This window comes from Prionailurus bengalensis, chromosome D4 (genome assembly GCF_016509475.1).
Source record: "Prionailurus bengalensis isolate Pbe53 chromosome D4, Fcat_Pben_1.1_paternal_pri, whole genome shotgun sequence".
Taxonomy (NCBI): Eukaryota; Metazoa; Chordata; class Mammalia; order Carnivora; family Felidae; genus Prionailurus; species Prionailurus bengalensis.
Genome location: NC_057359.1, coordinates 65,201,395 through 65,273,483, shown reverse-complemented (window position 1 = coordinate 65,273,483; position 72,089 = coordinate 65,201,395). Strand labels below are relative to the sequence as shown.

At 36.6% G+C, this 72,089-nt stretch overlaps 1 pseudogene; it reads left to right on the top strand.

Moving 5' to 3' along the window:
- The first annotated feature begins 45,587 nt into the window (after nt 1-45,587).
- Nucleotides 45,588-46,098, top strand: LOC122474409 (annotated as a pseudogene).
- Nucleotides 46,099-72,089: the final 25,991 nt, after the last annotated feature.

Sequence of the window (72,089 nt, the reverse complement as noted above, 5' to 3'; positions counted from 1 at the left end):
TAGACTCAGTTTCTTCCTTTATGCCAAACACCTGGGTTTAGCCTCTGACTGTCTCTTCCATATCTAAGTCTTAGCTTAATGGTCTATCCTGAAATATTCAATCTGGCTTTGGCCCTATCAGCTATCTTTTAGAACAACCTGGGCTTTAAATCTCTGTAGTACAAAGTGAGCCATTCCTATCCCATCCCAGCATCTGAGCAACAAACTTCAAGCTTTCTCATCTCCCAAAGGGAAGTTTGGACAAAAAGCCACATTATTTTGCTTAAAAATAGTCTTTTTCAGATTTCTAGCAGATTATTTTCATAATTAAGCTGTTTAGTAATTTAGTAGCTTGAATCCATGCTCAAAATTTACTTTGAAACAGAAAATTCACAACCAAATCATGTGACATTGTATTAATGGTTCCTGGTGTGTGTGTGTGTGTCTGTGTGTGTGTGTGTGTGTGTGCGTGCGTGTATGTGTGTGTGTGTGTGTTCTTGCTAAATTGCATGGGGGAAAATTTTATGAAGACATGGTACAAATATAAAAAGTTAGAATAATTCACAAAACAGTTCAGAAACCCGAAAAGAAATATTTTGTCTGAATCTGGGAAGAATTTCCAGCACATTTTAAGTCAAAAGAGCAAGATTTAGATAAATTATTAATTGTGTAGTGATGTACTTGTGCTCATGAAACAAAGCCATCTCAATTGAGGGAAAATAAATTTAAAGACTCATTTCCTCTCTTGGGGCCTTTCTCTTATATCAGACATTTAAGGTGTGTATTTATCAAACAGCTGGAGCCATCCCCCTCTTTCATGAGTATTGTTTTGGAAGTAATGACAGTCCTACTTTTACTTCCATCTTTGTCTGTCTTTCAGGAAATAACTCCAAGCAAACATCAGCAAATAAAGATATATGATGGGTAATGTGAATAAGCAATGTTACCTGGAAAGTGAACTCCCTAAAATATATTCCTACATTGGGAATACCTTTTAGGAATATAATTTTTCACTTTTATATCAGATCAGTTACCAAAAAAGCAATAAGCAATGAAACGAGAACGCTATATAAATATGGAAGAACAGAATAAAATTAATGTTCATTAGAAAGTAGAAATTGAGATGTAGATGATATGAATAAATCTGTCTTCTAAATGACAAATTAATCAACATCCCAGGAGACAGAGATAGTGACAGTAGCCAGTGAACCATCAAGTATCCAAAAAACATATTTCTGAAAAGTATTTAATATAGAAACTAGAAGAAAAACTCAATAAATCATTCTGTATTTTCCAAAGAAAGCAAGAAATCAGGCCTCTGAAACACATTAAAAATGAAAACAATAATGACAAACATAAATACCAAAATAGGATCAGGGACTGTGTTAAGTGCATTAGATATACTTTGTCAGTTAATAAACAGAAATAATGGAAAAACAGTCTGAAATAAAGGCCAACTGTATATAATAATCTAAAATCAAAGGGAAACAATAAATTAAATTGTTTCAGTAGCTGGAGCCTAGGCAAGGAGATTAAAATTACAATAGAAAAATTAAACTCCCCATTTACAATAATAAAGAATAACAACATTATTGTGGAAATAGAGGAGGTGATGTGGAAGAAACTCTATTAGAATGAAAAGAAATTTGGATAACAACTGTAATGATTAGCTACCAATAACTTTCAGGGTTAGCACCTTCATACTAAAATTTATACCAATCTTCTTTTTTCTATTCTTAAGGTATTTTTATAATTGAAATGTGCCTTCTTGATGGCTTCACTGAGATAGTTTCTCTGCTTTCTTGGCCCTAATACATAGTTTCAATAATTTATGATTGCATAAATCACCTTACATTAGGTTTTAAATTTTATTTTTCTTCATGACTGAACATATTTGCACATATTTGTGGTTTATCCACAGCGTGACAAAACATTAGGAACTTTGAGTTGGATTTTGGGTTCAAGTCCCAGGATAGGATGTTGTATGAGATTGTTGCAGATTGTGGTCAAGTAACTTAAAGTCTTTGTGCCTCTGTTTTTCCAAGTGTAAAGTGCAGATAATAACTTCCTTAATTGTCACTCATCACTTTTTTGAAGCTTGGAGATCCAAATCCTGTGAAGCATTTGCTGAACTCTATGATTAAATTAGGCACTACTATTATTCACTCCCATGGTATCCTGTACTTCTCCAATAACACATTCATCACACATGAAAATATCTGTTAAAGTGTATATGAGCTAGGCTAGACTTTATGCTTTTTTTTTTGAGAGAGAGAGAGCATGTGTGTGCATGCAAGTTTGGGGGAGGGGAGCCACAGACAGAGAGAGTGTGTGAGAGAGAGAGAGAGAGAGAGAGAGAGAATCTTCAATAGGCTCCACACTCAGTGTGAAGCCTGACATGGGGCTCAATGCCATAACCCTGGTATCATAACCTGAGCCAAATTCAAGAGTCGGATGCTTAACCAACTGAGCTACCCAGATGCCCCATAGATTATATGCTTCTGGAGGCTAAAGTACATATTTGTCTTACATATTTAATACCTAGAGCTTAGCCCAGAGAAAATATTAAAAACACTAAACAAATGAAATGATAACTACAAGCACAGATGACTTTAAAACTTTTGACAGAACACGACTTTTTAATTTTATAATACAAGAAAAAAACGGATATCAACTAATAATCAGTTTATAGAGAAGCCTCTATTTCCCAACCCATACGGACATGTTGCAAGAAAATGAAAGTTTATTTGGCTCCTACATGAGAGTGATCTTGTAGAACTATCCATCACCAATTCATCATACAAAAGCAGCCTACATTAATGATACCCATAATTATTTACAAATGGTAATTATTTACAAATTCTGCCATTGTTCTTCTAAAAGTTACATTTACTAAAATCTATAGGATTGTGACATCTTAACAAACTTAAAGAGGAAAGTGAACTCAAAGCTTAGCCTCAGCTGCATTTCTAAAGATAACGAAGGCTGATATTAAGGCCAGAGTAATATCTGAGCCAGAGTTCTAGAACAGAATAAGATTATGGTGACAGAAAGTTCATGTTCACTTTGGATTATTTTCAAAATGTGTGCTATAGGTGGAATAATGCTCTTCCCAAAGATGTCCTTGACATAATTCCCAGAACTTTGACCATGTTACATTACATGGCAACAGGAATTCTGCAGCTGTAATTAAGAGGTTACAGAACGTGGGTCCCTGGGTCACTCAGTTGGTTAAGTGCCTAACTCTTGATTTTGGCTCAGAAAATGATCACATGGTTTGTGAGTTCATGACCCACGTTGGGCTCTGCACTGACAGTGTGGAGCCTGCTTGGGGTTCTCTCTCCTTCTCTCTCTGCCTTTCCTCTGCTTGTGTGCACATGATCACTCTCTCTCTCAAAATAAATAAATAAACTTTTTTTTTTTTTAAAAAGAGGAGTGGATAGAACTGGAGGGTATTATGCTAAATGAAATAAGTCAGTCAGAGAAAGGCAGATATCATAGGTTTTCACTCATATGTGTATCTTGAGAAACTTAACAGAAGACCATGGGGGAAGGGTAGGGGGGGAAATAATTACAAACAGAGAGGGAGGGAGGCAAACCATAAGAAACTCTTAAATACAAAGAACAAACTGAGGGCTGAGCAGGGGTGGGGGAGAGAGGAAAGTCGGTGATGGGCATTGAGGAGGGCACTTGTTGGGATGAGCACTAGGTGTTATATGTAAGCCAGTTTGACAATAAATTATAGTTTTAAAAAAAGAGGTTACAGACCTTAAAATCAGGAGACAATCATGGATTATTCTAGCTGGGCTCAATCTAATTACATGAACCCTTAAAAACAGAGAACTATCTCAGGATGGGAGACAGATGAGATGTGGCATAAGGAGAAGTCAGCAGGATTAAAATTATGAGAAGGATTTGGTATGTGTGAAAATGGAGGGGACAACATGATGAGGAATGCAGGTGACTTTAAAGAGATGCTCTTGGCTGAAAGCCAGCAACAGGACATGGGCCTCAGCTTGTAACCATAAAGAAGTGAATCTGCCAATAACCTGAATGTGCTTGGAAGCAGATTGTTCCCAGAGCAGCCTGATAAGAGCCTAGGCAAGCTGGCATGTTAATTTTGGACTTGAGAAATCCAGAACAAAGCTCACCTGACCTCTGACTTATGGAACTGTGAGATAATAAATTGATGTTGTAAGTCACTTAGTACATAGTGGTTTGTTATGGCAACAATGGAAAACAAATACACTGTATTTATACTGAGAATGTATATTTAGGCCAATTTTACTCTAGATTTTAGAGTTACTAAGTCTGTCTATTTTGGCAGTATTTTCCTTGAACTTTTTGTGTGATATTTCTCACCATCTGAAAGATAAGAACTCTAGGGAGAAGAATGTGTCTAAGGAAAAGGTTTCAAGAAGTCTGTTTATTAAGCTTCCACTCTAGGCATTAGGAAAAGGGTTAAAAAGGTAACCCTTGGTATCCCCTTATAATCTGGCCTAATTTACTATGGTCGAGAGTCCACATAAAGGTTTTGAGGCAATAGATAAACAAAATAGCAGAAATAACATTGGTGCATATATCTTGATGCATATTGCTCTTGGGAATCTGAATTGGTAGTAGGTTGCTGGTTTAAGATAAAGATTTGAACTTCTAGCCACTTATTTTTTCCATGTATTGTATATATGTAAGGATATTGATCCCATTGGAAAATGTACAATTCTAATTTTTTAAGATAAATTACCTTTGCTCCCTCACACCATATAATCTTTTATTGCCAGAAGATTCATTAACACACAAAGAGAATTTTAAAAATATGGCTCAGGAAATCACCCATTTCCCTTTGGTGTGCTATCTTTTTTTTTGGCACCTGAACATGCCACAGACAACATAAGAATTCATTCCTGAAATCTTAAGTATAAAGGGATAAAATGAGTGTGCTTGATATGTGTCTGTCAAATAGACCTTTCAATTAGAATGTAACTTACAAAATAATTTATTTTTACTTATATGTTTGTAAAGAAGAAACTATGTGATAGGAAAATATAATTTTCAAAATTATAATAATGAGCTTAATTTAAACTGTAACTCAGAAAATTAAACACTTTAAAACACTATTATTTCTAATTATTGATAATTACAATTAAAAATGTTTTCTTAGGTATTTTTATATGCTGTCCATTATTCTGGCATTTTGAGGGGAAGAGAAACACAATGGAGCATAAAGAAGAAGAATAAAGTTTATTAAATTCTTAAATTATCTTACTTGATTCTTAAATAATGAGCAATTCTCTGAGTCTCCTATTACTGATGAGAAACATGGTTTATCATGAATCAATACCTTTCCCTAAGATATATATATGTATATATGTGTATATATATGTGTGTGTGTATATATATATATATATATATATACACACACACATATAGCTTTTAAGTAGTAAAAACCATGATTCAATTCCAAGGTTGACTTTCTCCTAAATCTATGCTTTATCTGAGATGAATCCTAGTTTATGACTTTTAGGACATTAAAACTTAATTGTTAATATAAAATAACTAAAAATTAAAATAAAACCAAAAGAATATAGTGCTAAAGACAAAAAAAGGAAGAGTATAGTTCAGTACTATATACATCTACTCATTCTTTCATCCATTCATTCACCCATCCACAAAATTTTGGTTGATTACCTTTATTGTGACCTCTCTTCTAAGGATTAGAATTAAATAGAGAATGAGACAAATTCTCTGTCACATTGAGATTACACTCTAGTGGGGGAATTAGACACTAAAGATAACAAAAGAAGTGGATAATATATACTTCTATATAGGATCTAAGGAGAAAAATCAACCAGGTGTATCAGTCAGAATAACAGTACTAACAAGCTACCTCTAAAATCATAGTTGCTCAAAACCCAAATAACTATTTCTTGCTCATTCTACAGGTCCTTTATGTGAAAGCAGGAGAGTTCTCTTCTCTACAGTCAGAATCCAGAATAACTGTGCACCCACCACCTCAAATATTGGTGAATACAGTGTCCAAGGGAAAAGAGAGCTCAGAAAGGTCTTTAAAAGGCAATTAAATCCTCTATCATGGAAATAAAGATATCAATTCCATAACATATTGGCCAAAAGTTCATATGTCTCACCCTTCACACTCCAACACAAAGTGCCAAAAAGTATAATGCTTCAAATGATGGAAATGGGGGAGAATGGAAACTTATGTTGAAAGCACTACTATGAGTTGAATTATGTATTCCCCAAAAAGACATTTTGAAACTCTAACTCCTGGTACTTGTGAATGTGACCTTATTTGGAAGTAGTCTTTGAAGGTATAATCAAGTTAAGATCAGACTGTTAGGGTGGCCTAATCCAATATGACTGGTGTCTTTATAAAAAGAGTATAATTTGGACACAGAGAAACACAGGGAGAACACCATGTGAAGATGGGGTAGATATTGGGGTGTTGCACCTACAAGCCAAGGAATGCCAATGATTGCCAGCGGTCAGCAGAGGCTAAGAGAGAGGCATGGAACAGACTCCTCTTCAGAGCCCTCAGAACAGACTAACCCTGATACTTTGATTTTTACACTCCTAGTCTTCCAAAGTAGGAGAAAATAAATGTCTGTTATTTTAAGCTACCCAGTTTTTGTGACTTTGTAATGGGATCTACAAGTGCTAATGATTATCCAAGGAGTAAAAAGATCAGTTCCAGGAACAGCTAATGAGTAGCCTGAGAGGTTTTCTTTAAGAAGGTGCTATTTAAGCAGAAACCTGAAAAAGAGAGGGAGAGAGCCTTGCAAAAATCTGAGAAAATGTGCACTTGGCATCAATTACTTTGACATTCACATTGTACATAAGGCTCCCTATACAAAACCAACTTGACTTCACAACCTGTACACTAGGAAAAAAAAAAAAAGCCTTTTCTAGGACTTCCTAGACTTGTAAATTCCAGAAGGGCATAGGAGAGAAATTGCATTTGGTTTGCTTTTCCATCTTGCACAGTCCATGAATTGTTGTTGGTATATATTAGAAGTCAATAATTGCATGCTTGAGGGGCGCCTGGGTGGCTCAGTCAGTTAAGCGTCGGACTTCAGCTCAGGTCACATCTCGCGGTCCATGAGTTCGAGCCCCGCGTTGGGCTCTGGGCTGATGGCTCAGAGCCTGGAGTCTGCTTCAGATTCTGTGTCTCCCTCTCTCTCTGCCCCTCCCCCGTTCATGCTCTGTCTCTCTCTGTCTCAAAAATAAATAAACATTAAAAAAAATTAAAAAAAAATAATTGCATGCTTGAATCAAAGGACTCTATCAAAGTTAAATAAGAAGAAACTCTGCCCTTGAAATTTAAACCTGGAATCCTTATAACAAGAGAAATGTTTCTTATCTACTCCTTAATAGGGTATGTTAGATTTTTAGATATATATTTTATTTTAATTATATTTGAATTAAATGGCTAAAATGAAATAATTAAGATCTTAATTCATATCTTACTCAAAATAATCTGTAAAAGCTATTTAAACAGATAACCACTAGGTCTGGGAAAAGGAGATGTAATTATTTTGAGTAAGATATGAATTAAGAAGTAGGAAAAATATAATATTCTTCCAAGTCTGAGAGGAAAAGCCCCTAAATTAAGTGTCAAGCTGAGGTAAGCTACTGTAGTTGTTGGTGAGCTATAACGCATATGAAAGCATCAGGTTAGACTGTTATAAGTTCTTGGGAGTCGACTTCTTCAAACGCCTTTGGAAAAATTTTATAAATATTTCCTGATTTGAGCAAAATTATGAATACATAGTCCAATCTTAGGAAAGGGTATGCACATCTCAAATGGAAGAAAACTCATTTGCAGTAATTGGAGAATTTGCTCATTTTATTACTTGATAACTCATGTGATTGTTGGTACAGTTATACTGATGTAAATGCAGGGTTGTACCTTAGTAAAAACATGATAATGCCACTAGCTAGCTCACTAGATTTGCAATTATAATTGTTCCTACTCCCTTGTGGCAGCCAGCACAGTTGGTTTTTAGAAAAATAAGTTTGTCTACTTGGGCACTAGTGTTGTTGTTGTTGTTTCTAATTTCACTTACACACAAAAAATTGGTTCCCTGAAATTAGTTTCAACAATCTGCTGCAACTGCTTAAATTAAATAAACACACAATCACTTTCTGCTTAAGAGTTTTCTATAACACAAAACATTTTTGTGGTGATCTTCTTAAATGTCAATTCTTATTTTAATTTTTAAAGTTTAACACTTTCACAGTTTGACATTAAACTAAGATTTTCATTGGTTGGAGTCTTCTAGAAAAATGGTTTATATTGGGGGCCTAGACTAACTAACTAACTATTCAGTAACTATTACTATCTTATAATGAAGCTTTACCTTTAGGTTTATCTCTGAGAGGATTTTGTTTCTATGGGAGTTTGTTAATTGACTTTTAAGAAGCCACACTTCCTAGTATTCAACCCCTGAGTCATCAACTCCACTTGAATTTAGGCTGGGTATATGATCTGCTTTAATCAAAAGGATGTCACAGAAGTGATACTGTGCCAATTACAGGCCTAAATTTAAAAATACTTTAAAGCTTCTACTTTTATACTCTTGGGATCTTTAGCCCTCCTTGTGTAAAATCCTTCTATTTGCTAGAAAGACAAGTTGACACAAGAAAAGCTTTGAGAGTACATGGAGAGAGGGAAAAGCCCAGCTGCCCCATTATCTAGCTGAGGCTGGCCCCTAGCTGACCCATTAGCTGAATGTACCCATATGAATGACTATTGGCTAGAACAACAGAATTTCCCAGCAGAGCTCTGATTGTCTAATCATGAGCAGATAACACAGTGGTTTGGAACCACTAAATGTTGGTGTGGGTTGTTATGCAGCAATAGAAAACCAAAAGAATTACAGTGTGGAATTTGAGTTTAAACACAGATACTGTGTTACATTTATAAAATCTTGAATGGTCTTTTAGTGGTCTGGTGTGAATGTGAGGTAGGAAAGCTGAAGGGGCTCCATTTTAGAATGGCTCCATCTCTACTGCTTTTCTGCTAGGCCCCATTCACTCATGATCCATATTTTGTCTCTGAATAAGCCAAAGGATGAAATGTTTCCATTTCAAGGGAGAAGCAAGAAAGTTAGTCAATCTCTGAGTTTTGTCCTAGGCCCCAAATACCTAAGAAGAGCCAGGTCCCAAACATGTTCCAGGACATTAGCTTCAAACATACCTCAGTTGATGCTGGCATCAGTACCCCTACCTTTAGTAATTTATGGAATAACGTTCATTGTTCACCTGACACTGGCTTTGATCAGACCCTACCCTGGATTCCTGAAGAAACACATACCCTAGACCCCTTTCCAATATAAATCCCTAACCCTAAACAACAACAAAACTCATTCTCTTTTCCTTTCCAAGTCTCCCAGACACTCCATCTGCTAGTCTCTGTCTGTCACTCATGCTACTCAATAAACTCTGTTTTCACTTTCTCTGGCTCACGTTTGATTTCTACCCTATGTGTGAGAAATAAGGAAGATGATTCATTTTCAGAAATACCAAATAAAACTATGCTGTCCAGTTAACAGGTTTACGATCTATTGCAAACATGTATGAACCCTCCCCACGATGGAGCCCCAAACCCTTAGGCACTTCACTTCCTGCTTCTTCTTCCCCTGTCTGCTTCACAGGCTTATTTTCATGGGCTTTGCAAAGAGCATGTGCCAAAGAATAAAGGGAGGAGGGATTGAAAGTCTCTGCATCACCTAAGGGTATGTATGTTTGTTCCAGTCAGACTACTTTTTGCCTTATGTGGGCATAGGCAATGTCTAGGTAAGACTATAACCTCTATAGTACTCAGCCAATGAGGAACCAGGGGAGGGACTTGCATATTAGGAGATAAATTGCTGTAACTGCCCCAAGTGCACCTGCCCATCAGACACCCACTCTTGCAAGAACACTCATTAAAGCCTTGCTTTGCTGTGCACTGGGTCTCTGCGTCCCTCCCTTAATTGGGTCGTGGGCTTATTTCTCACATGTGTGAAGCTAAGGACCCTCTTGGCTGACCCTAGGGGACCCTTCCCTAGGTTCTCAGACCCAGCCTATCTGCATCAAATAAATTAGTGAGTTAGGGTGGAATTGCAGTCTGGCTGAAGATCTTCATTCTTTTTATTAGAGCAATATCCTCACTCATGTAGGCCTACCAAAGAATGTACTCTCTGGCCACTTTTCTGGAGCAACCTGATGGAATAGGACATGTCCCATAGTGCCATCTACTATTGTTTTAGCCACTGGAACCCACTGAAAGAACAGCCATTCTTTGACTGAATGGCAAAGATCTGATCTTGTGGCAGATCCAGTGTTCCCCAGGGGCCCTTAATCTGTCCACTTTCCACATATCATTCCTATGTGATGAGAACCACTGTCTAAGCAAAGGACCTTGCTTTTTACTCTCCACTGGGTCTTGGGTCAACAACAAGTGTCATTAAATTTCACACATCAAATATCATTGGCGAATCTGTTTCTCTATTAGTGGGGACCCACTCAGAAAGGAGACATTAAATAAAATCCACTTTATTCACTTCAGAAATAAGAAAAGTATACCTAATTAAAGCAAAACAGAAGTTACAAAAAAGATTTTTGGAGCATGGGCTTTTACCCATCGAAAGCATACCACATTATAAAGAAAAACAGAACAACCTGAAATCATCTAGATTGCAGCAGGCAGGACCCTTCCCCTTACACCCCAACCAAGCCTCTCTATAATTACCTATGTTGTGATAATGAAAATATTTAATCCAGCAAAAAAATAGTAAGTTGGTAGTTAGCAGCAGTAGTCAATAATCAGGCCATGGGGAGTAAATAGATGTTTGCTTAAGGTGTATATGTATGTGTGAGGGGGGAGAGAGAGATGCTTTTCAATGCAGATACAATGCAAGTGCCTTCAGTGTCTCTTTCTTAGGAATCCCTGAATACTAATGCAAAGATCATGATTCTTATAGCAACAATTAAAAAGCAGTCATACAAAGTTAAATGAAAATCAGTGGAAATTTTATAACTGTTCAAAAAGAGAAGTCTGGTTGCAAAATAGCCTAAGAAAACACACAAACAAATAAATGATTTTTTAAAAAGTTTCCTTCAAGATGCTTTTCAGATTTGCCTTATGGAATGAAATGTGTACAATGTGGGAGAGAGGGAGCATTTGGTAAATTCCTAGACTGTGCAGAGTGAAATATGTCTTCACTCAAAAGGGAGGCAGGTTAAAGGAAGGAAAAAAGGACCATTCAACATTTAAAAAAAAAACTGAGTTCAAAAGAACAACTTGAACAACTTGAGTGACTCATGTTAAGATCATTCTTTATCATGCACTAGATAAAAATATGTATTTAACATTCTATTTGTCTAGGTCCCGATATTCACAATGATAATTTCCAAATCGCTTGATGATGAACAAACAAATAAATAAATAAATGGTAGGCATTGGGAGATGGTGGTACACATATCACTTTAGGACAAATAAGACATGTAATGAGTGCAGGGATGACCCCCTACCCTTGATGGGCCCAACTATGCAAATAGTACTTAAATCAGATCCTTCACACACTTGAACAAACCCACTTTCTTTTAAAGTGTGTTTAATGGGATGGTTACATTGGAAACAGACGTCTATTTAGGTCACAGTGTAATAGGAGGGGAAATGATATTAAATGTTTGTTCTAGATCCCTGTAAGTTTTCTTGTCTAGGTGAAGGTACAAGTTAAAGTCTTGAACACAGGTTGAATTGTTATTGTCTGTCAAGGACAAACAAAAGGCATTTACAGCTGAAGGTAAAAATCAAGATGGAGTCAGTATAGCATTGTTCTTTACAAAATATTGAGGCCAAAACCAGTAAATAATATAAAACATAAACCAAACATATTTTTTGCACATATCAAGACTTCTATTATTCATATATTAAAAGCATTCATTAAGACCTATTGTGTGTCAGATAGTGTTCTACAAACTGAAAATGAAATTTTAGAATTGGAAGGAGAGGTTTATTCTTAGTGACTACTAATGGAATTCAATCCATTAGTCAGGGTTGAAATTTATAGCATTAGTAGAAATATAAAGGGTGTCATCATTAATCATCTTTATTCTTGGTTCAGATTTTTTCCCTCTCAAAATAGTACACATTCTTCCATTCACTTCTTTCAGTTAGTGATACAGTAGAGAAAACACTTTGTAAACCTGATTTGTGTTCTTTTGTAGATAACCAATGCTTTGTTGTATGCACATGCTATGCATACATTTATATATATATATGTATATAGTATGCATTATCAAATGTATATTATTAAATATTGTTATAAAAAATAAACCAACCAGACAACACTGGATCAGAGATCATTTCAATTATCATATAACACTAACAATTTGACCTCAAAGGAAGTTAACACAAACACCAATATTTCCACTCACAATAAGTTAAAAGCATTTTAATATACTACATTTCCGTAGCAGCATTTTAAGCCTCTTCCCTTACTAATTTTTCAACTATGGATTATAAAGCTATAATATATATATATATATATATATAATATAAAGTTAAATTTTTTTAATGTTTATTTATTTTTGAGAGAGAGAGAGAGAGAGAGAGAGAGAGAGAGAGAAATACAGAGTGCAAGCCGGGGAAGGGCAGACAGAGAGGGAGACACAGAATCTGAAGCGGGCTCCAGGCTCTAAGCTGTCAGCATAGAGCCGATGTGGGGCTCTAACCCATGAACTGTGAGATCATGACCTGAGCAGAAGTCAGATGCTTAACCCACTGAGCCACCCAGGCGCCCCATAAAGCTGTGTTTAAAATGCTATTTATATCCATGTATTTGCATGTCTCTGAGTATACAAAATATATAGTAATGCCACAACAGAACAGATAAGTTGTCTTCATGCTAAATTTGATATACAGTGTCAGCTCCCTTCAATGCAGCATAATTTCCTAAAATCAAAAAGACTATGCATTGTTCTTGTTATATTAACTGAGACAGGTAAGTCATTTTTCTCTTTTGGTAAATAATTTAAAGCATTACTTTGATAATCAAACAGCACATATTTAATATGAAGTTGAGGGAAAATTTGCATGATTTTAAAAAAAGAAAACATGAGATAAGACCAGCTGTTTGGGATATGTCCTCAGATTCTCTGGGAGCATATTTTTATACTGTTTTGCCATTAGAGCATTTCTCTGCAAAATTTTGAGAATTGTTTCAGTTAAGATCAGCAGATAGTTATCAAAACAAATTCAGCAGTCATTTGTATTTAACTCACCTCAATTTATCAGCTCCTTTGCCTCCTTGAGCTGAAATTGGCCTCTTGCCTTTCAGTGTTTTTGGTCCTCACAAGGCAAACTTTGACTCACAGGTGAAAATGATTTGCTACTGCATCAGTGAATCAGTGAATATGCTTCCTTTTTCAAATCACCTGGTGTTTCACAGGTCTATGGAAAGGCCTGATTGCACTGCTGGATGGGTAAGAGTTTATCTGACTCTGGCATTCAACTTTTGCTACTGTGGTAGAATTTTTTACAAACCGCCAGATGGTATTTGATTATATAGATCATAAAGAATAATTGGTATGTAATCATGCACTTAATGCATTTTTTACCCTTATTTTGCATGGGACAAAAAGATTGGTGCTTCCATCATAATGTAGAAATTAGAAGCACTAAAGCAAAGGAAATGCCCTTTTCCTGCTTTGAATTGGAATATGGGATTGAGGAGAAATGCAGGTATATTCTTAGAGTCCATTTACATATTTCTAGAGAAATTATTTTCCCATTGCAAAGGTACTTCAAAATCAATTAACCCTCTGGATTGGTAAAAATAAAAGATTAAGTGGATAATAATAATAAAAAAAAGGATGACGAAGCAGCAAAGGACTCATTGATTTCCTCCTTCTTTATTTTCTCTTAAAAGATATTTGATATTCAATCTTACCCCCAACATTTCCTTACATCAACCACTACTTATTAAACATCCTTCAAAAAGTGGCTCCTGTGGTTCATAATGACAAATCAGATATTCCTTTACCCTTGGGGAGCTTGAAATCTAGCAAGGAAGACAGACACGTAAACAAGTAGGTTCAATAAATGACAGATTTGTCCAAGGTACAGTGTAGCCTTGTGTCAGTGTGGTTAATTCTATCTAGACCTGAGACTAGAAAAGACTATATATAAGTGGTTCCATCCAATATTACTTTCTGCAATGATGGAAAGTTTCTCTATCTGCATTGTCCAGTAAGGTAGCTACGTGTGACCATTGAGCATTTGAAGAGTGCTATCACCACAGAGAAACTGAGTTTTTAATTTCATTTAATTGTAATTAACATAAACTTAAATTTAAGCAACCTTATGTAGCTACTGGCTACCACACTGGAAAGTGCAATGATGTGATCTATGTGAGTTCTTTCTGTCTTCATTCTCATTTCTTACATGTTTATTCTATAAGTATGTGTCTGAGGCCTGCAGGGCTCTCAGATAGAAGGGAAAAGTTCACTCCCATTCAGAAGCCTGTCCTCTGTTTTATTTGAAGAAAAAAGTGGTTTGACGATCAATGACTATATTGAACCTCATTCTTCTAACTTACTTTACTTGCGGTCAGGTCAAATTCCAGACACCTGGATTTGCTTGCTCCCGTTGAGGATAGCCAGGCCAGTGGATGAGGAGGAAAGGCTTCAGGATTCCTTATTTCCCACAGCACTATGATTATAAGTTTCTTTGGGGCAACAGATATTATGAAAGTTTAGAGATTACTGGGGGGGGGGGCGTTATAATCTAAAGAGAAACAAATTCCTAAAATATTAATCATACTATGTATTACTCTTTAAAAAAATTGTTAGTGTTTATTTATTTATTTTGGGAGAAAGAACAGGGGAGGGGCAGAGAGAGAGAGAGAGAGAGTGAGGGAATCCCAAGCAGGTTCCATGCTGTCAGCACATAGCCTGATGTGGGGCTTGACCCCATGAACTGCAAGATTATGACCTGAGCCGAGATCAAGAGTTGGACACTTAACTAACTGTGCCACCCATGCACCCCTGTATGACTCTTTTTGTAATCCAATATCAAAAGTCATTCTATGTTTTTTTATTGCTTATGAAATTAAAAACTTTTCTCTGGATTTATTGGATTTTTGTATTCCTTCTTTTGTGACAGTTTTCTCAAGTTTTTGTCCATTGCTCAAATTGGGTATGTTTATTAAATTGTAAGAACTTTAAAATGTTGAGACTTAGAATCTTTTGTCATACATGTTGCAAATATGTTCACAGTTTGTGCCTACAGTTTGCCAATGGTGCATTTTGGGGCGACAAAATATTTTAAAATTCCCCTAGTGTTGGTCTATTCATCTTGGTTTTTCTTTGTTTATTTCTTTTCTAGTGTCGTGCTTCGACATGCTGTGCTATACGAAGATTAGATTCCTTTTCAATAACATTTTCTTCCAGAAATGGTTTCAGTTTTTACATTTAAAGCTTTAATTTATCTGGCACTTACTATTATATATGATGTGCAGTGTGAATCTAATGTTACTTTTCTCTCCAAATGGCTAGCCATTTGTCCCCAAAGCATTCATTAAAACATCCATCATTTTCTCCAATCTGATATAAAATGTCACCTTCATCATAAGCTAAGTTTATTATATTCTCAAGTAGTTTTTGTATTTTCTATCTTGTTTCATTGATCTTCCTTTTTTTTCTTTGCACCAGATACCACCATGTATTCTTTACTTTATGTTTCTCTAAATGTCAGTGTCAAGAGTGAGATAGCATCTTTCCTAGCACACCTCTTTAAGAAAAGTAGTTCATATTGACTTTTGCTTTTCCTACATAATTTTTCTCTCCTCCCCTCACACATTTCTTTTTTTTTTTTAATTTTTTAAATGTTTATTTTGGAGAGAGACAGAGAGTTAGAGAGCAAGCAGGGGAGGGGCAGAAAGAGAGGGAAACACAGAATCTGAAGCAGGCTCCAGGCTCTTAGCTGTCAGCACAGAGCCCGATGTGTTGCTCAAACTCATGAACCTGTGATCATGACCTGAGCTGAAGTCGGATGCTTAACCGATTGAGCCACCCAGGTGCCCCTCCTCACACATATTTCAATGTTCTTTTGATATAATATGAATTTTATATTCATTTAAAAATTTACTTTATATTATAGATCTTCAAATTAATTTTGGTATTTACATTAAGTTTAATGACCATATTGAGAAAAATTATCTGTGTACGTGTGCATGCATATATATGTATGTCTGTATATTAAATACATGTGTTGTACACATACAAACACCACACTTTTCTAGATTTCAGTGCATACAAGTCCTTTTTTAGTCCATGAATTTTCTATTCTTGAGCCTATATTTTTTTATTTCTTTTCCTATTCATATCTTCATTTGCTTTTTTTCCAAAATGATATGAGAACTGTGTATATTTTGAACACTTCCTTAACCAAAAGAGTTATTCTATTGGTTTCACATGTGAGTTGTAGCTTGTCTTCACTTAATATTCTTGATTCATAGTTTTTTCCTTGAGAATTGGAGATATTTTTCCATATATGTATGTCTCATATTTTGTGATGCTGTAGAGAACATAAAGTAAACCTGATTTGTGCACACATAGAGAATGTGTTCACTCTCTTCCTGCTTTACTTTGTAGTTCAAGTATGATTAAAGAATTTACCTGTATATGGTTCTTTGTTTAAAATTGATTTATCCTGCGGGGCACCTGGGTGGCTCAGTCGGTTGAGCGTCCAACTTCAATTCGGGTCATGATCTCACCGTTTGTGGGTTCGAGTCCCGGGTCAGGCTCTGTGCTGATCGCTCAGAGCCTGGAACCTGCTTCAGATTCTGTGTCTCCTTCTCTCTCTGCCCCTCCCCTGCTCACACTTTGTCTCACTCTGTTTCTCAAAAATAAATAAATGTAAAACAATTTAAAACATTTTTTAAATTGATTTATCCTGGTATGTGACAATTCCTTACATTTGTATTGATCTTTTCATAAAGAATTTTTTTCACTTATATTTTGATTATTCCTTCTGTCTTGTGTTTTTCTTTTTACTCCAATAGTACCAAGTTGCTCTATTATGATTTTCCTTTTGTTTTCCTTATTTTATCATGTTATTTCATATTATTCTTCTTTTGCCTAGAAATTTAATCTTGAATTATGCTTTTATCAAAACTGTAGTCTGCATAACTAAGTCAACATTCTGTAGAGTTAGTGTTTGTTGATTGTCATTAATGTGTACTTTAATTCTACTTTTATACCTCTTATGAAAATATTGTCTAGCACATAATTCTAACATTTCCTATATTTCCACAAGTGGAATTTAATGTCACATAAGACTATCCCATAAAAATAAAGAGAGTGTTTTTCACCTCTAAAATAATTGTAATTGTATGTTTCCATATACCTTGAATGTCAGGCTTAGAGCACATTTGTTGTTATGGTTTCTTTGTTTTTGCTTGCCTTAGCAACTGCATTTAATCTTAGATACAACATAATTGCTTTTCTCCTGTTTATTAGAATGTTGCCCTTCAGAATATGATTTTCACTTTTATCTATCTGTTCACAATAATAATTGAGTATGGACATGAATTTTTATAGACATGTGAAACATTTTGCATGTTTGCATGCTTTGCATTTTTTAGGACTTGTTCTTGTTCTAGATTAGTTGGTAAGAACACAGGTTCTGCAGTCAGCTAACTGGCAATATGAACTTTTTCAATCTAGGGAGACTTTTTGTGACTCAGTATTCTTATCTTCACTCCAAGGATGATAGCAGTAACTACCTTCTAGTGTTTTGAGGATTAAAGAGCATGTCTACACAAAGCATGGAAAACAGAGAGTCACATAAACTAAGCACTCATTAGATGTCAGCTGTGATTATTGTCTGCATTTGTTTTATGAGATTCTTCCATTCTTTCACCCAGAAGATATTGTTGAGCATCTATGTTATAAGCTTTATTCTAGGAACTAGCTGTAGAGCATGAAAAAACAAACACAATTCCTGTCCTCATGAAATTTCTTCATTTCTTAAAGGCAAAATGCACAATACAAGTTAAATAAAACAGATTTAAGATGGCTTCAAGGCCCCATGTTTGATCACAAATAGGAGAGAGAAATTGATTGTATTTTGCAATTCCTAGATAGACCATCATTTTGAAGTGTAGAGTCCCATCAATAGCACCATTCCCACAGTAATTTGTAGTTTCACACATGGCTGTGGAAACCTGGGTGTTGGCCACTCTTTGCTATACTGTTATATTGGAATGTTTTCTTTAGTGAGTTCAGAGGAGTGTGAGGCTGTATCTGGGAGAATATTCCCCTCAATAAGGTGCTTCAAAGAGGCCCCTAGGGGACTCAGATATTACTAACAATGGTGCACTTGTTCAACAAAGAAAGGAAGATATAGTTAGAGGCATTGGAGACTGTCAGGTCAAGACCATGCAGCAGGATTTAAGACAAGGTACATGGTATGGACAGCATTCTGTAACCCACAAACTCAGGGGATTTCAACCTTATGTAGGTGCTGAAAAAACAGTCAACAGGCCCAGGAATATAGTTGTAACAGAAATGTGCATTTCCTGCCAGTGAGTGATTATCGATGAATGGTTTTGATTGAAATGAATGTAACTATTAGCAAGGCTACAGGTGATATGGGAGAGGACACTGTAATTGGTAAGAAAAATGGGTATATTATAATTAACTGAGAGGTTTGATTTTTCCCCCTCTATATCATAATATCTAGTGAATATAAACCAGAAGGCTTGAGATCTTACCTCTCTGTCAAATTGCTCAGGCAAAATTAACTGGATCATAAAGGAAACAAAATGATCATATTGGCTTTGTTTGCACCATGCTCCATCAGCTGAATGGTGAAGATTAACCCATCCTGATGTTCCCATCATTATCAGATATTGTGCAAGGTTTGATAAATCCATTTTGCTTTACAGATTAGCAAATGGGAATTACGCCTACATTGACTGGCCTGTTTTATAATTGGGTAAAACCTAAAATAATTTCATAAGTGCTTTTATTTTGTGTCCTTTAAGATTGTGACTTTCTGGGTTAGTAAAATAAAGTTTCCAGAAAATATGATCCATTCCATTCAACACTCTTTCTCAGAATGACAATTATTTTTAGAGTCTTTATGCACTACTGTATAGAAAAGTAAGATATCAGCAGAATTTAAAAAAGAATACAAGTGCTCTTACACATTTTTCATTCCAAAACATTCATAGTGCTCAAAATCTCCAAAAATGACAATCAGGTATGTAAATGATTAGAATTTATGTAATGATATATTCAAGGGTGATGGGTCCAGGTTGTCACAGGATTTTAGAAGAGGAATGGAGGCAAAGGAAAGAGGCAAATTTTCCTGGATGGGACAAGAAAAAAGGACATTTCAGATATAGATCACCATATGCAAATTATCCAAGGAAATGAACAGTATTCTGAGTTTGGGTAATGGAGTAGACTGGTGAGGCTGAATTATAGGGTTCATATAAAGAGAATGAGGGGATGAATAGTCTCAGTTGATGAGCTCATTAGTTGGAAAGGCTTTTGCCACAGTCCCAACCATGGAAAGGTAAAATGAAGTAGCTTTAGAGCATGTTCTTTAGTGAAAAGTCTTGCGGCCTTGCTTCTGTCAACTGTTAATCTCTTCCTCATCTGAACAAAACATGTGGCATATCAGTCAATATAAATTTAGTAAGGCCACAGTACAAATATTTTTTGGAATGTTAATGAGAAAAGAGAATTTAATCAATGGTTTCTTTTATAATCATGTCCCTTTATGAATTGTCTCTAATATCAGAATAGGAAATCCTCTTACAACTTACTTTAGAATTTATAATATTATTTTTCACACTTTAGCTTGTGTCACCATCACTACAACTATAATGAAGGAAATCTATAGTGAGAAGTGCTTATTATCAGATGGAGTTTGGAGTTCATACACAGTGTCCTATACTCATAATGTTAAACATTAACCCACTATTTTTTTTTTTGACAGACTCATACAATATGTTATATATAAGCATTTCTAGGTTGGTAACCAGCTTTCAAACAAAAGAAAACAAACCTTGATTTGCTGCATTTGTTATATTCCTTGGTCTATATGTTCACAATTTGGCTGATTTCAAGTTAACAATAGCTTAACAACTGATTAATAAAATTTCTGAATATTTAATAAGCGGCTCTCCTAAGCTACTATTGAGCTTGTTCCAGCATGCCATTGTATGTAGGCCCCTATTAGGGGTCTAAGATTATAGTAAACAAAATTACTGTTTATTGTGTGCTAGACACTGTGTTAAGGGTCTTGTAGACATCGCAAAAACCCTATAAAGAAGAATTGTTATTACCTGCATTTTTAGATGAGGACTTGTTGTTTAAGAATAATTAAGTCATTGACTATAAGTTCTGGAACAAGTTATATATAAAAGAGCAGAGTTAGGACTGAATTTGCTGTTAAGAAAATATCATCCAGTTATAAATTTGTCTGTGTCAAACAAAGAACATAGACTAGATAGAAGTATTAAGATTAAATTGCCTGTGTGTGGGGAATTTGTCTATAAGAAGGACAGGAAAAGAAACAGACAAAAGACACAGAAGGAAAGAAAGACACAGAGACAGAAAGAGAGGATGTCCCCTCTCCTGAAAAAAATTGCTAGTGTAACCAGGTGCATATAGAGTTTCAAGAGCTATATGGTCATAGGATTTGTAACTTGTCCAATGAAGAATCTACCCCAACCTTGATAGGAAAAAGTGAAGCAATGAACGCAGTAACCTTTCAAAGTATCAAAACTCTTGGACCAAGCAGGTGGGTGAAGCTCTTCAGGAATAGATGTGTGTGGTTATAATGTATATGGGGGTTGTTTCTAGGTTTCCAATTATCAGAGATATTCACTGAGCTATTGAGGTCTGACCTTGGTCTCTGTTTCCTCCTCTGGATGAAGAATTACAGACTCACATATAGGATAAAATAAACCTTTTCTCTAGCTATTTCATTCTCAGGTTTCTGTGTTAAAGAGACTCTCAGGCCAGTGGAGACTTGCTGGTGAGAATTCTCAGATCTAAGGCAGGGGATGATGTTAGCAATAGCATAAACTATAATTCTTATTTTGACATCTGCATCCCAATTCCCACTACACAATTTCTGCTTTAAGAGCCTGGATGTCAAGCATGTTTAATGTGATCAAGTCATGTGGGTTAGGAAGGAAATTAGAGATCTTAGCAAGGGGCTAAGAGCTATAAGTCTTCATTAGTGATTCAGACCTACCCTGGGGTTACAACAATCTGTTATAAAATCCATGAGTTAAAGCCAGCTTTGTCATCTTCTTCTTCTTTGAGAAGGCAATTGAGGCTCAAGAAGTTAAATAACTTTTACAAGGTCACATAGTAAGAAAATGTCAAAGTGGACAGAAATCCACAGCATTCAACTTCAAATCACATCTTTATCCACAATACTATTCTGGTTCTTTGAGATCAGCTCATATTTGAGAAAAGCCAATAAGCTTTTTCAGCCATTTATTTATGTATTTACTTATTTACTTACATTTATCAGCCTATAATACATTATGTTTTTATTTATATGTTTATTTATTCAACAAACACTAATGTGTGATGGGTTCTCTGTCAGGAGCTAATGAATGAAAAATGAGAAGAGCTCAACCTTTTGGTCATAGATACCATTCAAGAACCACAGTATAACATAGGTTGTAAAATGGGTGAATTTACAAAATGAGTACATAGAGGGAGTAAACTAACTTTGCCTTGAGGACTTGAAAAAGTTCTCACTGAAGCAATGGAATTAGAGATGGGATTTAGAAGGTGAGGCAGTATCCTTAGATAGAGAGTTCCAGAAATGATTTAAAGAAAGCATGGATGGATTCATGGCTGGAAAAAAGAATTCCATGGGGAAGAATGGGCTGGAGAGTTGGTCAAGTTTTGAAGAAGCTTTTATACTGTATTATGGAGTCTGACCTTAATTTGTAAGCAATGAGAAATTAGAGGAGAATGAAATCATCCCATTATTTTTTTTCATAAGCACTCCAATGTTTTCTTTATTACATTTTATATATTAATAAACCTCATACTTTATATTTATTTTTTTATTTAAATTTTTTTTATTACGTTTATTTATTTTTGAGACAGAGAACATGAACGGGGGAGGGTCAGAGAGAGAGGGAGACCCAGAATCTGAAACAGGCTCCAGGCTCTGAGCTGTCAGCACAGAGCCCGATGCGGGGCTCGAACTCACAGACTGCGAGATCATGACCTGAGCCAAAGTCGGTCGCCCAACCGACTGAGCCACCCAGGCGCCCCCCATACTTTATATTTAAACACACCTATATTTTTTACTTTTCCTAAATGTCAAGTCTACAGGCATGGTGTCATGTTTTGGAATATCTGTGCTCTACTTTTTTTTTCCACCCCATTTAAATTGGACAAAAAATTAAATCAAGGTGGGTTTGAATAGAGAAATATTTGCTTCTGCAATTTCTCTAGAGAGGGATTCAATGTAGCACCAGTGGTAGGAATGAAATGGAGGCCGAGTCCTGGTAAGACTTTTTCAGACTTGACAGGATTTACTGACTTAATATATGTGGTATTTGAGAATGTAGAGTGTTAAGGAAAGGTAGAAACAGAGAATGGTTGAGGCTTCTAAAATTGGAAAACCTTAAGTGCCAGATATCAAAAAGATGGTGAAAATTAAAATGTTCTGATCTTAAGATGCAAGGCAAAGATGTAATATAGAAAGATAATCATTTCATTATTATCATTTAGCCTCTTAGAAGTCACACATTTAATTGCATGAATGTGTCCCTTCATAGGTATTTCAAATTCATCTATTTATAAATTAAGTTACATATTTTACTTTATTAATATTTATAATTTGAAGTTAAATTATCAAATTATCTGTTTATGTGCACTCTAATTGAGCTTAAGTAGATCCAATATGTAATTAACTTAATGGCTCAGCTATTAAATGAGCCCACCATTAGTTAAAGAACAAAGAAAAGATCAATTACTTAATACTGTGAGGATTTTTACTACAATTATGTGAGACCAAATGAAATCTTAGGCCAAGATTTCTATAAACAAATAACCATAAAACTGGAAAAATAAATAACTATGCTGTATGAATTATCTATGGAAACAGTTTAGGAGGAACAATTTTTTACCTCATTTTTTTGGACTAGATTACCCAGAAATGAAGCATTTTTGCCTTAATCTTGGGTCCACATTCTTCCCTGAAAGCCAACACTTGTAAACACTTGGTAATTATATATCTAGAACAGCTTGGTGAGGAAGAGTGATGAAAATTGTGTGGTAACTTTGTTAATCAGCAAGACATTAGGATGGATTTTATTTCACAATGAAGCCAGATCTAGGATGTTCTGCATTTAATGGAAAGCTCACCGGTTTAAGAAGCAGAACATCCGGGTTGTAACAATAGCTCCGTTGCTAATTAGCCTAAGAACTTCCTCAAGGTAAAAGCTGCCTGAATCTTAATTACCTCATGTGTAAATTACAAACAATGATGCCTGCCTTACCAACTAATAGAGATTTTTGCATGCCAAAGTCATCACGTATGAAAGCATGTGGAATTCCAAAACAAGTATGAAGCTGTTACAATCAGGAAAGTGAACTAGCAGCTCAGTGTATGACAACTATTGAAATGAGTAATTATGGCTATGTTCTCATTTCTACACTTTTTTTTTTAATCTGGTCTCTCCTCAGTCATCGAAACTGCAGTTTCAAACTTAGGTTGGAAAAAGTATAGACTAATCATCTGTCTTCTGACCCTTCCAGAACAAAGATTGTCTTTTAGATCCCTTGTATTTTCTGAGGAAAATAACTGTTGTTTATGTTTTCATTACAACAACCAAGTTTAGCATGAAAAGACAATAATAGAAATAATCAAAATAATAATCATAGTTAACTGCTGAGTCCTTTTTCTGTGCCAGGTACTAAATGTTTTAATATATTAGCTAATTAATTTTTCTCTATAACCAAGCTCTTCTTGAAAAGTATTTACTGTTCACACTCTGCCTGTAGGAGTGGAGCTTATTTCTCTGTTTTTTGGCTTGAAGTTTGGTCCTATGGCCAGCTTTAATTAGTGAATGTTCGCAGGTATAATGTGAACAAAAGCTTGGACATGCTCTCTTGTGCTTCTATTATGTGGAAGAAATAACATGTCTGCTGATTCCAGAAGGAGAGTGATGTGTATGTGGAACAGAGACATTCCAAATGAGCTGCCACTAGCTCAGTCTCATCTGATCAGCCTTTTTCCCAGCTGACCACAGAAATGTGAATGAAATAAATGTTTTTTGTATCGTACACCATTGAGATTTTGCGGTTGTTTGTTACACATTATTGTTTTATCAGTGTTGGCTGATACAGTAAGGTTCTAACATCATCCCCATTTAACAGTGGAGGAAATTGGGACAGATTAATTTGCACAGAATCACGCTGCCAAAAAGGAGCAGAGCTGGAATTTGAACCTAAGTTCCAGTACTTATGGTACTAAGCGCCAGTACCATAAAGACCAAGAAATTAGCACATAATGTTCAAATTTCATTCCTCTTACTGGGAACATACCAACTCAAAACTACAATGAATACATCTATAGATTTTTCCCCCTTTTTAAACTTGTTCTGAGGCTAAAAAAATTTTTAAAGGGTATTGATACCAAAGACTGTCATAGGATTAGCAGAAAGGTGACAGTATGAACATGTTTTATATATGTTTACATATATATGTATATATATATGTATATATATATGTATATATATTTTTTTTTTTGAGAGAGAGAGAGAGAGAGAGAGAATCCCAAGCAGGCTCTGCACCATCAGCGCAGAGCCCGATGGGGGGTCTCAAACTCATGAACTGTGAGATCATGACCTGAGCTGAAATCAAGAGTTGGAAACACTAACCTGACTGAGCCACCCAGGCGCCCCACAATTTCTGTTTTTAAACGAAGCGTGTTACCATGAGGTAAAACCAGAATATGTTTTTAACCACAGAGGTCCACCTGACTCATGGGTAGTATTATTGCTTTCCAGATTCTGGAGTAGAATTTTACCAAGTTTGAACTTTTATTTTTTCTAGTAATAAAACACATATTAGTAGAAAGGAAACAGCGGCTTGAGGGATAGATCAACACAGGTCCTATTCAACTGGAGGCCTGAAGTCTTCTTTGAGCTGTCACTTTAGTATTCGAATGATGATGTTTTCACTGTCACTACCTGTCCTGTTTTCCATGACTAGTAAGTAACTCTCTAAATCTTAATTCAGTAATCTCACCATAGTGTTTGAAGAGCAAAACACTTGTGTTAACGTAACATTCTTTAATTGCTCTGGTAGTTTTGGAGGTGAAAAACTTCAGGAATTAGTAGATCATCTTCTCCATTTTACAGATGAGAAGGAGTTACTAGGTTGTTGTAAGACAAACAACAAGATGGTATAAAAGAAAGCACCAAGATTTGGGCACCAATTCACTTAATCTAACTTGCTTCTAACTTCATCACATGATTTTTGGTTGGCCAAGTAAATTACACCAGGAGCCAACTCTGCTCGCAGGCTTAAACATAGTTGTGAAAAACAAGGAGATGGAAATACAAGAAGGAAACTCAAGTGACTAGCATACATCACACATTACACCTGAGAAGATGTGGTAAATGTTATCTCATTTTGTACTGATAACCACCCTGTGGAACATAATATTTTCCCAATTGAAAGGCAAGACAAATACTTAACTGAGGCACGCAATCACTTGTTCATGGTCACATGGCCAGTAAATTCAGAGCCTTAATTGATTTCACATTTGGAGGGTGTTGAAACTCACTTTGAATTTTTTAGACATTGTTTACTTGGTCAAGTGACTTGCAATCCCTGAGAATCATTTCTGCATTTGCTTAAAAGAAAAACGAAGAAAAGATTATTACCCTATTTCGTAAAATTGTATGACGGCAAAATTGGAGAATGAATGTGGAGATGCTTTTAAAATCATATTGTGCTATTCAAACGTTAGATATTATTTATATCCTCTTAAAGTAGTCATCATCACCAGGTCTTACCGTCACATTTAGCACTTAAAGGCAGTCAAGCATTACAGAGTTCTGTTCTGACAAGGGAAAGATAACAGCAGGCTAAAATGAATGCTCCCTAATCCCTATCCACTCACCCACAGTTGCTGTGAATTGATAATACTCCTCCGAATCTTCCACCGTGGTTGGCTAGCATCAAAAGTGAAGGAGTGAAGCTGCTCCATTCCGAGCAGCATTTATCTGCAGAGGTCCATATCTTTCAGCTTACGAAGTTGTAAAAACAACCTGCCAAGATGAAAGACATAAAGTATTGCCTTACGTTTATAGCAGGTTATCCAATTCTGCAGAAGCACTGATTTTGCCCATCCACACTGACAGAACACCTGGTGGCCACTGTTAAGTGTGAAAGTGGAGATGTGCCAATGCGGGATGGGAGTTTAAAATGGTTTGCCTTTATCCAAGGGAAAAGGTTTTGAAAAAAGTAAGGATGTTGTTTTGGCTATTTTGAAAGTTTGTTATCTAGGTTTCCACATACTTATACGTGATATAAAATAATACTGTGTTGTTTTTTTTTTAAAGGGATTCAGAGCAAGTCTCCCAAAAATGTGCCGCTTTGGTATGTGGACTATTTTGAGCTAAAGGCAATCGAGAACTTGTGAGCTCAAAGAGAAACCTTTGCCTCTCCCTTAACTACCTACAGGAGTCTAAATTGGGAGTCTCTCCCAGAATTAGAGTTGGTTCCAGATATAAATTTTATTTGAGTGACCCATCTCTATGGCAGGGCAAACATCTAATTACCAAATATCTTCTTTTCTTGCTGCCCTGTGAATAGCCTTCCTCCCTTGTGAAGCCCTAGGTCTCTCTCCTATATATATATATATATATATATATATATATATATATATATATATATATATTTGGAGAGAGATGTATATATGGAATTAAATTTGATTTTCTCCTGTTAATCTGTTTTATGTCAGTTTAATTCTTAGATTTTTGAAGGATATAAAAAAATTTCCCCCAACATTTTAAAGAATATATATATGTATGTTTATGTTTACTAGTAAATTTGAACATATGATCGAGAAGATTCTGTTGAGTAAGGGAGTTTTTCTAAGGATAAAAAAGGGTCTCACATATTCTTAAATATTTAAAATAATAAGACAAAAAGATAAATATTACAATAACATTAGAAACGTATTTCATACTGTATAGCTTGTTGAGAAAACTTGGGTGGAGAGGAGGACAAGCATACTCCTGATAAATAAGTAAACTGAGACTCAGAGAGATGATGGGTTATCTTAATGTCACACAGTTGTTGATTATTAGAGTCAATGTGCAAATAGGTGTGTGGAGAGGAGGGGGAAGAAGTTGATATTTACTCTTTTTATATATTCAGATAATCTTCATCTAAATTAATTTATTGGGAAGTTAGGCATTTCATAAAACCCTATTCCCTTATACCCCACCACCCAAATCTTTAATTTTAGCACTTGGAGAAAGTGTACTAGAGATGAATTTAGTATTTACTTTCACTTTGATAGCTCAGTGTTATTATGAAGGTCAATGGGCTACAATTCAAAAATGCCTTTAAAATTACATAGGAAGTGGGGGTTATTTGACCCTACAATGAATGGTCTACTGTATTTTATAATGAGCATAATGTATTTTTCTGACTGCTAAATTATTGTCTGTTTTCCCATTCGTCTATTTAGGAAATTACACTTCTTCCTCTTTTCATCACTAATCCCAGTCTTTCTGCTTTGCTGTTGCAGGGGATGAAAAATAATTTTTCCTCTACTTTTCTAGACTCTTGGCTTAGAACTATTCCTCCCATAGTAAAAAAACAGATTAACAGGAGAAAAACAAACAGAAGTTTACTAACATGTATACCTAGTATAAAAATAGGAGATACCCAGGAAAACTAAGTATCTCCCTCAAGTGGCCCAAGCCATCACCTTAAATACTATCTCCAACTAAAGATAAAAGGAAATGTTGGAGTGGGGGTGAGGTGTGGGGAGCCAGTTATGGAAGGTTAACAGGAAAAGCCCAGGGATTTGGGGTTGTTATACAGATTTAGGTTGCTGCTTCTCCATTGACAAGATTTCTTGAGCTTTAGTCTTCCTCTTCTTCCTGGTACAGAGAGGGATACACACTTACAAATGGAGGTTTCCATTAATAAATGTAAATTTCTCTTACAAAAGGGTAACTTCTACTCAGTTTTCAGGGCTTCTCCTATGTCTGCTCTTTCTTAAAAATAATCAGCCTATAATAATCCTTATGCCAAAAAAGCATATTTTGGGGTGACAAATTCTGCTCTCCTTCACTGTTTGTTTTCAAAGTAAGGGCAATATACTTAGAGTAGAGAATTTGAGGATTTTCCTCAGATTAAAATGCACAAGACTCAATGCAATACATACATACATACATACATACATATTGCTCTCTTTGTGACATTGAAACTAAGAGTTTATGTGTTTAAATTCCATTGGAATTCAACATTTTCAGTCATATTCTAGGAGTTATAATACATGTAGATTTACTAAACCTGCCTAGTGACATGTTACCTGTTCTCTTTTTTTTTTTTTTTTTTTTTAAATTTTTTTTTCAACATTTATTTATTTTTGGGACAGAGAGAGACAGAGCATGAACGGGGGAGGGGCAGAGAGAGAGGGAGACACAGAATCGGAAGCAGGCTCCAGGCTCTGAGCCATCAGCCCAGAGCCTGACGCGGGGCTCGAACTCACGGACCGTGAGATCGTGACCTGGCTGAAGTCGGACGCTTAACCGACTGCGCCACCCAGGCGCCCCATGTTACCTGTTCTCAACTGAAAATGTGTTTCATAATATCCATGGTATGAATAATTTTTACTGCACCTCTGTTTAATTTCTTTTTCTATATTTTCTTCTTTTTTGGACTCTGTACAAACTACTTTTTATTATTTTTGTACAAAGCACAAGATTTCAGTACAAAGTTGTACTAGAGATATTGGAAAACTGGGGTTCAAAGGTGTCTCTCTGAACGATAAAAGAGGAGTGATAAAGGGAAGGGAAGAGAAGCTATCTGGCCACCAGTGTAGGGGTTAATTATTCTTGCCCAAGGCAAGAGAGAAGAGGGTTCCTGGGACTCTCTTTCCTCTGCATTTTGTGCCTTTCATGTAAACAGACTTCAGCTAAGACTGGCCAACACCATTAAACCCAACAAAAAAGCCTCAGGGTCTGAGACGAGGAGGGGTGAGCTTGTCATCGGGGAAGAACTGAATTTCTGGCATCTCCTCTGATATGAAACTCTAAATTAGGCTTAGAAAACATTAGGAAAATGGACATAGATTAGAGTGGTGGCAAATTGTTATGTCTTTTCAGCTATTATATTGTCAAGGGTAGTGGAGGAAGAAGGATTTAAAGTCTTTTAAAGTCACACAAAATGTTCCATACATATGACTGTAATCCTGAGAGTCTTGCAGGACTACCCACTTGATCACGTTTTCACCTTCCTTCATAAACCTTGTCTCAAAATTCAGTCTCTTCACTGGCTTTCACAAGATAACTGGTCTTACCTAGAATTTGGTTAGTTTCTAAGCTTTGCTAAAGAACCAGATGAATGTTCGAAGGACTTTTTCTGTCAGTAGCTAGACCCTAAGATCGGATCCTTACTCCTCACCAGCTCGTTCCCAATGAACTTTGTCACACATTTTTCCTTAAGCTCTTTCCAGTTTATCTATTAACTCAGGCAAAAGACCCGAGGGGCATCGCATCCATGATGGAAACTGAAACTACTTCTCAAGCAGTAGCAACTCCCTTGACAAAGAATTCCGGGTGGCCTGGACCAGTTTGAACTTAACTACCACCTCACATCAGCACAGATGGACCATGGAGTGACCCGTGGAATGATTTTACCTCATTACAATACTAAAATCTCTGCCCAAGGAGGAGCACAAGACTCATTTACATAACACACAGTGTATGTATAGGCATATTTCCTTAAGGTGCAAGTACCATCTTTTGCCTGCCTCTACATATGATGATTAGGCTCCCCTATATAAATATTCATCCTAACCTTAAATAAAAGGAACCCATTTACTCTTGCTTGGGAAGTCATGGCTTTGGAAGTTATTCCCTGTGATTTCCTTAGCTGCTGCCAATAAAGTTTCCTTTGTGCAACAATTCCACCTGGTGTAGTTTCTCTCTGTGACTTCAAGAAGCAGACTCATGTTACTTCGATTATACTTCCAGCAACGTAACTACATGTATGATGCAGTTTCCATTCTTTCTGACTTTTGTTCCCCCTTTATGCAAGTTTCCCCCTGTGAGCTCTCAATTTTCATACTTTATAATGTAAAACATTCTCCTTTAATGTATTGGTGCTGGTTACCATGCCTACCTGATGAAACCTTTAAAGATATTTCCTATAAGTTGAATTATTGTATTAACTGTTAAAATGACGCAACTTTCCATTTACATTTAAAGGAAAAAAAACTAACACATGAAAAAGTGTTTTATTGTGGAGCATATCAAAAGTATTGAAAACAGGAACTCAACCACCTAGAAATACTTCATAAAAAAAACTATTTTAGCAAAGTCATGAACAATTTAATAGACTGTGTTGCTACATACTCATGTGCAATTCTTTTTACTTTTTTAAACTTTTCCATTATGAAAATTTCAAAGCATACTGAAATAAATAGTACCATGACTGTCAGCCAACTTCAAAAGCTATCAACATTTTTTATACACATTTTATCTATTCCTCCTGCTTCCTACTTCTGCTACGATATGTCAAAGCACTTCATCTTTTAGTTCTTCAATATGAATCTCAACAAAAAGACACTTTGAAAATCCATAGTGCTTTATCATATCTTAATCACTAAAAAAACATTTAATAACATTTAATACCCAACACATAGTCCAAGTCCTTTGGTTGTTTAAAATGTTTCTTTTTCATAAAACCAGCATTGACTCAGGTTCCATTATCCTCTAACGTGTTTCTGTTTTTCACATGAAAACTCTTAATTGTTTTATTCTAGTTTTATGTCCTTGACACAAATCTGCTGAAAGCAAAATTCAAATAGAGCAGAAGAGGAATGTTGTGGATCTTAGGAAACAAGCCAGGTGTAATGGAGAGGGGCAGGAAAGAGGAGGCCTATTTCAGAAAGTATAGCAACAATGAAATACAATTTTTAAAGGAGAGAACATTGCCTTAGAACCTGTGCAAATTCCAATGCTGACTGTCTTTCTATTTTTTTAATGTTTTGTTTAGTTTTGGGGGGAGGAGGGGAAGAGAGAGGAGAGGGACAGAGGATCCTTGGTAGGCTCTGTGCTGACAGCAATGAGCCTGTCCAGGGCTCAAATTCACCAACCTAGAGACCATGACCCCAGCCGAAGTTCTAAGCTGAACTGCTCAACCCACCAAGACACCCCTAGGCTGTTTTTCAAACTTAGATCTGAAATTCTTTTAGTTTATTTTAACTTTTGGGTTACTGTTTTTATTACTTTTTGTGGCCACATTTCCAGATGTGTGCTAATTATCCTTGGGATGTCATTTATTTCAAGGTGAATTTTTATTTTTTGAAACACATATTTGATAATTCTAGGATCTTTGACAGCTAAACTGCTTTGGTAATTTCCCCACAATCTCCTTAGTGATCTTCCTCATTCTTGTTTACTCCACACCTGGAGTTTATAAGGACTTTTTCTAAATATTCTGTTGTTCTCAGAACCCCATGTAGTATACGATCTCCTTTTGGGATGAGTGTTGGGAATTTCGCAGGGTCCCTTCCATCTCTCCATTCTCATTGCCATTAATATCGTCCAGCTACTCATGATGCTTAGGGAGTGTTGAGTATGTTCATTGGTATTTTGGGTTTGTGAGGATTACTTTGTCACCTTATTCTGTTTAACGTGTCCATACATTTGTTTATTTAATTTCACCATTTTAGAATTTCTGTGTTTAGATAGTTATGTTCTTGTCACTGGAAGAAGTTTCTTTGCACAGGTGATAAAAATTATTTACACTTTGAGAACATTCAGTTGTCATTTTTGATATGTCACTAGCATGCACTTAGAGAACAAAAGTTCTAGTGATAACACATGTCGAAATGGAAACCCCTGCAGTCTTCATTCCATGTGTTTGTGTGTGAGCAAGTCAAGAATCCCTGGAGGGTTAATACCTATAAATATTAATTTTTTTTAAAAGTGAAAGTTGTGGTTATTCTAACAATGTTAATATCATAATGTAAATTCTAGATGTAGGAACACTGAGTTTCAGGAATGTCACCTTTAGAAATAAATGATTAGATCCCTTTTGTTACATCTTGTGAGGAAGAAGAAGGATAGAAACTGGGGAGTCTCTTGCCTGTAGTTGTGGTGCTTGGTCACAGTTTGATATCAATATGGTCACTGTTGGTGTTCATGTAAGTTCAGGGAGGACATAATAAACAGTTTTCTATCATCACAGAAATAGAGGGGACAATGAGTTGATATGAATATGGGAGAACAGGAGCAAGATTTAATCTAGCAAATGCCATTACTATCCTACCTACGTATTACAGCTAGTTATCAAGTACTATGACCAATTTCTCTCCCTGGCTAGTTATAGAGAAGTATAGGTACCATACCACAGTGATAGGAATGAAATAAAGGATTAGCCACATTCACACATTGCTACAGTGGTTTGCGGATATTTTGTCTAAACCTTAGTTTCAGTTTGCTACTCAATCTTGTTTTTTCTTAGAAAATTGAAATCTTATTATTTATTTATTTATACTCCAAACCTAAGACTCTTAGCATAATGGTATAGCTGACAGAATCTAGATGGTGGGCTGAGCCATAAACCCCTGATTAGATGCACTGTTATCATGGTTTTTCTTAGTTTAGAATGTACTCAGATGATGTTGAGGCAGCATGAAAGGGATGTTCAGCAGTTAGGTTTTCTCAGCTTTCCTGTTCTTCCTCAGGAGCACTCAAAGTCATTGGCTTATAGACTTAGCAGCTGGCAATGCTGGGTCTCATCATGTCTGAGAGCACTTAAAAATGACTCCTTCATCAACATTGAAGCACTCACTCCCTCTGATTTCCTCAAATATGCTATTTGCTCTTTCCTTTTTCATAGGAAAAACTGGCACTTACTTCAAATATATTAATCTTTGTCAGGATAATCACATATTCAGTTTATGTGTATCTCTAGGTTACCTCCCTTGAATAGTTTTAAATGTCTGAGCAACTGTTGACGTAAACACCCAACACTACCCACCTGTTGATCATTGATTTTTATAATTTAATCTTTGTATTACATAAATTATTATGATCACTACAGGTCTCACTGGTAATCATGGATTTTAGTACTTTAACATTTTTGTTGAGAATAATGTATGTGATATTTACCATCTTAACCCACACACTTGAATAGTAGGCACCTATGCCACCTGTGCAAGAATATAATCCTAAATTCTAAAATGCTAATCATGTCATGACCATCCTACTTACAACACATACACAATCTTTTGAGAGAGTGCTATTGAGGGCCAGGGAAGAGCATGGAACTAAATACTTTTATAGGTAAATAACAAAGTAAAGACAAACGCACAAGCACACACAGGTTCTACACAGTGCCATTACTTGCCCGCCATCATGTGAACCATTTCCCAGTTGCTTACCTGAATCTTTCATCAACCTTTTTATTTGTAGTCTCAGTGCCCATTCAGTGAAATTCTACACACTGCCCTGAGAGGAAGATATTCGCCACTTTTTCAGTATTGGAAATCACAGCCACATGTTTTTTCAGACTAAAAGTTGTGTTAGAAAACAAGTGTATTCCACAAACATCGGAAGGCAGCATACAATAAAAATTCAAGAAAGACAAAGAAAAATGTGGCACTTGTTCAACGGACCAAGCTAGTCCATAAGGCCATATCTGCTTCCATACCAGGCGGTGGCTTTAACCTGTGACTTCATAACCTCACTACCATATCCTTCATCCAGGGCCAACATAAGGTAATTGAAGGCTCAAAGATAGGAGCAGAAATTGCTACACAGGCCAACACATATTCCATAGGTAATAAATGCTATCATTCTCCAGCTACCACTCTATGGTTATTAGAATAATGAAGATACTTTATTATATAGAATTCATAGATACGTTTCTGAGAGAAAAGGGTAAAGAAAGAAAAAGTAAGAGCATTAAGTCATTCTTAGGGTTGAGTAATTAACATATAGTTCCTTCTCAATACGGGTCCCTTTTAGGGGTTTTATGTTAACAAAGGGAAAAATAAGAGATTAAAATGTTGTATAAAAATTTTTTTAGAGGAAGGATTTACCCAGCTACATGGAAATTACTTGGCTAGGAGGCGGCAAGATGGCGGCTTAGGAGGACGCTGGGCTCACCGCACGTCCTGCTGATCACTTAGATTCCATCTACACCTGCCTAAATAACCCAGAAAACCGCCAGAGGATTAGCAGAACAGAGTCGCCGGAGCCAAACGCAGACGAGAGGCCCACGGAAGAGGGTAGGAAGGGCGGCGAGGCGGTGCGCGCTCCACGGACTGTCGGGAGGGAGCCGGGGCGGAGGGGCGGCTCGCCGGCCAAGCAGAGCACCCGAGTCGGGCTTGCAAAAGCGGAGGGGCCGGGCGGACTGTGTTCCGACAGCAAGCGCGACTTAGCGTCTGGGAGGTCAGAAATTAACAGCTCTGCTCGGAAAGCGGGAAGGCTGGAGGACAAAGGGAGGGAGAGCTGCTGAGCCCCCTGACAACAGAGCTCAGTTTGGTGGGGAACAAAGGCGCTCGCCAGCGCCATTTCCCCCGCCCATCCCCCAGCCGAAATCCCAAAGGGAACCGGTTCCTGCCAGGGAACTTGCTCGCTCAGCGCAAACACCCAACTCTGCCCTTCTGCGGAGCCAAACCTCCGGCAGCAGATCTGACTCCCTCCCGCTGCCACAGGGCCCCTCCTGAGGTGGATCACCTAAGGAGAAGCGGTCTAAGCCTGCCCCTCCTGCCCCCGAGCACCTTGCCTACCCACCCCAGCTAATACGCCAGATCCCCAGCATCACAAGCCTGGCAGGGTGCAAGTAGCCCAGACGAGCCACACCACCCCACAGTGAATCCCGCCCCTAGGAGAGGGGAAGAGAAGGCACACACCAGTCTGACTGTGGCCCCAGCGGTGGGCTGGGGGCAGACATCAGGTCTGACTGCGGCCCCGCCCACCAACTCCAGTTATGCACCACAGCACAGGGGAAGTGCCCTGCAGGTCCTCACCACGCCAGGGACTATCCAAAATGACCAAGCGGAAGAACTCCCCTCAGAAGAATCTCCAGGAAATAACAACAGCTAATGAGCTGATCAAAAAGGATTTAAATAATATAACAGAAAGTGAATTTAGAATAATAGTCATAAAATTAATCGCTGGGCTTGAAAACAGTATACAGGACAGCAGAGAATCTCTTGCTACAGAGATCAAGGGACTAAGGAACAGTCACGAGGAGCTGAAAAACGCTTTAAATGAAATGCATAACAAAATGGAAACCACCACAGCTCGGCTTGAAGAGGCAGAGGAGAGAATAGGTGAACTAGAAGATAAAGTTATGGAAAAAGAGGAAGCTGAGAAAAAGAGAGATAAAAAAATCCAGGAGTATGAGGGGAAAATTAGAGAATTAAGTGATACACTAAAAAGAAATAATATACGCATAATTGATATCCCAGAGGAGGAAGAGAGAGGGAAAGGTGCTGAAGGGGTACTTGAAGAAATCATAGCTGAGAACTTCCCTGAACTGGGGAAGGAAAAAGGCATTGAAATCCAAGAGGCACAGAGAACTCCCTTCAGACGTAACTTGAATCGATCTTCTGCACGACATATCATAGTGAAACTGGCAAAATACAAGGATAAAGAGAAAATTCTGAAAGCAGCAAGGGGTAAACGTGCCCTCACATATAAAGGGAGACCTATAAGACTCGTGACTGATCTCTCTTTTGAAACTTGGCAGGCCAGAAAGAATTGGCAAGAGATTTTCAGGGTGCTAGACAGAAAAAATATGCAGCCAAGAATCCTTTATCCAGCAAGTCTGTCATTTAGAATAGAAGGAGAGATAAAGGTCTTCCCAAACAAACAAAAACTGAAGGAATTTGTCACCACTAAACCAGCCCTACAAGAGATCCTAAGGGGGACCCTGTGAGACAAAGTCCCAGAGACATCACTATAAGCATAAAACATACAGACATCACAATGACTCTAAACCCGTATCTTTCTATAATAACACTGAATGTAAATGGATTAAATGCGCCAACCAAAAGACATAGGGTATCAGAATGGATAAAAAAACAAGACCCATCTATTTGCTGTCTACAAGAGACTCATTTTAGACCTGAGGACACCTTTAGATTGAGAGTGAGGGGATGGAGAACTATTTATCATGCGACTGGAAGCCAAAAGAAAGCTGGAGTAGCCATACTTATATCAGACAAACTAGACTTTAAATTAAAGGCTGTAACAAGACATGAAGAAGGACATTATATAATAGTTACAGGGTCTATCCATCAGGAAGAGCTAACAATTATCAATGTCTATGCGCCGAATACCGGAGCCCCCAAATATATAAAACAATTACTCATAAACATAAGCAACCTTATTGATAAGAATGTGGTAATTGCAGGGGACTTTAACACCCCACTTACAGAAATGGATAGATCATCTAGACACACGGTCAATAAAGAAACAAGGGCCCTGAATGAGACATTGGATGAGATGGACTTGACAGATATATTTAGAACTCTGCATCCCAAAGCAACAGAATATACTTTCTTCTCGAGTGCACATGGAACATTCTCCAAGATAGATCATATACTGGGTCACAAAACAGCCCTTCATAAGTTTACAAGAATTGAAATTATACCATGCTTACTTTCAGACCACAATGCCATGAAGCTTGAAATCAACCACAGGAAAAAGTCTGGAAAACCTCCAAAAGCATGGAGGTTAAAGAACACCCTACTAATGAATGAGTGGGTCAACCAGGCAATTAGAGAAGAAATTAAAAAATATATGGAAACAAATGAAAATGAAAATACAACAATCCAAACGCTTTGGGACGCAGCAAAGGCAGTCCTGAGAGGAAAATACATTGCAATCCAGGCCTATCTCAAGAAACAAGAAAAATCCCAAATACAAAATCTAACAGCACACCTAAAGAAACTAGAAGCAGAACAGCAAAGGCAGCCTAAACCCAGCAGAAGAAGAGAAATAATAAAGATCAGAGCAGAAATAAACAATATAGAATCTAAAAAAACTGTAGAGCAGATCAACGAAACCAAGAGTTGGTTTTTTGAAAAAATAAACAAAATTGACAAACCTCTAGCCAGGCTTCTCAAAAAGAAAAGGGAGATGACCCAAATAGATAAAATCATGAATGAAAATGGAATTATGACAACCAATCCCTCAGAGATACAAACAATTATCAGGGAATACTATGAAAACTTATATGCCAACAAATTGGACAACCTGGAAGAAATGGACGAATTCCTGAACACCCACACGCTTCCAAAACTCAATCAGGAGGAAATAGAAAGCTTGAACAGACCCATAACCAGCGAAGAAATTGAATCGGTTATCAAAAATCTCCCAACAAATAAGAGTCCAGGACCAGATGGCTTCCCAGGGGAGTTCTACCAGACGTTTAAAGCAGAGATAATACCTATCCTTCTCAAGCTATTCCAAGAAATAGAAAGGGAAGGAAAACTTCCGGACTCATTCTATGAAGCCAGTATTACTTTGATTCCTAAACCAGACAGAGACCCAGTAAAAAAAGAGAACTACAGGCCAATATCCCTGATGAATATGGATGCAAAAATTCTCAATAAGATACTAGCAAATCGAATTCAACGGCATATAAAAAGAATTATTCACCATGATCAAGTGGGATTCATTCCTGGGATGCAGGGCTGGTTCAACATTCGCAAATCAATCAACGTGATACATCACATTAACAAAAAAAGAGAGAAGAACCATATGATCCTGTCAATCGATGCAGAAAAGGCCTTCGACAAAATCCAGCACCCTTTCTTAATAAAAACCCTTGAGAAAGTCGGGATAGAAGGAACATACTTAAAGATCATAAAAGCCATTTATGAAAAGCCCACAGCTAACATCATCCTCAACGGGGAAAAACTGAAAGCTTTTTCCCTGAGATCAGGAACACGACAAGGATGACCGCTGCTGTTTAACATAGTGCTGGAAGTTCTAGCATCAGCAATCAGACAACAAAAGGAAATCAAAGGCATCAAAATTGGCAAAGATGAAGTCAAGCTTTCGCTTTTTGCAGATGACATGATATTATACATGGAAAATCCGATAGACTCCACCAAAAGTCTGCTAGAACTGATACAGGAATTCAGCAAAGTTGCAGGATACAAAATCAATGTACAGAAATCAGTTGCATTCTTATACACTAACAATGAAGCAACAGAAAGACAAATACAGAAACTGATCCCATTCACAATTGCACCAAGAAGCATAAAATACCTAGGAATAAATCTAACCAAAGATGTAAAGGATCTGTATGCTGAAAACTATAGAAAGCTTATGAAGGAAATTGAAGAAGATTTAAAGAAATGGAAAGACATTCCCTGCTCATGGATTGGAAAAATAAATATTGTCAAAATGTCAATACTACCCAAAGCTATCTACACATTCAATGCAATCCCAATCAAAATTGCACCAGCATTCTTCTCGAAACTAGAACAAGCGATCCTAAAATTCATATGGAACCACAAAAGGCCCCGAATAGCCAAAGGAATTTTGAAGAAGAAGACCAAAGCAGGAGGCATCACAATCCCAGACTTTAGCCTCTACTACAAAGCTGTCATCATCAAGACAGCATGGTATTGGCACCAAAACAGACACATAGACCAATGGAATAGAATAGAAACCCCAGAACTAGACCCACAAACGTATGGCCAACTCATCTTTGACAAAGCAGGAAAGAACATCCAATGGAAAAAAGACAGCCTCTTTAACAAATGGTGCTGGGAGAACTGGACAGCAACATGCAGAAGGTTGAAACTAGACCACTTTCTCACACCATTCACAAAAATAAACTCAAAATGGATAAAGGACCTAAATGTGAGACAGGAAACCATCAAAACCTTAGAGGAGAAAGCAGGAAAAGACCTCTCTGACCTCAGCCGTAGCAATCTCTTACTCGACACATCCCCAAAGGCAAGGGAATTAAAAGCAAAAGTGAATTACTGGGACCTTATGAAGATAAAAAACTTCTGCACAGCCAAGGAAACAACCAACAAAACTAAAAGGCAACCAACGGAATGGGAAAAGATATTCGCAAATGACATATCGGACAAAGGGCTAGTATCCAAAATCTATAAAGAGCTCACCAAACTCCACACCCGAAAAACAAATAACCCAGTGAAGAAATGGGCAGAAAACATGAATAGACACTTCTCTAAAGATGACATCCGGATGGCCAACAGGCACATGAAAAGATGTTCAGCGTCGCTCCTTATCAGGGAAATACAAATCAAAACCACACTCAGGTATCACCTCACGCCAGTCAGAGTGGCCAAAATGAACAAATCAGGAGACTATAGATGCTGGCGAGGATGTGGAGAAACGGGAACCCTCTTGCACTGTTGGTGGGAATGCAAATTGGTGCAGCCGCTCTGGAAAGCAGTGTGGAGGTTCCTCAGAAAATTAAAAATAGACCTACCCTATGACCCAGCAATAGCACTGCTAGGAATTTATCCAAGGGATACAGGAGCACTGATGCATAGGGCCACTTGTACACCAATGTTCATAGCAGCACTCTCAACAATAGCCAAATTATGGAAAGAGCCTAAATGTCCATCAACTGATGAATGGATAAAGAAATTGTGGTTTATATACACAATGGAATATTACATGGCAATGAGAAAAAATGAAATATGGCCTTTTGTAGCAACGTGGATGGGACTGGGGAGTGTGATGCTAAGTGAAATAAGCCATACAGAGAAAGACAGATACCATATGGTCTCACTCTTATGTGGATCCTGAGAAACTTAACAGGAACCCATGGGGGAGGGGAAGGAAAAAAAAAAAAAAGAGGTTAGAATGGGAGAGAGCCAAAGCATAAGAGACTGTTAAAAACTGAGAACAAACTGAGGGTTGATGGGGGGTGGGAGGGAGGAGAGGGTGGGTGATGGGTATTGAGGAGGGCACCTTTTGGGATGAGCACTGGGTGTTGTATGGAAACCAATTTGTCAATAAATTTCAGAAAAAAAAAAAAAGGAAATTACTTGGCTAATAAATATAAAGACATGAGATGGCATTGAAGGTTAAATTACAGGACTGTAATGCCAAATATTTGATAACTAACAGGAGTATCAAGTGATAGGCCCAAATGCTATTTCCTTCAGCTACTGCTTGCTACATTTTATTTCTAAGAAAGAGGTCATAGTCAGAAAGAATTGTGAAATATAGTAGCTAATTGGATTTACTACCACCTAATGGAATGCTTAAGGAAAATTTTCAGTCAGGTACAGAAACTATAATTAAATTTGATTTCAAATGCTAATGTCGATGGTGGGTATGGGGTCCTGATAATCTCAGCAACTGCAGAGGCATAGTGGCATTTACATGATGTTTGTTATCTTTATGTGAGTTCTATACCATTTGTTATGAGTTTCATCTTCACTTGCATTCATCAAACATTTCTTGAGCATCTTAAGTGCTAGGTACTCTGGCAGGCATTGGAGAACTCAGATAAACATTCCCACATTCTAGTGAAGACTTTTTTTTTTAATATTGAGCTTGTATAAACAGCCTGTTGAACCTACAGGCCAGCATATATAGCTGATACTTGAACAACATAGGGGTTAGTGGCACCAACCCTCCATGTCAGTAGAAAATCTGTGTATAGTTTTTGACTTCCCGCAAACTACTAAAAGCCTATTTTTGACTGGGAACCTTACTGATCACATAAACAGTTGATTAACACATATTTTGTATGTTATTTGTATTACATATTATATTCTTATAATAAAGTAAGCTGGAGTGAAGAAAATGTTATTAAGGAAGCCATAAAGAAGAAAAATACATTAAATACTGCACTATAAAAAATCTGCACATGAGTGGACCCATAAAGCTCAAACCTGTGTTGTTCAAAGGTCAACTGTATACGTATATGTTCCGTTTAACTCTCATTCTGTTGATTTGGGCTCAACTTCCTAGCCTGTGAAGATAATTTGAAATCCTGAATTCGTAATCCACTCTATTAGTTGCTGTCTCTTTTCTTTCCTTTGTTCCCACCAACTTATTTCATCTACAAAATTGGTAGCTATTTCATTTATCTTATCACTGATGTAAAATGATAAACAGTTGAGAAATACAGTTTTATGAGTTTGTAGTCAAGCAGAATTTTCTCTTTTCAAATTATAATCAGTGAAATGTAGACAAAATTTACCAAACTGCTTTTATCTTCAGTCTGATCATATGCAAAGTAGTAAAAATAATATTTATCTCTGAGGCCTTATATGATATTCCATTATTGCATTCAAAGTTCCTGGCACATCATAGGGACTAATTAACTAACCAGCAAACTCTGGCAGAGGACCAGAGTCATCCCTTGTATTTACTATTGATCCATTACTCAATCATCTGTTGAATATCAACTCTACTCTACTCTAAGAATTGTGCTGAAGCCTAAGGATCTCAGAAAAGGTAAGATGCATTTTCAAGTTTGCAATTAATTATGAGAGACAGAAATAAGCAAAATGTTAGATTAAGGCAATTGTATCATCGAACAAGACACATCATCAGTCAATTTCATCCATAGTTTTCTACATCATCCAAAAATACACTAGCACATGCTTTGTAATTTCAAAAAACTCAAGATACAGCCCCGTTGTTTGAAGGTGAAGTTCAAATTTCATACAATAAAGTCAAATTTTAACCCATATTTCAAGCCTTATTTTGATTTATCCCCCAGTGCTTTCCATACACCCAACCAAACCAACTGCTCACCATTTCACATACATACTACGCTTCTTCTTGCTTCAGAGATTTGCACATGTACATTTTTCTGTGTTTGCAATTCTCTTGCTTTTCTTTTCTTTGAATCATAAATTCATATTTCAAGAATGAATTTAAATATGTCCACTTTTATGAAGCTTGTCTGATTTTCTTAGGTAGAGGGAAAGCTTGCATCTTCTAGGTTCCCCAAGCATATCATTTATGCCTCTTCTGTAATTAAGATATATATTAATAGTATTAATTTTAACACTAAGCTATTTATTTATTTGTTTATTTATTTATCTATTTATTTTTAGTAATCTTTACACCCAATGTGGGGCTTGAACCCATGACTCTGAGATCAAGAGCCACATGCTTTTCTGACTGTGCCAGCCAGGCACTCCAATGCTAACCTTTTCTAGTGACAAAAGAGTACTTCAACATGTGGAATATTTAATTTATTTAAACATTTTTATACTGTTGTGTAATTGTGTTTTGCTTTGAAATATTTTGTCTTTGAGGAATATCTGTTCATATAGTTTTAAGATAAATGACAGGTTGGATTACTTCATCAACACTACATTATTATTTGTATCTATTTTCAGTCATCTTGTTAATGTAACTTATATTTAAATACACTGAAGTATCTCAAACTTTAAAGAAGCTACCAAATTGTTAATCAGAGTATTAGTGCAATACAAATAATAACTACTTTTTCTCTCAATATTAAGGTGTTTAAGATATAAATTATATTTAATTTAAGAAAATAACCATCTGTGTGCTAACTTCCTAGTAGCTGTTATATCTTGCTAATTTTGTGAGTTTGATTTCTCTAAACCAAGAAAGATCTTATACAATTAATGATGCACAAATAATATATTTTTCCTTCTAAAACAAATGCTTTAGAATTCAATCTTCTGATGATTGCCACATGTCAAAATTTATATCTTGAATAAATGGTTACAGATCCAAAGATGTTTCCGTTTTCAAATTATTTCTGACTTATTCTTTCAGTTTTTAAAGGTACACTAACAAAAATCACTATTTTACATTTAGTCCTTTTTTTGCATACTAAATAATTCATCACCTTACTGATAACTTGCATTGCTGACCAAGTAATATTCTAATTGCCAAAAGATTAAACATATGTTCAAATTGTAAATTTGTAAATTTACAATTGTAAATCCAAAAAAAAGTGCCTGAATCTGAAGTACTTCTAAAAGGAGACTTTTTTTTCAAAAAGAAAATAATTTTTAAACATCACTTAAAATAATTTGCTAGAAGGGCTACTTAAAAGATGACAGAACTTATCTTTTTCATTCATTATGTGTCTAACAAGATAATCTGCTTTATTGTTTTGGTGTTTTATATTTTTTTGACATTTCACAATTTTTAAAGAACTTTCACATGTTTTTCATAGGACCCTCACATTAGCATTGTAATGTAGACAAGTAGTTATCAAACACCCTATGTTACTGATGATTCTGTGACACTCAAAGACATTATGTTCATTGTCCATCAAAAAATTACTTGAACTAGTAAGTGAATTCAGTAAAGTTGTTGGATGCAAAATTTGTGGCATTTATATACATAAATTTATATAATAAACACCCTATGTTACTGATGATTCTGTGACACTCAAAGACATTATGTTCATCGTCCATCAAAAAATTACTTGAACTAGTAAGTGAATTCAGTAAAGTTGTTGGATACAAAATTTGTGGCATTTATATACATAAATTTGTGGCATTTATATACATAAATTTGTGGCATTTCTATATACTAATAATGAACAGAAAGAGAAACTAAGAAAACAGTATCATTCACAATTGCATCAAAAAGAATAAAATTTCATTAAGGAGATGAAAGACCTGTAGCCTGAAACCATAAGACATCAATGAAAGAAATTGAAGATGGCACAAGTAAATGAAAAGATATGCCATGTTCATGGATGGGAAGAATTAACATTGTTAAAATGTTAATACTACCCAAAGCAATCAGCAGATTCAGTGCAATCTCTATCAAAATACCAATAGCATTTTTCACAGAACTAGAACAAATACTACTAAAATTTGTGTGGAACCAACAAGATCTTGAATAGCCAAAGCAATCTGAAGAAGATCATAGCTGAAGGTATCATACTTCCTGATTTCAAACTATATTACTAAGATGTAGTAATCAAAACAATATGGTACTGGTACAAAAACAGACACAGAGAACAATGAAACAAAATAGAGGGCCCAGAAATAAACCCATGCTTTTATTAATCTTTGACAAAGGAAGCAAGAAAATACCATGGGGAAAGACAGTATCTTCAAGAAATGGTGTGGGAAAAACTGAACAACTACATGCAAAAGAATGAAACTAGATCAGTCTCTTTTACCATGTATAATAAAAATGGATTAAATACTTAAATATAAGATCAGAAACCATAAAAGTACTACAAAGAAATATAGGCACTAAGTTCTTACACATTGGTCTGAGCAGTATTTTTTTTTTTTGATACGTCTTCTTAGGCAAGGAAAACAAAAGAAAAATAAACACATGGGAGTATATCAAACTAAAAAGCTTTTGCATAGCAAGAAATCTTCAACAAAACAAAGAGACAACCTACCAAAAGAGATAAAATATTTGCAAATGATACACCTGATAATGGACTAATAGCCAAAATATATAAAGAGCTTACGTAACTCGATATTAAAACAAAATCCAATTTAAAAATGGGCAGAAGACCTGAATTGACATTTCTCCAAAGAAGACACCCAGATGGCCAACAGACACATGAAAAGATTCTCAACATCACTCATCACCAGGGAGATTCAAATCAAAACCACAAAGAGATATCACCTCTTACCTATCAGAGTAACTATTATCAAAAAGTCAAGAAATAACAAGTAATGGTAAGGATGTGGAGAAAAGGAAAACCTCAAGCATTGTTAGTGAGAATACAAAATAGTGCAGCCACTATGTAAAATAGTATGGAGGTTTCCTTGACACATTAAAAATAGAACTATCATATGATCCAGCAATCCCATTTATGGGTGTTTATACAAATAAAATGAAAACACTAATTCAAAAAGATATATGCACCTCTATTTTCATTGCAATATTATTTACAATTGCCAAGATATGGAAACAACTGAAGTGTCCATCAATAGATGAAAGGGTAAAGAAGATGTGCTGTATATATGTATATATATACACACATATATATGAAGATATTTATACTATGTATATATATGTGTGTATACACACACATGTATGTATACATATACATAGTGTATACATAGCATATACTATACTATATACATAGTGTACTATATACTATATACATATACATAGTATATATACTATAGCATACATACTATACTATAGTACATATACTATGTATATGTATACATACATATATACACACACATATATACACATATACACACATATATATCACATCTTCATATGTATGTGTGTATATATATGTATGTATATACACACACTCATATATATATATAGTATAAATATATATACAATAAAGTATCACTTAGTCATAAAAAAGAATGGGTGGAACTGCCATCTTCCAGTAATTTGCCAAAATGACCAACACAAAGGGAAAGAGAAGAGGTACCTGCTGTATGTTCCCTAGGCCTTTTAGAAAACATGGAGCTGTTCCTTTGGCCACATACATGCGAATCTACAAGAAAGGTGATATTGTGGACATCAAGGGATGTCCACTGCTCAAAAAGGAATGCCTCACAAATATTACTATGGCAAATCTGGAAGAGTCTACAATGTTTCCCAGTATGTTGTTGGCATTGTTGTAAACAAACAAGTTAAGGGCAAGATTGTTACCAAGAGAATTAATGTATGTATTGAGCATATTGAGCACTCAAAGAGCCAAAACAGCTTCCTGAAGTATGTGAAGGAAAATGATCAGAAAAAGAAGGAAGCCAAAGAGAAAGGTACTTGGGTTCAGCTGAAGAACCAGCCTGCGCCACCCAGAGAAGCATACTTTGTGAGAACCAGTGGAAAGAAGCCTGAGCTGCTGGAACCCATTCCCTATGAATTCATGGTATATGTGTAAAAATAAATAAATAAATAAATAAATAAATAAATAAATAAATAAATAAACTCAAGATTGTAAAAAAAAGAAAAAAAAGAATGAAATATTGCCATTTGGGTCAATATGGATAGACCTAGAGGGAATTATGCTAAGTGAAATAAATCCAGCAGAGAAAGACAAATACCATGTGATTTCACTTATACGTGGAATCTAAAAAGCAAAACAAACAAACAAAAAAGAAATAGACTCATAGATACAGAGAACAATCTGGTGGTTGCCAGAGGGGAGGGACTGGAGGGATGGGCAAAATAGGGGAAGGGTATAAAAAGGTACAACCTTTCAGTCGTAGAATAAATAAGACATAAGGATACAATGTACAACATAGGGAATACAGTTAATAACATGTAACAACTTTGTAAGGTGACAGATAATGGCTAGACTTATTATGACGATCGCTTTGCAATGTATATAAATGTTGAATCACTATGTTGTACACATGAAACTAATATAATATTGTATGTCAACTATACTTCAATAAAATTAGGAAGAAAAAAAAAGATATCATGTCCATCCTGACACCAAAAGGTCAGTAGACAGTGAAACTGAGACTAATATTCAAGACTCTTGATTTCTAGTCTATTTTTACTCCTCATACTGTCTCCAAGCTGTTAGGATTCCTTATCATCTGAAAATGCCTCCAGAACTGTGAATTAATTAACCTGACATAGTAGGAGACTTTGCAAATCTCTGTACTTTATAATAAGTGTTCTCATGCCTATAGAGAAATATAATAGGCTTCATTTTCTAGTACTTTTATATATTTTTCCACTAGGCAGTACATTATCTATGATAATGAACTCTCATGTTTTATTGCATGTACCAACAACTCAGTAAACTTACTGTACTCTGGGGTTTTAAGCACCTTGAATAGTCTTCTGACTAATTAATTATTGAGCTAACTGCTTGTAGTTCAAAAAAGACATAATATCTTTCCAAGTCTTACAATAAATTTTTTACCTAAGGATAAATATAAAAGATTAAATAGCAAATCTCTTATTGTTTCATGATTCTTATAACACTTCAGCCACTCAGAAGGCACTGTATCTACAAAATGAGTTAGGACAATTGATTTATTAAGTTCCTTTCCATTTTTATGTATGGAACATATTGAATATCTTCAAATAAGGTACTCCAGGGAAACTCCTATTAGGATGCTCAGGAAAGTTTGAAATCTCTAAGGCTGCTTTAGAAAGTTCCATGTTATGCCATATGGTTTTCCAGAATTCTTAGATTATTATAAGATTCCCAGGAGCCTGTGAGGCAGATCAGAAGTCTAAGTAGAATCTGGATCCCTTCTGCCACTCTGTGTGTACTTTTGACTTTCAGAAACTCGATTTAGTTCAAGTTAGCAAACACTTACTGTATACCAGATACTGGGTAGAGCTGGCTGCATAAAGATGGAGAATATAAGACCTCTACCTTTAAAGTATATTATTAATGAATAGGAAACATAGGCAGGTAAGCAAATAAATTAAGTATGGTAAGTATAACAGAAATATGCACAAGATGGGGTGTCTCAGTTGGCTCAGTCATGACCGACTTCATTCAGGTCATGATCTCACAGTTCATGGATTTGAGCCCTGAATAGGGCTCTGTGCTGACAGCTCAGAGTCTGGAATCTGCTTTGGATTCTGTGTCTCTCTCTACCCTTCACCCACTCACACTCTGTCTCTCTCTGTCTCAAAATAATAAACATTAAAAAAAATTTTTTTTTAAAAGGAAATGTACAAGATAGATGGGTGGCAAAGAAAGGATTTTGAAGCTATGCAAACAGCTTCCACACTGAGCCCCATTTATCTCACTTCTTTATCTGGAGCTGTTTGGGGATAGGAATCACATTTATTCCACAGAATGTTCTACCTACTTATAAAGCACTAAATATACAAACTAGTATGCTGAGGTTTCCTTAGGATGTAACCTATCATCTTGGTGTTTCAGACCCTGAAGATAATTGGGGTAGTCCACTTAAAAGATGCTTTTAACAACCCTTGACTTTAGAATTGGATACTCGGTTGGACATGCTTTCCTTTTATAAACAAATCACTTGAAGACAAACCATTAGAGTATATCTTTGCATGGTTTTATCAAATATTTCCTTTCAAAAATAGTGTAAGGTATGAAATAGGGCATAAGTTATTGATACAAAAATATATTAATCAGGGTTTAGTTAGGAATACAGATGCCATGCTAACTATTTTGAATGGAGAGAGTAATTTAAAATACAGAAGTACAGATTTGTGAAATGTTTGAAAGGGTTGAAGAAGCAGAGATCAAAATGCTACCATTGAGAATGTCAGCTTCTTGCAGCATAAAAGTGGAGGATTCCCAGAAAAATCCCTGGAAACTGAGGGAAACTGCAGATGCCACCTGAGAATAATGATTTGTCTCTCCCTCTTTATCCTTCTAAGTCTTCCTCAGATGCTTTTCATTGACAGAAACTCACTGGAAACAATACAGGAAACAGGATTCCAGGAGAATTAGATTCAATTTTCTCCCTCACCTTTCAGTAGATGTTATACAGGACTTACGTTGAATTGATAACAGATCTATCATATGCCTGCCAAAAGCACCCTATGACCCTGGACATAAACCTATAAATTGGACTACAAATTTGCTTTTTATTAATTTTATTATGGTTTCCATATTTATATTATAATTTCAACAGAACATATGTATAAAGATAGCTAAAAACTACCATATACATGACAAGCCACTTAAGAATGGCCACTTTAGTGCCGTATAGGAAAGTGACAGTATATAAAAGGGTTCAGAGCATAAACAGATGAGACTAGACCTATACTTCAGGTCCATCCTTACCATTGATCGGTTGCATAATTTGGAGCAAGATATTTAAACTTTTTTTTTTCAACGTTTATTTTTATTTTTGGGACAGAGAGAGAGCATGAACGGGAGAGGGGCAGAGAGAGAGGGAGACACAGAATCGGAAACAGGCTCCAGGCTCTGAGCCATCAGCCCAGAGCCTGACACGGGGCTCGAACTCACGGACCACGAGATCGTGACCTGGCTGAAGTCGGACACTTAACCGACTGTGCCACCCAGGTGCCCCAAGATATTTAAACTTTTTAATTCTTGGTTTCCACATCCAAAAAATGGGGATAATAATTTTCAAATTGCTTGGGCAGATGAAAATAGATAATGCATAAAGAGTTCTTAGCAGAGAGCTTCATACATATTTATTTAGTAAGCACTCAGTAAATGACAGAATGCTGTTATCATTATTATCCTCATCACCATTATCATATTGTTAAGTAAAGCGTAAATCATTTGATACTCAACCTGATACTTAGTCTGAAAATATGAAAAATTTGGAATAAAGTGAAAATCTTTGGAGGAAATTAAAGCACAAACTGAGGTGTATTTTTTCAGGAGAGTGGAGTGTGAAGATACTAAGTAGAATGTTAGCCAATTAAGGAGGGGTGTCTGTGTGTGTGTGTGTACGTGTGTGTGTTCATATTTCAAAGGATGTCATGAACAGCAAGGAAAGCATATTCAAGCTCATAAATGTGTGAGAATAAGATATTTTTGGGAAACTGGAAATAGTTTAGCTGGAGTTTAAAGTTTGATAAAAGGCAGTGTCCTAGGTTCTCCAGAGAAATAGAACCAGCAGGCACACCCACATTGGAAAAGGTAACTGGCTTTATCAGTTCACTGATTCAAATGCTAATCTCATCTTGAAACACCATCACAGAAATATCCAGAATAATAATGTTTAACCAAACATTGGGCATCTAGTGGCCTAGTCAAACTGACATGTAAAATTAACCATCATAGGCAGGAATTAAGGAGAAACAAGGACAAAACAATATACACAATTTACCAATCATGAAGCATGCTGAAGAGTTTGGATTTTATCTTAAATGCAAATAGAAGCCAATAGAGAATATTTTTGGTGGGTTATTGGCAATATCAGATGTGGTTTAAGAAAGATCCATCTGTTTAGTGGGTGAAGAATGAATTATGGAGGAGAGACTTGAATCAGAGAAATTAATTACCATAATTAATTTAGACAAGAAATGATGATGGCTTGAACTCAAACAATGGCAGTGGAAATGGGGAGGAGATGGTAAATGAACTAAACTCTAGAGAAGTTGGGGGTGGAGGCAGGAGCACTATTACCAAAAAAGAAGTCAGGAGTGACACCATGTTTTTGTCTTTAGTTGAACGTAGTACCACTCAGATATTCAGAGAGAGGGAACAGTAATGTGAAGGATCAGAACAAGCTTGGCCTGGCCAAGAGAACAAGCCACAGGCTATCACGGTAGAGGTACCTGGACAATGTAGCTGAGAAGACATATCTAGGCTGAAGATTTAAAATTGGAAATCATTTGGCTATAGGATGATTGTGGGAGTGGACAACCCCTTTCTGGAAAATATATAGAATAAGAAAAGCGGCCATAGATGGACAATAAGGAAGAGGGCAAAGAGGGAAAGATAGGGGATGAAAGATGGTGAGTGGCAAAATTTGAGCCCTGTGGTTTTTTTGTTTTTGTTTTTTGGGGTTTTTTTACATTTATTTATTATTGAGAGACAGAGAGAGATAGAGCATGAGCATGGGAGAGGCAGAGAGAAGAGGAGACACAGAATCTGAAGCAGGCTCCAGGCTCTGAGCTGTCAGCACAGAGCCCAACGTGGGGCTCGAACTCACAGACCGTGAGATCATGACCTGAGCCAAAGTCGGACGCTTAACCGACTGAGCCACCCAGGTGCCCCAAGCCCTGGTTTTAAAGAGTAAAAGCTTATGGAACAATTCCATAAGGGCTTCCAGGTACCATCTCAGAAAGGAATAAATACCAGAGTTCAGGGATTCTGAATGATTGGTCTCATAAAATTCTCCAAACTTTGTCACTGCTTCATTTGTGTCCTTTGATTTCCCCAATCCATGTCAGCGTGGTGATCATCAGTAAAGCTCTAGAATGAACGTATCTTTGTAATTATTTTGAGGGCGTAAGTAAGAAGATGATGGGAGACAGCATTTTCCCTCTGGCAGCCAGTTGTTGTGAGAACAGGAGCTCAAAGGATAAAGTAGAAAAGAGTAACTGAAATAAGGAAAGACAAGCATGCTGAGTTTGAGCTCCAAAGGAGAAAGAGCATTGACACTGAGCTCAGCACTTTCTTAAGAGTTTGGGTTTGAATCTAGGAGAAAGCTAAGGAATCCTGCAGATTTCCTTGTAATTATTATGGTAAAAAAGGAGACAGGGAAATGGAAACAAACTTTAGCCATGGGAAAAAAAGGGGGGCATTTGGTGGAAACATCCTTAGTGTCATGGTTTTTTAGAATCCTGATTGTGATGCATTTAGGTACAAAAGGGTAAGGGATCCCTAATCATATATTTTCTAATTTATCTATCCCTTGTAGAAGGATAGACTTGAATTGAAGAGGTAAAGATTCAGGTAACCCCTTGGCAGTTGGTTTCTGACATTTATTGCTGAAACAACCTTCCTTCCCATTTTTATGAGTATCTCCCCACCAAATAGGAAACCATATCTCACTCCTGGTTGTGGAAACTGGACTCCAACTTAACTTGATAAGCTTTGCCCAGAATCAACTTGCACTGACTTCATTTCAAAGTTTATAGGCTGTTGGAATATCTATGATCTCACTTCAAAACAACTCTTAAAGTATAAGACTGGCATGTTGTCATGTGGTACTCTCAGTCCAGAAGATGCCCTTTTTCACTTACAGACTCAAAAACACTGTATTGATATTCTAACATGACAGTTTTCTCTATCTTTTGCAGTAACTTCACTGAAGTTGTTTCCTAATTTGAGTAGAAAGCTATTTTTTCACTAAGTAAATCCTTAGGATGAGTGATATCTTGTGTTTTGTCTTTGAATACTTGATAAAGGAAATATTCAGGTTTGACAAACATGGTACTTCTCCATTATTTTGCTTAGGAGATGCCATCTTTTTCTCTTCTTAGAAGAAACAACCTCTTCCCAATACTGAAGTTTTGTTTTGTTTTGTTTTGTTTTCCTATAACAAGAGCTTCTTATTTTAATTCAAAACATTTGAGTAGAGCATTGGACTATTTCTTCCCTCCCCCAGTCTATCAGTACTGGGTTGTATCTTTATTCTCTAGCTTTATAGTGGGCAATCTGATTCATTGAGAATGACATTTGCTTGACTCTCAAGGGTTCAGTAACAACCTGGATTGTGGTTTCCACAATCTGGCCCCTGTTCTCTAATTCCAGAATTAGAGTGTTGTCCCATCTTGGCACCATGATTAGATTTCTCTTGAATAGTGCTCTCTCTCTCTCTCTCTCTCTCTGTCTCTCTCTCTGTCTCTCTCTCTGGGTCCCACAATGACTATTCTTCCTTGTCCATATCACTATTTTTCCTACCACTGATTTTATGCCAAAGTTCCATTTTGACTTCTCTTGATCTAAGACCCTCTCAGGGCTTCCTAGAAGCATAACCAGGTAGAGGGAGGCTAATTTTCATGAATCTGGATAAAAGAGTTTAGGATAGGAGTTTCCACTAAATCAATATTTATCATCAATGCTCATTGAAGTACATACCAGAATATATAAATGTGTAGTATTTCCAGATAAGCAATGAACAGACAGAAGGCTTGTACACATTCCAGCAGCAGCAATAACTAGTATCAAATATCGAGAACATGAGGAATCTGTTCTGAGTTGGGCTCTAATTAAATAAAGTGGAGAGAGAGATATGCTAGACATACAATATTAGCCCTTTCTTCAGATTAACAACCTGTATGAGAGATCACACTCCTCTGACAGGAGGCAGAGAGCAGTTACAACCTCTAGAGGGCATTCTGTAGATGGCACTTATAACCAATGGGTGGAAGTCAATAAGAAGAAAGATTATTGGCCCATATACATAAACACTTTCTGATAATTTGAAGAATATCTAAATTAAACTTGTGAATGAGTGGTCTTCTTATTTATCCCTAGAAAGTTTAAGCAGAGGCTACCAGTTAGGGACATTATAGACAGTATTTCTTTACTAGGTTACAGGATGCACTGGACAAACTTAGAAAACAACTTTTTGGGTTCCGATTTCTGTAGTTTAAATAGTCAGTGCAGCATAATGTAAAAGAGTATTAGATTTTGAGTCAGAAAAGATGTCATCAGTTCCGAGCTATTAATTAAGAGTCTGATTTTGAGCAAGTCATGTAAGCTCAGTGAGCCTCATTATCATCTGTAAAATGGTAAAAATAATATCTGCTCACTAGAATGAGAATGAGATTGGAGAACATGTGAACACTTAGAACCATAGCAGGTGCCGAATGGATCTTCTCATTGATTCTACAGGTATTGATTCTGGGACACTTTTTGTCCAACCAGCATTTAATTTTTTTATTTAACAACATTGTTTTTAATGTTTATTCATTTTTGAGAGACAGAGAGAGACAGAGAATAAGCGGGGCAGGGGCAGAGAGAGGGAGACACAGAATCTGAAGGAGGCTCCAGGCTCTGAGCTGTCAGCACAGAGCCTTATGCGGGGCTCAAACCCACAAATGTGAGATTGTGACCTGAACTGAAGTCAGACACTAAACCAACTGAGCCACCCAGGCACCTCATTAGCCAGCATTTAACAGCAGGGGAAGAGACAGAGGATGGGAAATACGGGTGGCACAGATTTCCAGGACACAACTGTCAGGAAACACTGCTGTATGCTACCATGTGTCTTCTGTTTCTCATCCTAACCATTCGTGGATAAAATGTCAAAATCATGACAAAGCAGATTCCTTGTATATTTAGTTTAGATGTCAGTTACTGAATTAACCAATAGACAATTGGTTAAATCGAAATTTATAGGCATGCATCACAAAGATTTGCTGAGTAACTACTAGAAGCCAGATACTATATCACAGCCCTAATAAACTTAGAAAAAAAAATGAGTGCTGAGGTAGCATGTAGAATAATGAATTTAGATATTAAAGCCCACCTCAAATTTAGGCTGTTTTCCTTGAAATTTAAAATTAATCTTATTCTTGCTTTCAACATCTTCCTGGTGAAGACTATTGCAGCAAGGGGGCATAATGGCTAATTTCTTTAAAATTGTCTTTTCATAGGAAGTACATTAATATGTATTGTATCATTGCTGTCCTCACAGGGAAAATAGAAGGTTTTCCCTGGTCTTCTTCTTTTTATCAGATTGAATTTTTACATCTTTTTTTCCCTTTAAATTTATAAGAGCTTGAGGGGGAATTTTAGCATAAGTTCATAAGTTTTCAGCAAATTTGTTAAGAAATATAAAAAAAATCTCAGATTTTTTTTAAAGCATGGGAAAACACACCACAGGAAATTATTTTTATATCTTTTTATATCGAAGACCACATCAGTTGAAGCCCGGTGAAGAAACAGAAACCACAGATTAATTTGGGCAGGAAATTTCATATAAAGGATTATTAACCCATCAACAGAGGATTAACTACTAAGTGTTAATGATAATTCTAAAAAATATAGGAAAAGCAGATATAGGAGGCACACACTACCCTGGGGCTGATGCAGAATACTCAAGGAAGAAAAAATTTTAGAAGAGTCACCCCCATCCTCAAGACTGAGATCCAGATCATGGGAGGGTGGCTCTGGCCTACTGGATAGCAGAGAGGCAGAGGAGCCACAGGCTGAGGCTGGCAAGCAGGAAACTGCCCACTGGAGTATCCACAGAATAGGAAGCTGCTTTCTGGGGTCCTGCGGAAACTTGCTGGCAAGCTGCCCCCTAGAGCACCTTCAAGCCAGATGTGGTGCTGGTGGAACTTGCTGGGAATCCTACTGTGGGGTTGGTGCTAAACTTCCTGGGAAACTGGCCATGGTGCTAGTGGAATTTTCTGAGAAGGCTGCTGCCAGGATTGCTCTGAACTCCACGAAACTCACCAGGAGGTAAACAGCACTGGGTGACCTGCATGTTGACTAGTACTGGAGCAGTAAGGACAGGGGAGCACGCTGGGATTAAAAAGAGAAGCCCCTTCCCCTGTAGTGTCCCTCCAGCATCCTCTACTGACCAAGTTTAACATCATGTCATCTGGCAAAAGAGAAATATTTACAGGGTCTGACTCTGATATCACACAGCGGGGTGATAAAGAATGGATTCATTGTCAAGAGCAAAACATTGAAAACTGGCATAAAGGCCATTAATAACTTTGATCTGTGAAAATCTGGGTTGGTTGCAATGAATTATGCAAATTAACACAAGTCTACAGACTGAGAAGTAGAATACATTTGCATCCCAAAATAAGAATAAAGACTATAGGTAATACTTTGTGTGCTAAAGGATTAACCTCCTCCAAAGAGAAGTTTGGCCTTTGCTCCTGGCTCTTGGCAGGTAACCTCTAAGCCCTAGCAATGTCCTGCCTGAGAAGTGTCTTTGTTAACCTGGGGGCCGTGGGCCATACCAGATAAACTACCTTATCAATGTGATTTAGGGTATAAGCCTTAGGTCATGCAGTATTACCTTGACCTCTGGAGAGGCTGGAGGCTAAAGTCAGTCACACAGGCAGTCTGCCATGTCTACGTGACTATGCCCCAGGAAAAATTCTCGACACCAAGGACTGGGTGAGCTTTCATAGTTGACAATACTCTGCTTGTTGTCACATATCACTGATGGGAGAAATAAGCACTGCCCACACAACTCCACTGGGAGTCAACAGATAGAAGCTCCACACCTGATTTTTACTGACCCTGTCCTATATGCCTTTTCCTATTGCCAATTTTAATCTATATCTTTTTGTTATAATAAACTGTAAACATGAGTATAACAGCTCAAGTTCACTGACTTCTTAAACTCATGTATTTATAAATTATCCATTGCTACATAACAAATCACCTCAAAGCTTAGCAGTTTAAAACAACACACATTTTCTTTACCTCACAGTTTCTGTGGGTCAGGAATCTGGGCATGGCGTAACTGGGTCCTCTTCTGTAGGGCTTCTTACAAGACTGCAAAAAAGATAAGAGTTGAGGCCATTCTCTCAATTGAATGCTCAAATATTCCAAGCTCATTCACATGATTCTTGACAGGATGAATTCTCTCAAAGTTTGTGGGACTGGGGGGCCTCAGCTCCTAAAGCTATTGGCTGGAATCCACCCTTGGTTCCTTGCTGCATGGCCTCTGCTAGGGCAGCTCAAAACATGGCACCTTGCTTCCTCGGAGTAAGTATGTCAGAAGAGCCAGAGAAAAACTACAAGCAAGATAAAAGTCACAGTGTTTTGTAGTCTGATTTTGAATTGACATCCCATCCTTTTGCCATATTCTACTTGTTAGAAGCAAGTCACTATGTCCAGCTCACACACAATGGAGAGGAGCATGAGATGAGGGCCACTGGGAGCTCAAACTGTCTACAACAATTAAAGTTTCTTATGTAGATGGAATAAAATCATTTCCGTGTAAATATTTAACATGGGTGTTTTGGTTTTTTTTTTTTTTATGATTAGTGTTTTTGTCCACAGGGTATAGTTTTCGCTCTGATCTCTAATTTGAATTCCCGTCCTAGTAAATTACACGGTTATCTCTTCTTATTTTATAATTGGGAGTTGCTTTGGCTCTGGCCAGTTTCACTCTGGGGATTACAGCCCTGCTAAATCCCTGAACACCAAGCACTGAGGTTATGTTATTTCTAGTGTCAGGCATTGCAGATTCTGCCCACCTGGACATAGAATACTATTTAGCTTGATTCTCCATCACTGTTTCATTTATTGGGTTTGTCACTAGCTCTGCCCCAGACCCAACCATTTGCTGAACTGCTGGGGACCACAACTTGTCTGTTATGCCAAATTTCTGTGATGAGCATTCTGAGGAAGTGCCAAACTTGACGGAGAACTTACTCTTTCCTAATTAAATATGTATTCTGGGGTTTGGGGAGGCTTATGCAATGCAATATCACTACCCTACACTTGACTAGGGTTCTAGAATTAGATCATCAGTCACTTGTGGAAAAGTGTGTGATCACAGCATTTTCAGTGTTTCAGACAGAGAAGTACAGGATGATTCAGTGAAATTATTGCATGTGTGTGCATGCACACAACACACACACACCACTATGAAAACAAGAGTGATCACGGGCATCAAAAAAGAATAATTAGTGGTTCTGAGGCAAGTTTTCATGTGCCTTAATTGAGAAACGTCACCATGGAAACTAAGAATTCCTATCAAGTTGGAAAGATTATTTATCAAAAGTAAATATTCATAATGATTAGCAGTTTTTCTGTAAAGACTAAATTTAGCTTCCTGTGCTATTGGAACTTTGTCATTCTTAAGGTCAATTTCATTAACCTTGCTCTCTTTTGGCCATGTTAGACAATTATTCACCATAGGAGTATAGGAATTTGTAATGTGCAATAGTACATGAAGAGTCAGTTATATAATTAGAACTTGGCATGCATGTGGAGCTCCTTAATCCCACCAGCAGTTGTTAGAGAATAATCCTCTATGAGTTTAAACTCTACCCAAAGTGTAGACCTTCCTTTGGTTTGTTGAATGACTGTGACAATTTTGATAATGCACTCCAGTCTCGGCTCAAATTTCATACCATTGTTTCATATAAACTGAAAGGAAATTCCTGATTCTTTAAATTATAAATGACATGATCTTATGGTCAGTGAGTTTGAGCCCCACTTTGAGCCACAACTCAGAGCCTGGAGCCTGCTTCGCATTCTGTGTCTCCCTCCCTCTCTGCTCCTCCCCTACTCATGCTCTGTCTATCTCTGTCTCTCAAAAATGAATAAATGTTTAAGTTATAAATGACAAATATTGAATCTTTAGCAAGGATTTAAAATGTTTTCAAGGAGATTTTTCCAATTCTGCTACCCATTGTCTGATTTTGCCTTTCTGAACTTACTATTACAAGGATTACAGGAATGATGCTTCCAGTATTGAGGGGTACAGATGAGCACTGAATGAGAAACTGAATCCTACTAGAACCGTTTCCACTTTTCAAGAATTCCAGTCAAGTTATTCAAGTGGACAGGGCTATAGTTACTACACAATAAATAAAACTAGGAAGAAAAAAATTCATTCCTATATTGAAGAGAGCACCATCCAACATTTCCCTCCTATGTTCTCATTGCAGCTCCCCAAAATGTGGTAAGCAGACTGCTAAGATGACACTTAAAATTCCCACGCCCTCTCCCTCCCCATACTCTGACTGCTGCATGTTACACACCGTGTGTAATCTTCTTGAGTTGCGTACAAAGCAGGTGAATGTGATTAATGTCAATTCCATGATTAGGTTACACTTTATGGGGAAGGCAAATGGGTTTGAACATAAGTAATTAAGGTTCTTAATCAATTGACTCTAAGTTAATCAAAAGGGGGGGGGGTTATTGGGTAGGCCTGGTATAACAGGCAAGTCCTTTAAAAGAGGGTCAGAGACTTGAAGACTTGAAACAGATTTCTCTCTCTCTCTCTCTCTCTCTCTCTCTCTCTCTCGCTGGCTTTGAAGAAACAAGCTTGCATGCATTCTACAGCTGCAAGGAAATAATTCTGCCAACAACCACATGAACTTGGAAGAGCTCATAAACTTGCAGCTGCCCCACACAAGCCTTGTATGTAAATTCCCTAGCTTATTAAACCTGTCGCCTACCAATCTGCAGTGGGCTGTTTCTTCAGTCTCTTCTTGCTCTCCATCTCCAGGGGCTAGCTGCAGATTTTACCCTGGAAACTCCCATGGCTGCAAACCAACACAACCCCTCTACCTACAACTTTGTAAGTAGAATATTTATGGGCAGAACCCTTTTTACTGTAATGCTGGATATGGTGAATGCAGATCACCTACGCCTGGCTTCAGCTGTGGATAATTGCAACTTCAGAGAATTGTGTGCTCTCTACCACTTCTCTACATCTTAATTTTACCTGATAAACCCTATTTTGTATATGTACTACATGTAGAGTTGGTAGATTAAGGAAATAAAAATATAGGACCCCAGTTAAAATTGAATCTTACATAAATAACTTAAGATATACTTTCAGATAAAGCACCAATAGATACATTTTAGTGTAAGTATACCCATCCAGTAACTGGCATATACTTATACCTAAAAAAAATTGTTGCTTATCCGAAATTCAAATTTAACTGGGCATCCTATATTTTATCTTGCAATCCTAACTGCACGGCTTCAGTACTATGTGTCTTCAGCCCTTTCCTTTCAGCCGGTTTCCTTTCTGCCTACTTCATTATTAATTCCTTTCTTCTTTTTCCTTTGGTTCATCTGTTACTTTGTCTCTTGCTTCCATATTTGTAGGCTTAATTCATTAATTTTTTTTTATTCAGTAACAAAAGTATATCCTATCATAACTCTTTTATCATATATTTATAAATTAATTTCAGTTAGTTTTTGATACTTTAAAACTCATTTTCTTTCAAATATTTTGTTTTTGCCTTTTCCCTAACTGGAATCTGAGATTGATTTTAAAGGAGATAATAATGATATTTAACATTCATCCTTTTTTAAAAAACCACAATCTATAGAGACAATTTTAATTTACTATTACTTAGATTATTCTTATTATATATCTCTGTCATGGGTAGCAAAAATTGTATGAAAAGTTTTCTGTCTTTGATCAATATTATTCAGATTAGATGATTTTCTGGTCACCTTATAAATATTTCCAAGACTAGACTTCACAAACTCCTTTGGTACTCTAAATTAATTCATACCTTCTAATATTATTGTCTTTGGTACCATCTTTTGCCTTTAGATATATTCCCAGAATAGCAGTTAGTATTTACTTATTTCTTAAATATTAAGTGAAAAAGAGAAAATCTACCAGGCTGGAGCTCTTTGTATGAAAGTCAAATCTTCTTTCTTTTATTTTTTTTTCATGTTTCAGGGTTGTATATGACTTTACTGTTTTCAAAGATTTTTTTTTTTAATTTTTTTTCAACGTTTATTTATTTTTGGGACAGAGAGAGACAGAGCATGAACGGGCGAGGGGCAGAGAGAGAGGGAGACACAGAATTGGAAACAGGCTCCAGGCTCCGAGCCATCAGCCCAGAGCCCGACGCGGGGCTCGAACTCACGGACCGCGAGATCGTGACTTGGCTGAAGTCGGACGCTTAACCGACTGCGCCACCCAGGCGCCCCTAAAGATCTTTAATCTTATTTCATAATCACTGAAAATTAGCATAGAAGGATTTGTATTGTTCAGACAAGTGAACCAAGGTTAAGTGAGAGTAGGGAGTTTGCCCAAAGTATCCTGATAATTATCACATTACCTGTTATGGTAGTTACCATAGCAGGCTGCCTCAGGCCTCTACTTTATAAAATTTTAAGAGCTAGTTTTAAGGCAATTTTTCAATAATAGTAATAAAGAGCTATTTCTCATAAACAAACAATTGGAAACTAACACTTGGTAAATTCATGCCTCAGCTCCTTTTTTTTTTTTTTTTCTTTTTGTTAACTAGACTGCTGTATTTAAAATTAAATCCTCTCCTGGGCTCACAGCTGCTACCACAAACACTGCTAATTGGACAGACTGAAGTGTGAAACTAAATATATATGTTGTCATTTTACTCAACAGTTTCTGGAAAATGTATTGCAGGTAAATCAGCAGGCGTTAGCAAAGCTTTCGAGAAAGTACACACAAGCATATTAAGCCTCATGATGGATATGTTTCCCTGCTGGAGCAAAGCAAGCATCTGACTTTTGTAGCCATTACTGAAGCAGTATAGATTTGTCATTCTGAAAACAAATGGGACTTTTCCCTCATGCACTTTTGAATGTTTTGACTGATTTTTGGATCATAGCCTTCCCAATTCCATCACAACTTTTCCTCTCCTTCAACATTGTATTCCCTTCTCTTTGTCCTAAGAGGAATACCAAATATCTTCTATCAAATAATTCCAAAATACAGTTTTGTGTCAATTACACAATAGGAACTTGTGAAATGTGTGTCTAATGGCCAAATAAATAATCACATTTTACTCATTTTGTTTTTCATCCTGGAGTCTCAGCGAGATAGGAGCACTAGAAATCAGGCAACTAGATAGATACTTAAGAGGAAAGAAAACAAACAAACAAAAAATCTCACCGGGGTTCCTTTGGAACACAAGTATGATATCTACTTATGTGATATGATTTTTCTATTTCAAACTTTTATAACCATTTTCAATTCCAGTTTGAAGACATCATTTACTTTTAACTTAGATGAGACTCAAGTCAATGACAGTGTTAGTTTTTTTTGTGTGACAATTTTGACAGATTTTCCATTCTTTTCTGCCCTCCTCTGCATCCTGTGAACACAAATTTGATAAAAGGCAACATTCAGGCTCTCTTGACTTCTGCCTTCTGTTTGGTTTTGGTCAGTGACATGCATTGACAGAACATTAGAAAGCAGGAAAAGAAAGATGCTGGGTATTTGTCTTCCTTGTTCATTTTCTACTAGGCCACAGTTTTGTTGGTGGTTGTGCTCATCTACCTAAGACTTAGTCTTTGGGACAGCTCCTGCTCTTATTAGCTCTGAAACACTGTTTCTTCTCCTTGCCCACTCAAGCATACTGGTCCTACAGTTTCATGAATTTGCTCATCTCAGAACTTTATCATTCCTCACTGGTCCCTATAGCCCTCTCTACCTATCTGTAAATTATCCTTTCATTATACTCTTTTTGATTGAACTTTTAAAGGTGAAATCTGTTTTCTGATAAAATTCTGATAGAGAAAATAATTGGTAACAGAGTTGGACATAAGAATCAAACCCTCAGAATAGGATCCTTCATTTTGTTGTATGTAAATTGGATGATTAAATGAACAATCTTGACAATGGCAATAGATGTCAGGTAGTGGCAACAAACATTTTAAATAATCATAAGTGGTGGCATCAGATGAAGTACCAGTGGAAGGCAAGCCATTTGGAGGACAATGACAAAGTGGAATTTAAGAGTCTGTGTATTCACAAAACAATAATTCAAAAAGATATATACACCCTTATGTCTACTGCAGCATTATTTACAATAGCCAAAGCAAGTGTCTGTTAATAGATGAATGGATAAAGAATATGTGGCGCACACACACACACACACACACACACACTAGAATATTACACAGCTATAAAAAAAATCTTGCCATTTGCAATGACATGGATGGAGCTAGAGGATATAATGCTAAGTGAAATAAGTCAGACAGAGAAAGACAAATACCATATGATTTCACTCATGTGTGGAATTTGGGAAGCAAAGCAAACAAGCAAACAAAAGAAAAAGGAGACAAACAGAAAAACAAACTCTTAGAAACAGAGAACTAATTGGTGGTGGCCAGAGGGGAGCTGGGTGGGGGGATGGGTGAAATAAAGGGAATTAAGAGTACACTTATTGTGATGAGCACTGAGAAATGTATAGAATTGTTGAGTCATTATACTGTACACTTGAAACTAATATGAGACTGTATGTTAATTATACTTCAATAAAAAAGGAGTTTGTACTTCCTTTGTGCTGCATATGGTAGCTTTTTATCTGAAGAAAATGATGAGAATGCAATCTGATAAAAGGGTGGACTGTGCTGACCCATCCTCATTTTTAACTATAGATATTTTATTTTCCCTTCTTTCCACTGATCTGAGCATATCTTTGCTATGGGGCTATCATTTGGTTGTCTCCCTCACCCATGATTCATCTCCATAAATTGTCCTTTCACTGGATTCTTTTGTTAAAGTCTTTGATGTGCTGTTTACTGACAAGACCCTGACTGATTGGACAAAGTCCTTAAACTACAATATAGAGTGTTGTGTATTCTTGACTTTGCAGTTTGTAAACTACATTATATTAGGATACAGGGAGCCTGAAGTCAAGTACTGTTCTGTGTGCCTCTATCTTGTTCTCTGTTAGCAATGGGGCCCTGTTATATGATTTGAACATCCACATCCAAGACTTGTTATTGTAGCTGGTCAACAGGGGCCTATTGGCACATGGACTTTCTTGCCTCTTTGGGAACAACAGTGACAAGGTATTATACTTTGAGAAACTGGTCTTAAGAGTCACAAATGAAGTGGTCACACCATTTTCTAAAAATGGTAATATACTCTGAGAACACACTCAGGAATAAAAGGCAAGAGTCATACATCTTAGTTCAGGGTACTGATTATTAGTGAAGAGGAAAATTCCCGATTCTGACATAAGTGGGAGTTTCTCAACTCTGTCTCTGTTTCTGAAACATTTTTCAAGTTGCAAGAAAGAGAATAAGCTGCGAACAAACAGGAAAGACTTCCTTTCAGAGTCTATGAGAATCATAATAGGTTGGGAGAAATCTACTTTGAAATGTCAATACTGGCTACAATGAGCAGAGTCAATAGTACAGTGGTGGCAGGAAGGGGCTTGTGTATCATTGTTGGTATTTGCACTATTAAAAGGAATGGTCAACAAGGGCATAAAATGGGCATAAGCTCGCAAAGACCCGTTATATTCTCAGTGAGCTGTGGTTCTATTATCTGCAATATTGGTTGAGAGATCAGAGTAAATACCATTATCATCATTAACACTTTTGGTGTGGCTTGGGGATACTGTTAAAGGTAGCAATCATTACTATTACTATTGTTTACTGAGCCACTACTATATGCCAGACAGTGCATAGCACTTGGTATACTTTATTCCATTAATACTAGCAAGTTTTCAAAGTACCTCTATGCTCACTTTATAAACAAAGGAACTAAATCTGAGTGAATTTTATTAACTTGTCTAAGTTATAGACCTAGTAGGTCCTCAAGTCTAGATTCAACCCTTATTCTTGCCGCTTCCTTGGAAATGGTTGACTCTAAACATGCTTGCTAACCATAGGCCCAGTATTGGCCTACAATTATGTTTAGTGGACATTCTTCTTCTTTCATTACTGGTGTTTTTGCAGGAGTAGGTTTTTATATTTTTTTTCTTTTTTTCCCTCATATCAATTGAATACATCTTCCATCTCATGTGGAATGAGGCCAAATGCAGAGAGAGAAGCCGACTTATGAAAAGAAATAGAGCGGAGGACAGACAGGAAGGAAGATCTGGCAATAGCTTAATAGCTTTTAGATCCCAGATTCAGGCAAAACCTTGGTTGGTCTGGTTTGCATTTTTTTTTTTCAGTTGGTCTATGTTATGTTTCTGTCACCTGGACCAAAAGGAATGTCAACTAATATAATAAAGATCTAGAAATATAATGATCATTATCCTGGGAAGCTGAATCACTAGCCCAATGATGAACTAAATTCACTTCCTTTTACTGGTAGGCTGCTTTGAACTTAGACACTGGTTTTATTCTTTAGGCACTTGCTAACTTCTGAGAACAAGTAAACAAAACACATTTTTCCTTGTAACTATAACTAAACACTTACTTTATGGATAAGATGCTTTAAAATCTACTACAAAGCTGTAATCATCAAGACAGCATGGTATTGGCACAAAAACAGACACATAGACCAATGGAATAGAATAGAAACCCCAGAACTAGATCCACAAACATATGGCCAACTCATCTTTGACAAAGCAGGAAAGAACATTCAATGGAAAAAAGACAGTCTCTTTAACAAATGGTGCTGGGAGAACTGGACAGCAACATGCAGAAGGTTGAAACTAGACCACTTTCTCACACCATTCACAAAAATAAACTCAAAATGGATAAAGGACCTGAATGTGAGACAGGAAACCATCAAAACCCTAGAGGAGAAAGCAGGAAAAGACCTCTCTGACCTCAGCCGCAGCAATTTCTTACTTGACACATCCCCAAAGTCAAGGGAATTAAAAGCAAAAATGAACTACTGGGACCTTATGAAGATAAAAAGCTTCTGCACAGCAAAGGAAACAAACAAGCCAACAAAACTAAAAGGCAAACAATGGAATGGGAAAAGATATTTGCAAATGACATATCGGACAAAGGGCTAGTATCCAAAATCTATAAAGAGCTCACCAAACTCCACACCTGAAAAACAAATAACCCTTGGGGCGCCTGGGTGGCGCAGTCGGTTAAGCGTCCGACTTCAGCCAGGTCACGATCTCGCGGTCCGGGAGTTCGAGCCCCGCATCAGGCTCTGGGCTGATGGCTCGGAGCCTGGAGCCTGTTTCCGATTCTGTGTCTCCCTCTCTCTCTGCCCCTCGCCCATTCATGCTCTGTCTCTCTCTGTCCCAAAAATAAATAAACGTTGAAAAAAAAATTAAAAAAAAAAAGAAAAAAAAAGAAAAACAAATAACCCAGTGAAGAAATGGGCAGAAAACATGAATAGACACTTCTCTAAAGAAGACATCTGGATGGCCAACAGGCACATGAAAAGATGCTCAACGTCAGTCCTCATCAGGGAAATACAAATCAAAACCACACTCAGCTATCACCTCATGCCAGTCAGAGTGGCTAAAATGAACAAATCAGGAGACTATAAATGCTGGCGAGGATGTGGAGAAATGGGAACCCTCTTGCACTGTTGGTGGGAATGCAAATTGGTGCAGCCACTCTGGAAAACAGTGTGGAGGTTCCTCAAAAAATTAAAAATAGACCTACCCTATGACCCAGCAGTAGCACTGCTCGGAATTTACCCAAGGGATACAGGAGTACTGATGCATAGGGGCACTTGTACCCCAATGTTTATAGCAGCACTCTCAACAATAGCCAAATTATGGAAAGAGCCTAAATGTCCATCAACTGATGAATGGATAAAGAAATTGTGGTTTATATACACAATGGAGTACTATGTGGCAATGAGAAAGAATGAAATATGGCCCTTTGTAGCAACATGGATGGAACTGGAGAGTGTTATGCTAAGTGAAATAAGCCATACAGAGAAAGACAGATACCATATGGTTTCACTCTTATATGGATCCTGAGAAACTTAACAGAAACCCATGGGGGAGGGGAAGGGAAAAAAAAAGGAGGTTAGAGCGGGAGAGAGCCAAAGCATAAGAGACTCTTAAAAACTGAGAACAAACTGAGGGTTGATGGAGGGTGGGAGGGAGGGGAGGGTGGGTGATGGGTATTGAGGAGGGCACCTTTTGGGATGAGCACTGGGTGTTGTGTTGTATGGAAACCAATTTGACAATAAACTTCATATATTGAAAAAAAAATAAAAAAATAAAAAAATAAAATCTCTCTTGAGATGCAGCACAGAACTCCAATATTCTTTGCACTAGAGTTCTTCCCCCCCACCCCCAACCCACCATTTACAAACCTTTCCTTTGGGATCACATTCTGTCCTTGAAAATCCCAAACCTTCACTTGAGGTCCTACTCCTCATTTTCAGGCCCTGCAGTTGGTAACTGACTTTTGTCTTCCTGTATCTCTCAATATCATCTCCTGAACTTCTCATTACCTTCACACTTATTCTTCCACTAGCCACAATACATTCCGATTCTCTGCAATACTTTTGATATGAGCTCGTCTTTTTTTGACTCAACTACTAGTAACTGCAATTGACTTTATTATATCTTCTGTGATTGGCATACATGACTGGATAGATATTACTGTTTTCTGTTCTTGCCTTTCCCACTTTTGCTTTAGTCTACCTGTGACTCTTTGTAGACTTCTGTAGCAACAGAATTGTGACACAGAATGCACTTTTTCCTCCATACAATCCTCCCTAACATTCTGATGGTGCACCTGTCAAAGAAAAAAGCATTATGACTAGTATTCCCTGATAATGGAAGAGAGACACGACATGATTTCTAAGATGAATTTTAACAAAACATACTAAGATTTTTTTTCCTGCCTCATCAATTTATGGACTAAAATATATGTATGTATGTGTATGTGAAACACTGCTCCTCAGAAAGATATCAATGAGGGCTGGATTTGCTATCATAAATCAATTCAATAATCTTATGCAATAAACAATTTAATTTATAAACTTATTCAATGGACTCTTAAGGAATGTTTTGGCCAGGAAAATAAGGCAATAATTATTAGATCCCAATATTATTACTTGTCAGACTACCCTAAAAGAATGTAGTTATTGAAAGGAAAAAAAAAAGGTTACATGGCTCTTAAACTCCTTAATCCACATATACTTTTTCAAAGATTTGATTTATGATAGATGAGCAGAAGACTTTTTTAAGTTTATTTATTTATTTTGAGAGAGACAGAGAGAGTGGGGGAGGGGAAGAGAGAGAATCCTAAGCAGGTTCCACACTGCCAGCACACAGCCTGATGGGGGCGGGGGGGGGGGGGCGGGGCTTGAACTCACAAAACTGCGAGATCATGACTTGGGCCGAAACCAAGAGTCATACACTTAACTAACTGAGCCACTCAGGCATTCCAAGTAGATTTTTAAAAGGATTCTTTGTGGACAACTGGGCTGTTAAGTCCTACTCTCTCTTAGCCAAGATGGAGGGATGAGATATCATCCAAAGCTTTATTTAAAAACAAAATTCATGTTTATTTTATTTTTGAGAGAGACAGAGCGTGAGTGGGGAGGAGCAGAGAAAGAGGTAGACACAAAATCCAAAGCAGGCTCCGGCTCTGAGCACAGAGCCCAGCATGGGGCTTGAACCCACTAACCATGAGATCATGGCCTGAGCTGAAGTCAGATGCTTAACAGCCTGAGCCACCAGGCACCCCTCATCCTGGGCTTTAGAAGAACATGTTTCACAGATACAATGTAAAGGGTTTAATAAGTGTCTTCTGCAGTTAAATGTTTGCTTTCTGCCATCCAGTGTAGAGAAAGCTGTGTTGGGATCAACCTTTATACCCCTCTGCCTTTACTCCCTTTGGATGAAATACAACCAACTGGGAGAGAGAGCCACACTGGAACCATTTAAAATCTTGACTACAATAACTCTGAAAGGGCAAAGATAGCTAAATAGAGAACAGGGTGCATTTAAACCAATTACACAGCAACAACAAGTCAAAGCAGGGTTTGAGGGAGGTTGGCCAACAAAAAAGGAGCACATTACACAAATCCTGGGAAGTGCATTATCCTGTTAGAGAATGTAGGAATCTGGGCAAGCACAAAGACAAAGAGTCATATTTAAAAACATGCTCCACAGATTTTAAAAAGTGAAGGAAAGTAAGAACTTCATGATCACCGTGATAGTTAATTTTAATGTGTCAATTTGACTAAGCCATGGTATTGCCTAAACACCAGTTTTGATGTCCTGTGAAGGTATTTTTTAGATGAAGTTTTAATGTTTAATTTTTTTAGATGAGCTTTTAACATTTAAATTGGTAAAGTTTGAATAAAGCAGATTACCTTCCATAATGTGGTGGGTCTTATCCAATCAAAGGCCTTAAAAGAAAAACATTGAGATTCCCCAAACAGGGAATACTGCCTCCAGACTGACTTCAGACTCTAATTACAATAACAATTCTTCCCTGGGTCTCTACTGGTTGGCCTCTCCTGATGTTTTCAGACTTGCTAATCCTCAAAATAGAGTGAGCCAATTCTTTAAAATATTTCTCTCTCTATGTATGCATATCCTTTGGGTTCTATTTCTCTGGAGAAAGCTGAGTACTATTGTTCTCCTTGCTTCACTTGACCATGGATAGATGGCAAAAAATGATCTATAAATTGCCTTTTAGTTAGTAACACATGGTGAAGGAATGGAAGCATTAGAAAAGGACAAAGCCACTTTCCTGGGCTTGTCCCTAATTAAGGTATCCAAATGAAGGCGAGGATATTTACTTTAAATCAGTTTGATTCAGATATAAACAAGGACATTTTTACAAACCTTTTTATTGAAGTCAAATGTATGCAAAGATAAAAAGCTCCTATCACAAATATATAGTTTGCTCAAGCATCACAAATGGAATACACACATGCAACTAACACCTAAATTAAGAAACAGACCACCTGGTGGCTCATTCGGTTGAGCGACCAACACTTGGTTTCAGCTCAGGTCATGATTTCATGGTTCGTGAGTTCAGGCCCCCCATCGGGCACCATGTTCTGTTGGTGCAGAGCCTTCTTGGGATTCTCGCTCTCTCTCTGTCTCTCTCTCTCTCAAAATAAATAAATAAACTTAAAAATAAAAAAGGAAAAAGAAAAGAAACAGATTATTACCAATATCAGAAATGAATTTTAAGGGCAGAAACAAACTAAATTTGCTTTTGGATTATAACCTATGAGTCATAATTATTTAATGAAAAGGCTATAAATAGAATTAATAGTTCCTTTTGATTCTTCATGATGTAAAACCAGCAAAGTATATACTTGCATGTGTGTGTGTTTGTGTAAAAGGCTAGCATTTAACTTGACGACTCTATATGCTACATATTCAAATTAATAATGTTCAAAGGGAATTCAAATTTCCTTTGTTATAGTTCTTACTAAATTCATACATTCCTTTTGTTAATAACTACCATTTTTCTGTCAGCCAAACCAAAAAAAAGTGTCAATTCAGTAAAGCAATTACAATGAATTCAGTGTAGCAATTTGGTGAACAAAAATTTATTTTTCTGATTTTCACTGAATTGGCTTTAATTTCTGGAATGTCCTCCTATCATGTAGAAACTTCTAAATTTATGGATTAAGCTTTATTTTTCCTATCCTAGGTAGGATTTAATAATAATTCCTATGTTGTTTTCCATGGGTGTAATGTGATACTTAAAATAATTAAAGAAAAACCACTTTTTCAAAAATAGAACATTTTGTAATCCATCATAAATGAGTCATAAGGATCCATAATTTATTAACAAGTTCCTATAATTAATTGTTTAAACCAGGTATGGCTTAAAAATCCCAAACAAATTTAATTTCACGTCTAAAAACATCTCATGCTGACTTAGAAAACATTTCCTACTAAATTTCTGCATATCTTTAAAAACCTCAACTAAGTTCTAGATTATGAATTTTCATTAAATTTAAGTGTATACATAGGAGGAACAAATGATTCTGTAAATTGAATAGTTCCAGGTACATTGGGACATTTATTAAGTATTGTTTGGTAATTTCCAGCTGGAAATGAATAATATGTAACTCAGTAATTGGTGGCTTTAATATTTTTACAGAGAATAAACAAATTGAGTAATAAAAATAGTTAGCATTTGTGTATTAATGAATAAATCTTTATGGCACACTTTCATATTTTCCAGTTCATTTTCTATTATTATTATGCCATTTTACAGATGAAGAAAGAGACCCAGTAAAGTATTATATTTTCAGGATCTGTGCTCTGTCCACATTATAACAAATGGGTAAATTTTATTTTAATTAGACATACCTACTATTGTTTCCATAGTAGCAGTGCAAAATAATTGGTACCTCTATTACAAAGGTTGTAGAATCAGGAAAAGAGGAAAACAATTCTTAACTTAAGGCAATGAATTAGCTCATTTCCATCTAAAATAATTGTGCTGTTTACTAAATGTGAGTTGAGAATCAAATGCTAATATTAAGTAAATTCTGGCTTATTAACAAATTTCAGAAAAAAGAAAATAGGAAATGTCCCCATATACAATTGGTTTTGGATTCATTACTATGTAATTTTTTTGTACCCAAAAGACATGGTCTGGAGTTTTAATGGGATTAACCCAGAAATGAGAGTTTGTACAATTAGTGTCCTAATTTACAGACATTGGTTTAATGCAGCCTTTAAAGCTATATTTTTTGCACTAGTTCTGATTTATGTCTGGTCCTTAAGAGTGTAGAACATTATGCACATAAGCATACAGTTCTTTTAATTATCGAGTATAAAGTTCTTCAGCTAGGTTACAGGATGACAAAGAACTTCAGTGTCCTGTGGAATTTTTTACATTGGAATTTTATTAGAAAGCATGTCTGTTAAGTATATAAGATATTTTGCTATATTGTTTCCTCAAAGAGGAAAATAGTACAATTACCAAGAAATAATAAACCTGTTTAGTAAGATGACATTCATAAAATAAATATACAAATACCCCCATGTATTCACAATTAGGAATTATGAAATATAATGGAAAACCGATTGCCTTTATGAATTTTTAAGAACCATCTAAGTCATAAAATAGTAGAGCATAAGTTTAATAAGTAAAATTTGAAGCCTCAGTCAAGGCAGTTACTAAATCACAAGAAGAAACAAATATAAAATTTGAATAATTGTAGACTCACACCCATTTTTGGAGGGGGAGAAGAAATATATTTTTATTTCCTGTGTTAATACATAGGTTTATTTCAACTCAAAATGAATGCCAGTGATTCTAAATCCATCCAGGGGAAAAACTGAATGAGAATAACCACAACCAAGAATATTTTTTAAAGTAGGCAGATAATGGGAATACAGGCATAAATTATTCAAATTATTTTAAGTTTTAATGAGAGTAGAACTCAAAAGCATATCTTGGTCTACATATGGTTCTGCACATAGTAAAGGACACATTTCATAAGAACGAGAGAAGAATTCAATACTAGGATCTCAAGCAAATATTTGAGAAAAAACTAGAGCATAATTTCTTATTAATAATTCTAGATAATATATTTAAAAGGAATCATAAAATTTATTTTAAAAGTATGAGTAAATATGTAACTGAAATTTCAGATACAGATTAAGCATGAGACCAATGAAAAAGGCTGATATCTTTGTCTTCATAAAGTCTTCAACATCCATTTTGATGCTTGGAAGCCGGCACCTTACTCTTAATTCCTGCGTAGTGGACTACATCAAGGATGGACAATCAACAGAACAGGAGGAAATCTCCCCAACACATATTTTCTGTTTTCTGGGAAGACCGGGACTTCCAAGGAAATTCATTCTTGGTGGTCATGCTGTACATTTGAATTTGTACACAGAAGGAGCAGACAACTTTACAAGTAAACAACAGCAACAGGAAAAAACTCATCAACTGAAAGGAGAACATGCTTATCATCCAAAATAGGTGTGTTCATTCTAACAGATTTAACAAGAAACAAGAGAAGCCATAAGATAAATATACAATAAAATAATATTTCTAATGAATAATTTTTATGGGCCCAGAAAGATGCAGAAAAGATAAAGTACTATTAGCTCTAGATCTATTCTTCTTTTTTTTCCCACCCTCTTTCTTGTGCTACTTTTTAAAAAGTAAAATTTTAGGGGTTAAAATTGAAATTTTAGGTATTCAAA